Genomic DNA, 63,546 nt, shown 5'->3' with positions numbered 1-63,546 from the left:
CCTATGCCTTTGCTTTGTCCATGCACCATCTCCCACTATAGCTTCTGTCTTCTGCCGCTTAAGCTATTACCTAGTTAGCTACATACAGTTAAGAGTGTGGCCAGTGTCTGTTGCTTCTGGCCTGTGTCAGTACATTACGCTGAGTAAAACTGCAGTCACTTGGTTCGTTGTCAACTTTTGCAAAACTCTGCTGGGAGTGCCATTTAAAAGTAAGCCGCCGCCTCATTTTTATTTTCAGTAGTGTCCAAAATGTACTAGGCACTGTACAGATTATACAAGAACAGTCCCTGTTGCCAGGGGCGGCTCTAGCGATTTTGCCACCCCAAGCACGGCGGCACGCCACGGGGGGCGCTCTGCTGGTCGCCGGTCCCGGGCTCCGGTGGACCTCCTGGAGACGTGCCTGCGGAGGGTCCGCTGATCCCGCGGCTCCGGTGGACCTCCCGCAGGCACGTCTCCGGGAGGTCCACCGGAGCCGCCTGCCGCCCTCCCGGCAACTGGCAGAGTGCCCCCCGCGGCATGCCGCCCCAAGCACGTGCTTGGCATGCTGGGGCCTGGAGCCGCCCCTGCCTGTTGAGATGTGCTTACAGTCGATAGTAAACATCGTCCTAAATAGTTAACAATGTTTGTGGAAAACCTTCATAACCTGCAGTCTACCCATTTCACAGCTGATAATGTTTCAAGAGTTTAACAGTGAACAAATCTAAAACGTTGACATCATTCAAACACATGTGAAAGCCAAGCAGGGCAGTGTCCATTAATACCATGTGGGGGTATCTGATCAGTACAGACTCTGAGTTTCTGTACAGAGACTGGTCTCCATGCCTTCTGGTGGCAATGAGAAAGTATTTCCTTTTATCAGTTTTTAATTTTTCATCTTTTAAACTGTAGCTTATGGAGCAAGCAAAGGACTCTCTGCATCCAATGGATAGGGTACTGGACTGGCATTCAGAAAAGCTTGATTCTAATTCTCAGCTGCGCTGCTGGCCTGCGGGGTGTCCTTGGGCAAGTTATTTCACGGCTGTGTGCCTCAGTTTCCCCATCTGTGAAGTGGGAGTAATGATACTGACCTCCTTTGTAAAGCACTGTGAGATTTGCAGATGAAAAGTGCTAGTTATTGTGCTTCATTTGGTGCATATTTTATATGTCAATAAGAGTAAATAATACCTTAAACGATGAAAACAGAGAGAATTTGAGAAGTGGCTTTTTGAGACCAAATAGCTTGTGTATTTGAACTTTTGTTAAAATGTGTCATGATCTAAGTGCTTGTTCAGTCCAGTTGTGCTCCGCTTTTAAGTAGCAGCTGGCAAAGTGGTATGGCTGCAGGCACTCAGCTGGTTTATTGTTGTTTACCATGATTTTCTGCAGTGCTCTGAAATGGAATTTAATTTTGAAACATTTTCTGTTACTGGTGAAGTGCTTATAGTAATTCTGAAAGGTTTAAAGAGACACAGCTTAAAAAAATCCTATGGTGCAAGCAAATAAAATGTGTTTTCCTGTGATATTACTATGACTCTGCGCCCTGATCCTCCAAACACACAGATGCACTTTATTTGAGTAGTCCCTTTGACTTCAGTGACTCATATGTACGTGTTTGCATGACCCAGGCCTTATTTAAAAGTGAAAGAATTGTTAAAATGCAAAATTCTTGTCATTACTTATGCTCTTTGTTAACTTTCTTGCATTTCTCTCAGCTTGGAGAATGAAAAATCAATTTGACTTTTGTTTATATTGTATTCAGTTTTGCTTTCCAGTTTAGTGCTGCAATGTTTAGTTTGCCAACACATCAGGGGGAGTGATTTTGGTTAAAAATATCTTTTTATCAGAATTAATGCCATTGGAATAATTGGAAATAAAATAGTACCATTTCTCTGTGTATGATGTTTTATAAAAGTTTGGCTTTACAGATCTACATTTTGAGCCAAATTCAGGTTATCAGCATCTCTTATACAGTTCAAATATTATGCAGTTGGACTGCATTGTTGTATTTACTTCCATCTAATGGAAGAACTGAGGAAAAGCAACCTTAACTAATTTAATCTTCTTTTGTAGGCAAATAAAGCAGTTTGCTGACTGATTGAAGCAGGGAAAGCGCCATCTTCCGTACATAATCCAAACAAGATTTAGGGTAAGACAAACCTCTTGTGGGCAGCTTTTGTCTACATGCAGCTGCACAGCTGCATGAAGTGAACAGATGGTCTGTTTTGGTTGATGGACACTGATATTTTGTTACTTTCATTGTTGATCGGAATTTCCAATGTATTTGGGTTTATTCTGTTCAAGGCAATATACAGGCACTTTTAAAATAGGAATAGTATGGATTGGCCCAAATTAAACCTGGATCTGAAGACCCCAGAGCTAGAACTGAACTGTGCTGTTAGAGTCCCTCTTTAGTGAATATGTTCCAAAGGCTGATCCTAGTACTAGATACAATAATATTATTTTATAGTGAAGTGTGATAAGAGAGGATAGCCTACAAGAGGAATTATGTAAATTGGATTAAGAAAATATAGTCCTTTTATTATTAGGGCTAAGGGACAGTTGTCTTCTAGCTGGCATTAGCAGTGAAGGCAATAGAATGCCTCTGTAAGGAAAGGTGTTAGGGCATTATCCTGGGATTTGAGGTACCTGAGCTCATTTCCCCCCTCTGCCACAGGTTTCCTGTGTGACCTTGGGCAAGTCCCTTGGGCTCAGATCCTCAAAGTTGTATAGGCATCTAGCTCCCATCGAAATCAACAGGAATTAGGCACCTAAATACCTTTGAAGGTCTGGGCTATAGTCTCTCTATTCCTCAATTGCACATCTGTACAATGGGGCTAATAGTAGTGCCTAGGGTGACCAGATCAGAGGGATGAAATATCGGGACGCAGGGGAGGGGGGAGCAGAGCAAAAAAAAAAAAAGGCGGGGGGGGAACAGTTTCACAGGAGCCGTGCCACTGGATCGCACACCGCACCCAGGCAGCGCCCGCTGCCCTCCCCACGGAGCCTCCCGCCCCCCGGCCTGCCCTGGGCACATGTGGAACGTCCCGCTGCCGGTGGGGAGCCCCGCACCTCTCCCGCTCGGCTGTGCTCCAGCAGCTCCTTCCTGGCAGTGACGGGCAAGTTTATGGGTTCGAGGGACCCCGACCGGCTCCTCGCCCCTGTCCGCCGGCTGCTCCGCCTGGGACAAGTCTCGCCCCTGCAGCCCCTCTCTGCCGCGTGTCTCCGGCGGCCCACGCCCCCGGGCCGCGCTGCCCCCGGACCCACCGCGCTGCCCCATGGGCTGGAGCACTGCAGCGCTCCCGGCCCCATCCGGCCATGGCCCGTGTGCCCAGGCTGCTGCACTGGGGCATCTCCTCCCCAGGCCCAGCTCGGGATCCAATGGGGGCAGTGAGGGGGTGAGGCTTGGGGGCAGGGATCTAATGGGGGAAGGAGGGGTCGGGGCAGGGTGGGGGTGAGAGCCCCTCCGGGCTCCACCTGTGCGCCGGAGCGGAGGGCAAAATTGTTTGTTTGTCCCATGTCCCGACCGAACATCGGTCGGGACACGGGACAAACAAGCAAATATCAGGACAGTCCTGATAAAATCGGGGCCTCTGGTCAGCCTAGCAGTGCCCTGCCTCACAGGAGAGGTTGTGAGGTTAATCCATTAAAGAGTGTGAATTGCCCAGATACAGCACAAATGCAGGTAGAGTTTACTGCCACCTAATCAGGAATAGGAATATACCACTTTGGGCAGAGATGAGACAAGCTATGTAAATAAAAGGTTGTTAGAATGAATGGCAGGCAGAGGGCTCAAAGGTAGCCTTTGAAGGAATTTGTTATGTGGTAGGAAGTGAAACTGGCAACTCCATTCAGTGTGAAATTAAATTGGTGCATACACTGGAATAGGGAGGGGCTGTAACTTCTGATTAGAAGAGAGATTGTTAAAGTCTCCATAATGTTGAGAAAACAGATTATTCAGCCAATGACTTTGCAGCTAAGACGCTAATGCAGGAGGTTCACCCCTCTGCTGTAATAAGTGTCAGGAGGCAGGTAAACCTGACATACACAGAATATTTTGGTGATTCAGGGGAGATGGAGTTCTGAAATGTTACAATGCTAACAGAGAGAGACAGCCCGTCAGTGAGACACTGAAACACCTGAGCTCTGACATTGTAAGATGTGATCCTTTGTCTTAATTACAAGATCCTGAGTACCTGGCTAACCTTGTTAAACAAATGGACAATTCCATTCTGTTAGGTCCCTAAACATCCTCTGCCTTTCTGTGAAAGTGTCCCAGCTCCCTTCACTAAATTTCAGTAGCTTTGAGCAGAACTGACATCACCGATTTGTGTGATAGCATTATGAATAACACACACAAATCAAAAGAGAAGCAGAACCAGAAATAATTTAAAATACGCTTTTATTTATAGTGTTGAAAAATTACTCATCATGTTTCTACGTTCGTACAGGGCCTGGCACAATGGGGCCCCCAACCTGGCTGAAGCCTCTGGGACATAAATGTTAAATAACACTGATGATGATAACAATCAGCTACAAACTCATCCAAGCTATTGTTTCCAAGTCTGATATACTGAATTTAAAAAAAAAATATTTAAATAAGTCCATTGAAGTACTAGAGGTTACACAAATCCCCCAACAATATTTAATGCTGCTCTACAATAACACTTCGCTCTTATAAACTTAGACCCAGATCTGCAAAGGTATTTAGGCACATGACTCTAAGTTAGGATCTGGGCCTCAACTGTTTGCATCCTTATCTCTCAAAAGCACAATTATCTGCATTGCTTTGCAGCACAGTTGTTTGTATAAATGAAGCAGCTGAAGTAATGACAGGTAAATAGTAATACTAATATTTCTGGTGTTTGTGTCACTCCCAGGTTAATAAATACAAAATGCACTTTAAAAAAAATGCAATTGCATTTGTAAAAAGCTTGCAAAACCTTGCTTTCCCCCTACACAGAATTGTTCTAATGCAGTGGTTCTCCAGCTTTTTTTTTCACGGACCACTTGAAAATTGCTGAGGGTCTCGGCGAACCGATCTTTCCAAATGTTGTTTGTACCGTTAGCTAACTATTCTAAAGCGCTTTGGATAAAAGCATTATATTTTAAAAAAACTTAATAATAATTAACATTTTTTGTTCTACAGATAAAAGCACACAACTCATATTTTAATATAGTCTTGCCTTTCTAATGCGATGGATGTGCCCACTCTCCTGTGCTGCGGCAGTCCCCGAGCTGGGCAGGGAAGGAGCGAGGGTCTCCCCTGCTGCAGCAGCCACCAAGCTAGGCTGGGAAGGAGAGAGGGTCTCTCCCTCTCTCCCCGCGCTGTGGAAGCCCCCAAGCTGGGGCTGGGAAGGACTGGGGTGTCTCCCTGGCAGCCACAGCCCTGGAGCTGGGGAAGGTCGCCTCTTTCTCTGGCCACTGCAGCCCTGTACATCCTAAATTCCTCCCACCCACTCTTCTCACCCCACTGCCCCCTCCCACCTACCCCCTATTCCTCCCAAGGCCACCCCCTCACCTTACATGTGCATCTTCTCCAGGATCCAGGCACCTAATTAGTGGAGCCACACCTGCAAGGCTCCATTTATTAGGTGGCTGGCCCTTCATTCTCTTGTGTACGGCCCCCCAGGCATGTACCTTAGAGGAAACTATCCATGGACCACCTGAATGGAGCTTACGGACCACAGTTTGAGAACCTCTGTTCTAATGCAACAATCCATTGCCCTGGAGGCTGTTCCATTGCTCAAAGTACCCTCCATTGAAAATTATAGACTCACAAATGTTCCGCTGATCAAACTATCCGATTGCCTCATCGCTCCAAAGTGATTTTATTATCCTGTACCTTCTACCCATCTTTCTATGTGTTGTTTTTTTAATCACAGTTTTAGCAGCCTTTTTTGTAGGGATCCTCTATTGACCGCTGGTGTAGTACAATATGAGACGTAGGCGAGGGCAAAGCTAGATATTATAAAGGTGAAGACACTTCAAACTGATGACATACTTTATAAAGTGCAATCGGAAAAATGACTGTAAAAATGAGATTGAGGCACATTGTGTATTCTCTCTTAATTGAATCTGGATCAGATTTTCTGAGTTTACACATTCTGAGTGAAATTCACCACTGTGCAGAGGTGCCTGCACCACTTAAACCCAATTTTGAGATCTCCTGCGATACATTATAGGCGTTGCACAGGCCCTCTGCATAAGAGTGAATTCCACCCTCAAAGAGGATTTTTCTGTCCGCTGGCTGCAAAACTCATTCTGAGATCTGAAAATCCAGCTGGGCTCTTTCTGCTTCTTGCATCAGGAGCAGCAATGGAGGAGCACAGTTTTGATCTCTTAATGAAAGAAATAATGTTTGCCCACTAATGGGTTAGGCCCTAACATTCTGTGGGGGTAGGCAATCAGAGAAGTAGATTAGCTATGAATGAGACAGAATACAACTCACTCCCTCATAACTGCATTTGTTCTGCAACGCTTAAGGGGAATCAGTAAAGTCAGACATGAGGAGCAGAGATGAAGGTTAAGAGAGGGCCATTCTTATGCTTTCAGGCTGTATTTTGTGATCAAAGCACAGAGTTTCTCGGTCATCTGCAGCAACCTCTTTTCTTCTTTGGTGGCGCTGGTACCTCCACCACCTCAGTTTTTAATCTGTCTTCATGAGCTTTCAGTGATCTGGCATGATAAACATGAAACAAATTAGCCAGTTAATTGCCCTGCTGTTTGGAATCTACATCATCATCTGTCGTGGAAAGCTCTAGTAAAGGGTAGGGCTGGGGTGTTCAAAGGGTCTGAAAAGAGTTGCGTGCCCAATTCCCACAACAATTCAATGGAATTTGGGCACCTATTCCTTTAGGCTCCATTGAAAATTTCAACCTCAATCAAGCCACAGTCAAAACAAACCTGCTCACATCAATCAACCCATCGGGGAGTTAAGCAACATCCTGAGGATTGGAGCCCAGATTGCGAGCTGTCTCCAGGCAAAGCAGTAAACCTAACAACAGCAGGTAGAATGATGCCTGGCTTGTTGCTTCCAGCTAGCCACCTACTCTCTGTACAACACCCCAGGATAAGGAGAAATAGCTAAGGTCCTTTGTGCCCTCAGGTTGTGTTATTCTGTGATGGGGAGAAGGGGATTGGGTTGGCAGCATCTAGAAGTCACACTGGACGTTATTAGTGGAGGAACATAAGTGAATCTGGGCCCGGTATGCCCTATTCCGTTCTTCCTTCCAACAATCTGTTCTAGGCACAAAAACATACTATTGATGGTTTTGTTAATCTGCTTTTACAGGACTGAATGTTTGAAGTGCATCCTGACATTCTAGTGAAGAATCCATTTAGGGCTCATTTTTGTGGGCCAGGACAGTGGAATGAACTCCCCCACGCAGGGCCGGCTCCAGGCACCAGCCCAGCAAGCAGCTGCTTGGGGCAGCCAACTGTGAGGGGCGGCACGTCCGGGTCTTTGGCGGCAATTTGGCGGCGGGTCCCTTACTCCCTCTCAGAGCGAAGGACCAGCCGCCGAATTGCCACTGAAGACTGAAGCGGCGGTAGAGCTGCAGATCGCGATCGCGGCTTTTTTTTTTTTTCCTTTTTGCTGCTTGGGGCGGCAAAAACCCTGCAGCCAGCCCTGCCCCCATGAACTAAAGACCATCACAAACCTCACCAACTTCCATACCAAGTGCAAGATGCACTTCTCTGAGCTTGTCTTCTCCAACATAAACACAGACCAACATATACACATAAGGAAAAAACAACACACCCCCCGCCAAAACAAGCCATGCCACTGCACGTGCTTCTCTGCTTAGGGAGAGGATGAGAGAACAAACAAGTGACTGATTTTAGTCATGTTGCTTAATACATGACTGGAAAGTACTCTGATAGTGTGCAGTGTAAAAACCTGTCTCAGCTAGAACAGACTCTTATCTTTACACCTGTGGCTGGATCCTCAGCTGTGGTAAACTGGTGTAGCTCCAGTTTTGACACGCCCTGGGTGGGCACATAGGAGCTGCGTACATTATCTATGGAGCATGGGGATATACAGCTTTCAGCTGCAGGGGTCACGTCAGCATGCAAAGCAGAAGAAGAGCAGTGGAAATCAGGACCCAGCCCTTTCATTCAGGACAGTCAGCAACCCCACGGCACACTCTCACCTGGCGAAGTCAATCATGGATTCAGAGACTTTGTCGCCCGACGCAGCACTGCATTCATAAAACAAGAGCTCACACTCCTGGAAGACACAAGAAGGCACACACAAATTCACTTCCCTTCCAGAACTGTTTGGTAGGTTCAAGCCATAGATTGCATAGATTTAAAACAGGTCGCGCACAAGTGTTGTGATTTTTCCCAGATAATCATCAAACAACCAAAGACGGGGGAGTCGGTGCATTTGGAGTAATGATATCATGGTTTGTGTAGGATTAAAAAAAAAAGCACGAGGGACTAATTACGCGAGGAAAGGTGGTGATCTGTTGGAAATGCACGACCCAGAGGGTCTCCTTGCTGCTGTGGCACAGAATTCATATGTGAATAAAATTGTGCATTGTAATTATTAAGTTATAGGAATGTTGAGAATGAAATCCAGCTTCCCCAGCAGCTTCAGTGCTAATCTTTAACAGCAAGGGAAAGCCTGGCATGCTATAGACATACACAGAGGCAGCACTGCCTAGTGGATTGAACACAGAGTTGGCAGCTAGAATGTTCTCTTTCTGGCTCTGCCAGTGATTTGCTGTGTGTCCTTGGGTAAGTCACCTCATCTCTCTGTCCCAGGTTCTGTAAAATGGGGAGAGCGATACTTGTCCATCTCACGGACTGTTACAAGAATCAGTGCTTGGACATATAAAGCATCTTTCAAAAGGGATGAGTCAGTAATTGCTTTATGTTTTATTATTTACATAGTGCTGGAGAGGTGCCTGGCATGTTATGGTACAGATAGGCCCAGATCCTCAGACATGTAGGAGCCTAATTCCCACTGAAATCAAGGGAATTACACACCTAAATACCTTTGAGGATCTGGGCCAGATTCCCTGCCTCAAAAACGTTACCGCCTGAGGCCCTGATCCTGTAAGCTGCTCTGCTGGGGTTCAGTTCAGTGGAGGAGGGCCAGGGAATAGCTTGCCAGATCACGGTCTGAGTTGAAACAAGGCCAGCAGGAGGAGACAAAAACACAAGGCACAGGAGGGTGCAAGATATGGTTCTGTGGTCATTTCCTGGCAATTAATGACCAGCCGATTAGTTAAGGGCTCTCTGCTTTGCCTCAGGTCCTCAATTCCCACGCTAATCGTTAATGGGAGGAAATGCCTATCCTGTCAGTCATTATGGCTTAATTATAGCCTTGGTTTTGCTTTATTCTTTTAACCCCCCAACCCCCAACTAAGGATGGTGAAAGAATTTAAATAGATGGCAAACTCCAATAGATCTGTTCACATACCTTAGCCAAGCGTCCACCCTCTTCAGTAGATACCTGTCTTTCTGCGGCACAGTCTGTTTTGTTACCAAGTAGAAGGATGACAACTCCATCTCCTGCTCCTTCCTGTGAAGCAGGTCAGGTGTGGTGAAATCTTGGCCCCAGTGAAGTCAGTGGAAGTTTTGCCATTGACCATAATGGGATCTCCAGTTTCTTCAAATCATAACCCTACACAGCTTCTGAACACATCAGGGCAAAGCCTAGAGTAACCCCACTGACCTGCATGGATTTGGTCCATTGGGGCTTGGGTTTACATGATAGAGCAGGGGTAGGCAACCTATGGCACGCATGCTGATTTTCAGTGGCACTCGCACTGCCTGGGTCCTGGCCACCGGTCCGGGGGGGGGGCTCTGCATTTTAATTTAATTTTAAATGAAGCTTCTGAAACATTTTGAAACCTTATTTACTTTATATATAACAATTGTTTAGTTATATATTATTGACTTATAGAAAGAGACCTTCTAAAAAGGTTAAAATGCATTACTGGCACGCAAAACCATACATTCGAGTAAATAAATGACGACTCGGCACACCTCTTCTGAAAAGTTGCCAACCTCTGTGATAGAGCATCTCTTCCAGAAAGGCATCTGGTCTTGATTTGAAGCCATGAAGAGATGGAGAATCTGCCACTTCCCTTGGAAGTTTGTTGAAATAGTTCCAACTGACCCCAGAGTAGATTGAAAAATTAATGTAAACATTTAATGAAAAAACTGACTTTGTTTCCATTCCTCAGGGTTCAAAGCTGATCCATTTTCTTTAAAAAAAAAAAAAAAAAAAAACCAAAGAACTTTTTTCTTTTTGCAATTTTTTAAATAAAAAAAAAACACTACGGAAATCATTTTCAAAATCCTTCATTTTCCCCAAATCAAAACAAAAAAGAGTTGATAACCATTTTGACAATGTTTTCAGTAAACAACATCAGGAAAATATTGTGCAAAATATAGAAAAAATGAACCTTTATTACAAAATAAATAAATGAATGATAGAATAAAGGCTATTCATTAACATAAGAATGGCCATACTGGCTCAGACCAAAGCTCCATCTAGCCCAGTATCCTTTCTTAAACAGTGGCCAATGCCAGTGGCCAATTGACAAAAAAAAATCTGAAAAATTTCCACCTGCTTCAGTTATAGCCAGCTCATGGATGAGATGCAAAATCAAGGCTGTGACCTTTCATGGTTATTAAAGAACCCATGAGACTTTTCCCTAAACAAGAATAAGGCTGTCAGTGGTATAGTTCTACAGGGAATTCTTAAAGCACCCATCTTGGCAACCACTGCATTGTCTCCATAAGAGATAAGGCCAATTTAGCCCTCATATTCATGTAGGTGCCTGCAGCTGACTTCAGTGGGAACTGTGGGTGTGTGGTCAAGGGCAAAATTTGGCCCATATTGATGTAACAGTTTTGCTTAGTGGCTAGAGCGCTGGACTGAGACTCAAGAGACCTAGGTTCTATTCCAGGGTCTGGCCTGCTGGGTAACCTTTTCTCTCGCTGTGCCTCAGTTTCCTCATCTGTAAAATGGGGATAATAATACTGACTTCCTTTGTAAAGCACTTTGTGATCTGTGGATGAAAAGTGCCATATAAGAGCTAGTATTATTATGACACCAAAGAAAGACACTACCACACTTCAGTTACTTGCTACTGCAAATCCCAACCCTCATGTGGCCAGATGCAGAATAATGTAAATCAGTGTAGCTCCATTGACATAATGGAGTTACGCCAATTAAAACCATCTGAGGATCTGGCCAGATACAGCTGCATACGTTGAAATTCACAAATGTTTCTTCCATGTGCATTCCTAACTTAGCATAAGACATGGGTCAAATTCATTCCTTATGTCATTCCAGTATGTTTGATGGGGATTACATCATGGGTGACTCTGTCTAGATAATGATACTGAGGGCTGATAAAATTTCATGGCATCAAGTACGTGGGTTGTTTATGTCTTTTTCAAAAAACGAATAGTCCCAGTACCAATGCCCTTGTTCCTCTCTTGACTATTTTCTTGGACCAATATAGTCATCCTAAACATGATTCATAAAATATAGGTGGCCCAATTCTGCTCTGATTTCTGCTCCCAATCAGCCTGGCTGAGTATAGTTGGGTTTGATGACGTTTAGGTCAGGGCAGAATTTGGTCCTGTCTTCTAAAATGACTATGTGTTTCTTTTTAAGAATATAGCATTTAAAGATCTCAGAGCCTCTTGCACTAATTAATTTAGCCTCACAACCCTCCCTCTCCCATTGAACAGTTGGGAAACTGAGGCACAGAAAGGTGCAGTGCCTCACTGACAGTCAAACAGCAAATTCAAGACCAAGCTGGGAATAGAATCTAGGGGTCTTTGTTTCCAGTCCCCCACTCAACAGCTAAGGGTATATCTACATTGCAAAAAAAGGTGTGTTCTTGACTCAGGTTAATTAAACCACATTAGCTAACTCAGATTAAAATAGCAATGAAGACATGACAACTCGGCTTTAATTTGGGTTAGCAGCATGAATTCAAGACCAGAGTTCAAAATCGAGTTGCCATGGCTTCACTGACAGTCTAACCCAAGTTAAGAACACTCCTTTTTTGCAGTAGAGACGTACCTCAAAGCTCACCACCTCTCCTAGTTGAACAGACAGACATATTTCCTGGTTATGCCTCGTAGAGATATTTAAATAGTTCCTTAGGCTACGGCATTATGTCTCTGGGTATGTCTACACAGCAACTGGGAGATGTAATCCCCAGCGTGAGTAGACATGTACACACTAGCTCTGCTCAAACCAGTGCCTAAAAACAGTGTGGCCATGGCGGCTCGGGCTGTGTACCCAAGGAGTTAGGCAGAATTGATTGTACTCTGGTGGCTAGCCCGAGCCCCTACCCATTCTGTGGCAGCATACTGGTATTTTTAGGTGCTAACTCGAGCTAGGCTATTACACCTCCCGCCTGCTGTGTAGACACATGTATGAGACAGAGCAAGCCAGTGCAATAATGAGCATCCAATGACCCTGCCATTGGACTCCCTCTGACAGCAGCTGTATCATCCAGGGCAGCCATCCCAGAAGAACCTATCTTGAACTTAGTGCATTTAAAACCAGGAAGGAGGGGAGAGTTATTACCCAGCCAAATTCAGATTCCAATCACATGGGGGTTAATCTGGAGCAGTGGTTCCCAAACTGGGGTTTGTGAACCCATGGGGATTCACGAAATGTTACAGGGGGTTCTCGGGGGAAAAAATCCCTAATGGCAGGCAGAGCTGTCCCTAGGGACCCCAGGCAACACGGGGCCAGCAGCCCAGAGCCCCTGGACTTCCAAGAGAGAAGCAGATCAGAGCAAACGTATCTATCACACTGAGGAAATTTAAACTTCAAGACTCCTTATATGAAATGGAAAGGGAGGTGGATATATTTTGCTGTTTTTAAAATTAAATAGGCAGCTAGTATTGTTTTTAAAATTATTATGAAGAACAAGTTTAAGCTTTGTTGTAACGTGCGTTATTTGCCTGGACTGCTCAAGACCTGAATGCTTGTGTAGGAGGAACTCTAGTTGGCTTCTTAAATACCTTTATGCTGTTTCACATCTGATACTCCTTGATGAAACATAGGAGCCTTGTCTTATAACAGGCTTATTCAAAGTGTTACAAGCTATGAAAGTGAGATCTTGGAGGAGTTTTCATAATGTAATAAAATACTGTAATGATAAATAATAATTAATAATAAATAGTGTGTAGTAAGCATGTCATAATTTTTTTTTTAATTTCCAAAATCACGGCTTTTCATAATTTATACTCAGGTAAAGGAGAAAATCCCTGGAACTATTCATTTTTAGGAGAGGGTTCGCGAGACTTGACATTTTAGTGAAAGGGGTTCACGGGTTGTTACAGTTTGAGAGCCACTGATCTGGAGTAACTCAGTTGAAGAGAACAGCATCACTGAGTTTGCACTGCTGTCACAGAGAGCAGAATATGGTCTGTAACACCCACCCTCATGAAAGGAAGGGAAAACCAGAGTGAAGAAACATGTAGACTCTTTGGGCCGGATTCTCTGATAGTGTAAATTGTGTCACTTCAATGAAGCTATGCTGATTTAAACCAGCTACAGATCTGGCCCTGTGCCCATCATGATTCTGCTACAGAGTTCACATGGGCCAGATGGTTTTGTAGCTAAAGCAGAGACATGAGTTCTAGCCCCAGTGCTCCACTGACTCACTGTGCAGCATCAGGCATATTACCTTACCTCTCTGTGCCTCAGTTTCTGAGCTGTAAAATGGGGATAATAATACTCGCCTACCTCTCAGGAGAGAAATGAGTCTCAGTTCATTAATGTTTGTGAAATATTTGGAAATCCTCAGATAGAAAGAACTAATAAAGCATAAATAATTATAGGGTGGAAGCCTGGTCCCATTGAAGTCACTGGGAGTCTTGGCATTACCTTCAATGGAGCCAGGATTTCACCCATTATACCTACCTGGATACAATTCAGCCAGTACCGCACGTCCGCGAAGGAGTATTCTGAAGTGACATCATACATCAACACCACTCCATCAGCTTTTCGGAAGAACTGCTTGGTGATGCTATGGTACCTGTCAGAAAGCACTTTTGCTTTTTACACTTAGGTACTTACTCTTTTTGCACCATTTTTAACAGCAATCCAGAGGTTTAAAAAAACCCACAAGTACATACAAAGTGTGTTTCAGCTAGGGGTTGTGCAAAACCATGGTAACAAAACTGAAAATGCAAATGTGCAAAAATATGCAAATATTCCCTCCTGCAAGGGTGTGAAGCAAAGACACCATTTTGCAAAGTTTGACAGATAAGTGAAACTGGGGGAGAATATGGGCAGGGGTTTGCAAAGCTTTGGCAGAAATAAATTTCAAAATGTATTACAGTTTTGCAGAGCCTTAACTGTGTGTGCATGTGTTTATAGATAGATAACAGGTAATTATAGTTATGTGTGTATGTGTATATGCATACACATGGAGTAAATACACACACATTATATTGTGTGTATACCATATACTTATAAACACACAAAATACATACAAATATTTGTGTGTCTATGTATATACATATATAAATAGAGTAAATACACACACTCCATATTATGTGTATATGTTGAGATAGCTCAGTAGTTTGAGCATTAGCCTGCTAAACTCAGGGTTGTGAGCTCAATCCTTGAGAGAGCTATTTGGGGAAAAAATCTGTGTAGGGATTGGTCCTGCTTTGAGTAGGGGGTTGGACTAGATGACCTCCTGAGGTTCCTTCCAACCCTGATATGCTAAGTAGATATACACACACATATTTGTGAATTTAGGGTCAAATCCTGGCCTCTCTGACATCATCAGGAGTTTGCCTTGAGTTGAGTGGTACCAAGGTTTGGCCTTCAGTACTTATGAGAGGGGCCCTACTGACAGCCCTGGGGACTAAAGGTCTCCCTAAATTCAGTCCTGCCCCAATGAGCTTGGATGTTTATTCTTCATCTGGACTTTATCCTTTCAAACATCTTGTGTGAGCATATATTTATGTGGATTTCCTTATCCAAAGCTGTATTTCCCTGTACGCATTCTTTTTTGTATATACAGCACTGTGCCTTACCTTTCTTGGCCAGCCGTGTCCCATAGGCGTAGAGCAAAGCACTTGTTGTCCACAAAAAGGTTTTTGACCCGATAATCCATTCCTAGGGCATACAGCACATTTGTAATGCAGTAGAATTCAGCCATGAGATATGGACATGGGGCAGGAGCGATAGGGTGATATTCTATGGCCAGCCTAGATGATCACAATAGTCTCTTCTCAGATTAAAATCCCAGAATAGTGGCTGGGTTTTTAAAAGGTCTGGTTAGTTTTATGATGACTAATAAGAGTAACAGTTGGGCATGTTCTGCTAACCGGTGCATGGACCAGGGAGAATTTCTGCTCCTTTGCCCCCCTGTACAATGGGTCGGGTGCTTTATTTAATGTTTATCGCCGATCCTGCAGTCCGATCCGCATAGCCAGCCCCTTGCTGCTGAGAGTCCCAGTGAGGTCAGTGGGAGCCTATGCACAGATCAGACTGCGGGATTGGGGCCTGAGATTGGTAACGTACCCAAGCTCAAGGTATATCTGTACAAATCCATCTTAAATATGTGGAGGTGTGTCTCTCACCTTCCTCTCATGCATCAACAATTGGCCACTCCTGGAGGCCCTGACTTAATCCATCATTGGTTTGATTTGGCAGGGCAAGTCCTATGTCCCTACAGGACTGTATTTATGCTTAATGGAAGCTGTGGGATTCTTACCTACAGTAGCAGCTAGGTTTGGGTTGAAGGAATCCTCGTGTAACCGGTACAGAAATGATGTTTTGCCAACATTTGAGTCCCCCACAAACAACACGTTATAAAGATGGTCTGGATCAGGGCAGGTCTCCGTGGTGCCTTTAGCAGCTCCGCCTGGCTGCTCTGGTGTCACATTAGCTTGGTATCCCTGGCCTCCCAGTTTGGGGATTGCATCCTCGTTCACTTTCACACTGCTCATTTGCTTCTCCTCTTGTTGAAAAATATCCAGGTCTCCTCTTGTTTCTTCTGCCCGTGTTGCTTCTGGTTTCCCAGTGCTTTGGAGCTGCGTCTTGGCCTGGAGTGTATCCCCCAGCTGGCTGGCTCTGAGAAGGGCTTCTCCTTGTTCATTTTCTACACCTTCCTTGTGCAGGGCTCCCACATGAGGGAAATAAGTTGGTGGTGTCTCCTGTTTTGGTGTCTCTCTCTGCTCAAATATCTTCTCCAGCGCTTTCATTTCTGGAGGCTTTTCCTTCAGCAGTGCCTGCTCAGAAACAGCAGGTGGCCACACATCTGCAAGGACCACATCTCTCTTCATTGATACCCACTTCTGAATTTCATCTGCCTGCTCTGTAATGCCCGGCTGCAAGACACCTGGCAGGAGAACACCTCCCTCTGGCGGGTTCTGCTTGTGAATGGTGGCTTGTGTTGCAGGTTCTGAAACAGTAGGGGGCTGTACCTCTGCATAAACAACCTCTTTCTTTGTGAGTTTTTGAGCCTGATCATGCGTTGCTGGCTCAGAAGCCCAAGCCTGCTTCACCTCCTGTGCATGAGGGTCTGCTTGAGTTGGTCCCTGTTTAAGAGCCTCTCTTTGGGATGTAGCCTGATTGGTGGAAAGGACTGAAAGTGCCTCAGGCAGGGCCTTAGGTTCATTGTCATTTCTTGAGAGCACCTGATGCTCTGAATCTCTGACCTGCTTGATTCTTTGCTCAGAATCCCCACCTTGTCTGTCTGGCTGTAAAGAAGCATCCCCATGCAGTAGGTCATCTGTCTCTGGTACTTGTGGTTCAGACACCTTGTTCAGAGCTGCTATTGCATCATTCAGTTCGCTGAGCAAAGAGCTTTGGCCTGAAAGTTCCTGCTGGAAGAATGTGTCTCCCTTTTTCATAAACTCTGTGAAGGGGTCTTCTTCTATGGAGATCACTCTTGTCCTCTGTCCCGAATCAGCTTCAGGAGCAAATGAAATACCGTACGGCACCCTGCAAAATAATACACAATGGCATATGCTATGTACAGGAGAGAGAAAATAAGGCCATAATGGGACACTCAAACACACTACATCATTGCACTGAGCATTACGGACTATACCAGGCAGGGCCGGCTTTAGGAAGGGCAGGGCCCAATTCGAACAGTTTCGACGGGGCCCCGGCAGGGATGACTATATATATATATATATATTAAAAAAAAAAAACATGTAAAAAAACACATGGGGCTTGTACTCACTGGGCGGTGCTCCGAGTCTTCGGTGGCACTTCGGCGGTGGGGGGGTCCTTCCTCGCTCCAGGTCTTCGGTGGCACTGAAGGACGCGCCGCCGAAGTGCCGCAGAAGACCCGGAGTGCTGCCGGGTGAGTAAAAATTAAAAAGGCACCTCTAGCCAGGGAAGAGATTCTCACTGGGTGTGGGGCCCGATTCGGGGGAATTGGTGGAATTGGCCTAAAGCCGGCCCTGCCAGTGCTGTGAAATACATCGGAGAGCAGGGATGCCGTGCTTGTATGTTAACTTTCTGCTGAGTGGAACCAGCAGCAGCCAGGGCTGGGTTCAATATCTAGGGGTTCCTTTCCATCGATCCAACACATAACCAGCTCGAGCCCTCACCCTGTAACCTGGGAAATTTACCTATCACCCTGGGCGCCTCTGAGAGGCAATACTTCCCCACTTGCAAGCATAGTGTCTGAATGTAGAAAAGAAACTTTTAATAAAAGGAAGGAAGTAACTCAGTGTTAACTTGTGAAAACACTGCAAACAGGGTTCATAAACATAAACCATGAGTAAAGACCCCCCTCAAGTAGGTTGGGCGGTGTCCTTTTCCCGTCAGGTTTTTAAGTCCAGCAACCCAAAAGTCCCATTCACATGCCCAACCCTTCTATGTATCCCTGGTTGCTGCCCCTGGTCAGTGCAGACCCAGAGTTCAGAGGTGCATCTGCAGAGTTCACCTCCCACCCTGCATGGGGGGCAAAGCAGGGGGGTAAGAGGCATCTTACTCGCTTCTCATGTATGTTAATGCAGCGAGAAAAACAATTGCACCTGGCTTGAGAGATTATTGTTTAGTCCCTTGTGCACTGGGTGAGATTAAAAGAAAAACAAATGGTCCAAACCACTGATAAAGAGGCCTATCGGTAAAACATGATGAGGGCTTGATGCAAAGGTAAAACAGCAGAAAGGGATGATCACGGGCATCCGATTAAAATAACCGAGCTTTGTAAAGGATAAAGGTTGGCAGAGAGATTGCTAGGTAGGTAAGGAGGTAAGTTAACAATGCCCTGTGCTGGGGGGTTAGTGGGGATAGAACCTCTTCAGCACCACCTCTCAGGCCTCTACCACTTGGACTAAAGAGTAACCCCATTGTCCAGTGGCAGCAGTAGGCTATTACCCTCTCTGTGGACTAGCTACGGGAAGGGTGCTTTGTCCACTTAGTCAGCATCTTACATAAATTAATGCAGAAACTACCAAAAAAAAAAAAACAACCCAAAAACTAATGGACAGATCACTCTTCTGTCTCTTGGAATACAATGCACAAAATGCCCCTCCAGATTTGCTCCAAATACAAGGAACATCAGGGAAAAATGCCCCTCCAGTGCTGCTCAACGTATGAGATACATTGGGCAAAACGTTCCCTCACATCATGTGTTAGGTACAACACAGTGTCCCACTGGGGTTTCAGTAGAACCTCAGCACATGGGAGAAACACTGATAGCTGCCATGGAGCAGGACTGAGGTATCACCAGGGGGGTAATCATCACTCCTTTGATCCTGCCTTATCTAAACAAATCGCCTCCATTTGTGCCACTTACAGCTGATGGGAGCTGTCTGGTGTATCATCACTCTGCTGGGATCCAAGTCTAATATACATTTCAGAGCAGAACATTTTATCCTTGTTCAAAGTTTCCTTAAACAAGCCAGGGAAAAGGGAGAGAAAAAACATCATCGGTGAGAGAACTTAAAAGGAAAAATCGCTTTGTGCTTGTGCTGGCTACAGCCCTTTCTCTGCAGCATAAACTCTCTTATCCCCTCCCTCTGGTAGGCAGATCGTGATGAATGGACCTTCTAAAAATACTTTTACATAACACTTTTCACCCATCGATCTCCAAGTGTTTTACAGTGGCCGGTATCATCATCCACATTTCACTGATGGAGAAACTGAGGCCCAGTGAGGGGAAACAACTTGCAGCCCATCAGGGGTAGAGCTGAGAATTGAACCCAACTCTTTCCTCCCCTGGTTCAGGATCCTATCCAGTCGGCCACACCGACTCCCTTTATGGGTCTGTCTACACTGCATCTGGGAGAGAGCCTTGTGCAAGCAGGGATGGGGCTAGCATGCTAAAAATAGCTGTGTAGACATTGCTTTGACCTTGCAACTCAGGCCCTAGAGCCTGGGATGAGGGGGTGGGCCTGAGAGCCGGAATTGCAATGTCAGAGCAATGTACATCTCCTATATGGCCTCACCCAGCCCTCACACTGCTTAGTTTCAGAAATGCAGAAAGATTAAAAAGAGGTAAGGTTCCACCACGAGCATGGCCGTGCCCCAGAAGGCTTTGCTGGAACAGTGTCTTTGGTGGTACTGGGGCCACTGCAACTGGTCAGCTCCCTTTATGGTGGGAGGGCAGGGTTAGTGCCAGTGTGAGAGGAGGCAGCCATGTTGAGATGGAAGGCAAAGGCAGTGCTACATGGGAGAAGGGAGAAACTAACTGATCCCCCCTGCCCCTCCCGTAACCTGTAGCATGAAAACAGGATCAGTTTTCTCCTGCACAGATGAGATACCTGGGAAGGTGGAGGGATCTCACAGATCGCCTCAGCCAATGGTTTGTCCCTGCAAATAGAAAGAGGTGGTAGCAAGAATTACAATGTACCGCTCCTACGCCTGAGCCTTTTCACACCCCTGCTGTTTTTGCACTATGAGCCCTCTGCCACAGGGTGCTGCTGTCCGCATTGGCGGCAGTTCTGATCCTGTGACGGGACAGCTGGTGAGATCGGAGACAGGAGGCTCACAGCGCATGGCTGAGAAGACGGTGCAGAAAGGAAGAGGGATATATTTGAAGAGTGGCTGTTATGTAGAACGTATGATATGAATTCAAGCTGATGAGAGGGGACAGCCTTAGAGGGTAAAATGCTCTCTCCACGGGGCAGGTACAGCCTGGGCAGCAGCTAGGCAAGCGTCTTCCCCACACACTGGGTCTTGCCTCAGATGTGATATGAATGTCTATTCAGCCCTTAGCCTCTCTGCTGACACTGGCCCAAAAGCAGCTAATTTGTTTTGTGATGATGACAACACCTAGCTCTTATATAGAACTTTTCACCCACAGATCTCAAAGAGTTTTACAGAGGAGGTCATTATCATTATCCCCCTTTTACAGATGGGGAAACTGAGGCATGGGGAGGTGAAGTGACTTGCCCAAGGCCACCTAGCAAACCACTGGCAGAGCCAGGAATAGAACCCAGGTCTCCTGAGTCCCAGTCCAGGGCTTTATCCACTAGGAAACACTGCCTCCCTTGATGCTGTAGAGACCTGTCCCCTAGGATATGGACTAAGACCCACAATCTTCTTTTCTCGTGAGCCCCCAGGCAGTGTTCAGGTGGAAATGACTCTTATACGAGAGAGAAGGGGATTCAAGTTACTCCAGCACTGGGAGAACCTTCTGAGGAGAGGATGGACCTCAGCTTAGCCACAGGATAAGTAAACTACTTTTCTCTTGGCATGTGTCCCATAGGGAATGATACCACTAATGAACAGAGGAGTACTTGCCTCTCTTCCTTGTCATGAGGCTGAGATACCCTGCCCCTCATAGCACCCAGATGCCCTTGGGTCTCCTGGAGCTGGATGTGAATTTGCTGCAGCTGGTTCTCCAGGTCCTGGTTGTTTTCTTTCAGCCTCTGGTTCTCGCTGGTGGCAGCGTGCTGCTTGGTGCTGAGGCTGTGGAACTGGGTCTCGAGCTTGGAGGAGAGAGGAGGTGGCAGATTCAGGCACTCATAAAGGAGCCAGCAGGAGGGTGTTAGATTTGCCAGCTGCATATGTGGAAACCTGTTAATAATGAACTGAGCAATCCCTGGGGCCAAGTTCCCCACTGGCGTAAACTGGCGCAGCTCAAGGCACCGGTCTCCATTGCAAAAAATGCACCAACTCCTGTTTCAAACAGGGCTTGAAGGCTGGGTCCCAAACTAATGACACAATGGAGAAGCAGCTCCACATTCTACCTTCTCCCAGGAGCTAGTGCTCTGCTTGGTTAGAGTTGGTGAGGCTGATTGTTAAGGCCTGGGTTTTATTCACTAGTGTGGAATGTCCTAGCCTCTCGGTATTGTACCCCAACTCAGCAGGAGGGTAACGGTGCAACGGATGGGAAAATGTTCCTGGCGATTTGCACTGCAGACCTTTGCAATGTATTCTGCATTGGTTCTGTGGGTGGCATTTCCACAGGCATCCGTGGACCAAGACTGTGCAACAGAGAACTGCACTGCAAGGCCCGGTGCGTTCAGCATCACACCCAGTACCTTCTGCCCAGGCATGTCTGGTACATTTAGAAGCACAACTCTGTGTCTTTGCCCAGGCATGCCTGGAATATTCAGCATCACAGCAGGTGCCTTTTGCTTGGATGTGCTTAGCATACCCAGAAGCACAACACAGTCTACCTGGTATGGTCTTCAGCACAGCAAGTGCATTGCATCTGGATATAGCTGGGACACTCGAGCAGCAAGCAAAGGGTCAATATGTGGTATTTTGGTACTCATATGCTTCTGTCAGAGACCAGCTCCAATAAAAGGGGCCTGAGGAACAGGACTTGATTGGCTGAGCTAACAGGCCAGGGATCCGGTTGTGACACTTGTAGCCTGGGCTAATGGAGGCGGGCACAGGAGATGCTTTCTGTGGAGTGACTCAATAGGAGCTGCTCTTTCATCTTAGTACAGAAGCAGTGCTCAGCATGGTGCCAAGAGGAGCTGTGCTGCTTGAGGGGCAGCCCATGCCCTCTCTGCTCTGTCTGCCACCCAAAACTGCGGTGATGTGGACATTCGCCCCTCTAGGAACTCAACTGAGTCCTCTGCAGGCCACAGAACATCTCACCTCACTTTGAACCACCAGCAAGCGCTGCACTTCCCCATCCACAACGTCTAGTGCTCTCTGCACCTCCGTGGTGTGCAGGTGACTTCTTGCTTTACTCTGGAATCACAGAGGAAATGTTAATGCCAGTCTCTTTAAATGACCAGCCACTCAAGGCAGGGGCAGCTCTAGCCATTTCGCCGCCCCAAGCAGGGCGGCACGCCGCGGGGGGCGCTCTGCTGGTCGCCAGTCCCGCGGCTCCAGTGGACCTCCCGCAGGCGTGCCTGCGGATGCTCCACCGAAGCCGCGGGACCAGCGGACCCTCCGCAGACACGCCTGCGGGAGGTCCACCGGAGCTGCCTGACGCCCTCCTGGCGACCTGCAGAGCGCCTCCCGCGGCATGCCGCCCCAAGCACGCGCTTGGCTTGCTGGGGCCTGGAGCTGCCCCTGACTCAAGGACAATTCCCTGATGCTACCCGGAGTAACAAATCCTCTCCACACTAGGAACTCAGTACACCGAGCAATCCTGATGGCTTTGCTCATTTCAGCAGGGCTGCTGCACAGCTCTAAGGGGGGAATGTCACCCTTTATGTTCAGGGGCCACAGGCATAGCTCAGAGGATCTGAGCCACAATATTAAGCTGAAAGTTAAATATTATTACTGTAACGCCGACCCACAAAGGGGCGTCGGCAGCGGGGATCAAACCTTGGATCTCTGGAGCTAAATGCATGAGCTTCTGCTACATGAGCCAAAAGACATCATTCTCTTAGCCAAAGCTGTAGCATGCTCATCAAGCTCTAGGGGGTCCAGGCTCCAGCCACCATTAGAGGGGGACAGAGTGCCATTCCAAGCAAGCAGGGGTTACACTTCCTTAGACTCCATAGGCAGGTTGGTGGCAACACTCTGTCATGGCAAACCCCTGGCAGCCTGGAGACCTGGACAGAGTGGGTCTAGTTGGCCATCTATCCACGTGGCTGCAGAGGGATTTTGAACAATAAGTTTAACACCAAGAATGACTAACATGTGCGTCGGGGGAGGGGAGGGTGACGTCAGACCATACAACAGAAACGGGAATGGTGTATGCTTCAGAGCCAGCTCAAAGGGGGCTGAGAGACTGGTGCTGTGGAGCTGGGTCCCTGAAAACAAATCGTCGCGGAGGAGGGAAGAGGAAGGGTGCTCTTGTGATGATGCCACATGACTGAGGTGCAGGAGATCTGAGGTCTGAGTTTGGGCAAGCCACTTGATCTCCCTGGGCCTCAGTTCCCCTCCAGTAAAAAGGATGTGATGTCACTTCCTTTCTCCCACTAGTCTCTTTAGACTGAAAACATTACAGGACCGGGACTGCTTTATTATGTGTTTGTACAGCACCTACTACAGTGGGGCCCAGATCTCACTTGGGGACACTAGGTGCTGTTGGGATATAAATAATAATCACTGGAAGCTTTGCTGGTGCATGTACCATCTTTGTTAAGGGCAAATAGGTTCCATATTATGACAAGAAGAGGTGAGGGAAGAATAGCCTCAACTTTATGTCCTAAATTCTCCTCCCAGAAGGAATCCGTTCACTCTAGAAATCCCAAAGTCACATTCCAGCTCCCAAAATCCAGGAGACCCAAGAACAGTTGTAAAAATTACACACAGGGTAGGAATGTGTGAACACACAGAGAGATTTTTTTTGAGAGCCAATAAACAGAGTCTTCCCTCTTTCTTTAGCTCTAACCTGAGATTGCCTGTGGGCAGCGTCAGAGCAGTATATATAATCCCTAGCTCCACCCCCTAATTACTATAACCACACTCATGGGAGGGCCTCCTTTTATAAGTAGGCTGCCCTGCATTTTGAATTCAGATACAGTCTGGGGTCAGAGAGTGGAAGGAAACAGGTATGTTTGCAGTGAAAGGCAGCAGGGTAAAAACCAAAGGACAGATGAAGAAGAAAAGGTGAATGTGGGGTTAGATCAAACCCATCAGAGTGGAGTGGTTGGTGAGTCTCTGCAGAGTCATTTAATTGGGCCCCTATTCTGAATCTGTCCAGACTGGCAGGTATATTCTTGGGGGAAGTTTTCTGTTAAACAGGTTGGACGGGGTTGCAGTGGGGGATATGGAGCAACTTGCCTGCCCTGCCAAGACATGGCAGGGATGACTGCCCAGGAGGGAACCATGTAGTCCTGAGCCCAGTTACTCATGGTGGTGGATGGATTTGATCCTGCTGAGCCTCTGGTTTGAGGTTTGATGTATTTTTGAGCCCCAGCTCATCCTTGCGAATGTTCAGGAAACGTGGGTGTGGCTATTCAACCAGCGGGGAAGCTGATGACCCTCCCCTGCACCTGGCTGGCTCCTGTTTTTGTTCTTCTCTTTTTCAGGGAAGGTCTGACTGTGTCCGACCCTCTGGTCAAATACCATGGAAAAGGCCAAATCCCAAAGCTGGCCACATCCCAGCAGCGAATCCAGAGCTGCCCAGAGGGGGGCAAGTGGGGCAATTTACCCCAGGCCCCGGGTCCTACAGGGGCCCCCACAAGAATATAGTTTTCTATAGTATTGCAACTTTTTTTTATGGAAGGGGCCCCTGAAATTGCTTTGCCCCAGGCCCCCTGAATCCTCTGGGCGGCCCTGAGCGAATCCCCAGCTTCTCTGCAAAGTTCTTCCCAGTCCACCTGCCAAATGTGAGGCCAGAGAGGCTGTGAGAGCACAGCTCTGCTGATGGAGCTGTGCCCCAAACAGGGAATACTCAAGCCCAACCCCATAGTTTGGGTTGAGAGGCCTCCCCTCAGCAGGATCCTCGAAGAGGGAATACCACCATTGTTAGGAGGGAACTATACCTCCCTCCGTCCATTGCCACGCACGGGAGCTGGTCGTGACCAGGCCTGTCCGGGTTGTGAACCCACCTCATGCTGCAGGCGCTGCTTTTCCCGGTTTATTTGCTGCTCCATTTCCTCGTACAGCTTCTGCACCTCCCGGTTGTGATCAGTGACCCGTCTGGCACAAGGGAATGAGCAGGCAGCTTTAATATGGGTCTGTTTACACCAGGTCTAGTATTTGAATGGGAATGTAGCACTGGTGAAAGGGGACCGATCGTTACCCCTGGAGACCTCTTTCCCTACAGAACCAGCGCAACCTGGGCAACAGCTGGCCAAGCTCCTCCTCCTCCACACTGCCCTTGTCTCAACCCAGCTTCAACCCCAACCTGGCAGGGGCCAGGGCCACTCTCAAAAGTAAGAGGGGCATTCAGTCTCCATTCGAGAGCCTGATCTGACACACATCTAACTCCATCGATTCCAATGGGGGTGGATCGGGCCCTGAATCCTTTGTCTCACTACTGCAGTAAGAGGACCCGCTGCAGAGGTGGTTTTGAAATGTGGAAATCTGTCCACTAAGGCCATTTCACATAGGCCAACAAATAGGCCTTGGCAACATCTGATCTGGGCTACACTGGAAGTGGTAACATGGAGGCCAAAGGCGCCATAGCTGATTATTAACCCCTGCAGCCATCCATTCTCCCAGAGCTGCGAATGCTGAAAGCAGCTCCTCCTTCCTTTGGTTTCTCTTTCTCGCAGCCCCATTCTCCACTCATCTCCCCTTCTGTAAGCGGATCCCCCCACGCCAGCCCCACCGTGCCACTCACTTGTTCAAGGTCAGCTCCAGCGTCACCTTTTCCCTCCGAGCTTCCTTGATCCGGTGCGTCATCGTGGCCAAGAACTCCTCCAAGTTCCCCACCAGGTGAGGCTCGTCTTGACGGAGCTTCACCCACAGCCTCCAAATCTCTGACTGGCTGAGGAGGGAGAGAAAGAGACGTTGATCTCCCCTCGTTTGGAGGTCAGGCTAGATGATAAGAATTGTCCATTCAGGCTTGAAGCACTAGGATGTTTCATGCTTAATAGCATTCAGATCCCATTGGGTCTTGCAAGCTAAGCAAAGTTGGAGCCTGATTTGATCTGTTGGCGATAGCTGGGAGAATCTTTGCCTTGGGGTCTAGTTGCTGGTTAGATGTGGGGAAAGATCCCCTGACAATACCTGTAATCCCATAAGAGAGAGCTACAGAATGGCACAGCTCCTGTGGCTCCTACTCTTAGCGCAGTTAGACTCAGACTGAGGCTTGGGAGCCACAAGGGGATCTTTAATGTCTTCCCTGCAGCTCTTCGCAGCACATGATATTAAAACCCTGTGTGATTTAATTATTAACCTAATCTAAGTAGGGATGCTCTTACTGTGTTGTTAAGCAGTTGTAGAATACTTGGTCAGTCATTTTGCTGTGAGAATAACATAGAGCTATATAAAAAAAGTAAATGAAACGATGAATTCACATGACTGTGGTTCTTTTGGGTCATATTGATCGCTAATTTGTCCCTTGAACCACTGTATCACTGCCATAGTAGTAGGTGGACAGATGGGTTGTAAAGACTGGAAAAGGTCTGTTAAAGGACTTTGCTGAAGGCTAGAGGAAAGGGTTTTAAAAGAATTTAGGGGTTGTGGATAGGGAACATGGGCAAGGGTGAGAATTTGGACTTGTCAAAAATGGGATTTCTTTTCCACCAGAGTTTCCAACATAAAATATTTGTTTGCTCATTCAAAATTTTTCCTGCCATTTTCCAACTTTTTGGATGAAATTGTTCTTGCTGTTGAAAAGTTGGGTGATTGTCAGCAATACAAAAATATTTGTGTTGTTTAAAAAGGCAATTTTCATTGGACAAAATGTCTCAGTGAAAAGTTTGTCCACAGCCATAGTGACAGTCCATCGGCAGCATGGACCTGGAATGGAATTGGGGCATAGGCGCCGACTTCCACTGTTCCCGGTGGGTGCTCGACCCCACTCCTGTCTGTGGCCCCGCCCCTGCACTGCCCTCACCCTGCCCCCATTCCACCCCCTTCCCCCAAATCCCTGCCCCTACCCTGTCTCTTCTCCATCTCTTCCCCTGAGAGCACCGTGTCCCTGCTCCTCCCCCCTATCTCCTGGAAAGTCCTAAGCACCGCCAAACAGCTGTTTGGCAGCGGGAAGCGCTGGGAGCTAGGCAGAGGAGGGGACACAGTGCGCTCAGGGGGAGGAGGAGGTGAGGTGAGGTGGGGCGGAGGGTGAGGGGAGCTTGGCTGCCGGTGGGTGCAGAGGACCCACTAATTTTTCCCCAAGGGTGCTCCAGCCCCGGAGCACCAATGGAGTCGGCGCCTATGAATTGGGGTACTCTGCAGAACCTGCTAAGGGGGGATACATGCCCTTCCCCAAGGATTCAATCACAACACATGTAGTACACAGGCCAAGTGTGTCTCTGTCCCCCTCTGGTGCCAAGCCATGTAAGAGATTTGAGTCTGCTACTGCCTCTGAGCTAATGGAATTGGTCCTTCAGCGCAAGCACTAGGAGCTCATGAAGCTGGTGATCCCAAGTTCAACCCCCTGATGATGACCCTCCCATAGAGACAAGTGGTAAGATTGTGTTTATGCTCAAGGCCTGATTCTCAGTTCCTCTTCCTATCTTTGGAGCAGGGATGGAGAGGGCAGGCAAAGGTGGCCTTAAGCCATTCCTGAACTCCCTAGATTCACACACATGGTAGCCTGTACGGAGAATTGAGCTTGGCCAATGTGTTACATGTGGATTCCACCCTTCTCACAAGCTTTAACCATAATATCATGTAGCCCCATCCCAGCCCTGAACCCCCTGCTAGGTGCTAAATGAAGGTGTGGCTGGGGCACTTTTACTCTTCAAAGATATTTTCTGCTCCCAGTTGGTCCATGAACGCTCTGAAGCATTTTCTTTCCTCGCTGTCTGCTTCCTCCAGGGAGTAGTCTGTGCGGGACATGTACACCCTCCTGGAAGCTGTCTTCCTCCTCCTGTGCTGCCTTGTCGCAGTCTGCAAGCTCAGGAACTGCTCTGCCAATAGACGACCAAAACTACATCAATGGCCAGATGCAATACAACTGTGAAGCACCAAGGCCAATGTCTTCCCACGTGGGTGCTCAAAGCTAGACACCTAAATCTACCTTTAGATGCCTACGTAAGGTGGTTTTCAGGGGCTCTGGGCACACGCAGTTCCTTTTGGTTTCTGCATGCGCAGCACCTCTGAAAATCAGCCCTCCTGATTCAGAAGCTCAGGGCGTCATTTCAGAAAGCTGGTGGAGAAGGAAACTGTCAGACTAGGACATCAGTCTTGCCTTCCCCATGTAAAAGAAGGAAGCAGCTGAGTGAACTTTTGCCAGCCTCCCGGCACAGTCACACTTGGGTTGGATTGATTGATGGATTTAGAATGGAAGAAAATGGTGCATTATGGGAAGACATTCTGAACAGGGGCCTAGGGCCACAGGCAAGTTTGGGCCGGTGAGCCATGCTGGGCAGTTCCGGTACTTGGGCAGCAGGTGGCCAACGCCCAAGGTTTGGGTAGGTGTGTCATGCTGGGCATTCGACGCACGTGGGCAATGTGAGGGAGTCCAGGCATCTGGAGCAGAAGGAGTACTATGTTGTGTACCTGGGGCAGCCTGTGGGCATGTCAGGCACTTGGCATGGATAATGGGCTAAGTGAGGGAAAAAGCCCATTGCTCTTATGAAAGAGACAGCTAGCCAGTCTGAAGTGTTTGGCAAATATTCTCTAGGCACTAATAAAATCATTGCAGCAAAGCGTTGCCCTGCTGTGGTAAGTGAACTTTAAATCTTCACTAGCCTTTTAAGGCTTTGAAGAGCAGAACCGAGGGCTTCATCTTTGCACGTGTTCTGAAATCACTACCATAGCGTCCATCCATGCCCCTTAAACTGGAAGTAGCACCAAGCCTTCTACCATGATCACTGTTGTTTGTACTGCTGTAGTATTAACTCTTTGAGTTCTCATGTCCCATCAGTGAAAGGCAGTAAAGTGGCACTTACTGAGCCCTGTGGTGAATTGCTCTGTAGTTAAATATCCATTCCTGTCGGTATCGAGACCATCAAAGACCAGCTCCAGCTCCGCTGCGCTGCATGGGAAATCCTCCTTCTTCAGTTTCTAAGATCAGTGCAAACGTCTGATTAGATAGAGATGTGATTGACCTCGTGAAGAAGCTCAGGTGTAGGGACCTGCTTGCTCATTGTGAAGGCACTGTGCTTAAAGCAACAAGGTGTGATTGCGGCTTTAGAAATCTGGTCTGTTGTATTGCTTGGGCCTGATTTCACTTCCTCACCTGTTTTACACCATTAATTTCAAGAGAGGCAGCTTAATCCAGTGCAGAGGGCACTGGCCTGGGTCTCAGGAGGCCTGACTTCAATTCCTGGCTCCACCACTGATATGCTGAGTCATTTCACCTCGCTGTGCCTCCGTTCCCCCCTTCTCTATTGAGACTGGAAGCTCCTTGGGCTTCCAGTCTAAATAGACACTGTAAGTGTGAAGTATCGAGACCAAAACTGAACAATAACCAGTGGTTACATTTTGCCCTTCCCTAGCACTGCCCATCCAAGCGCCTCCCGTATTAATTAGCTCTCCTAGTGACCTGTTTTAGACCTGTTTTACAGTGGGGGAAACTGAGGCATGAAGTGATGTGACTTGCCAAAACCATGAGTCCGTGGCAGCCCCCTGGTCTAACCACAAGCCAACATGGCCTCCCTTGCTCAATGTTTTTTGGCTCAGCCTTTACTTGGGTAATTTGCTGAACATGGCCTGACACTGAGAGGTGTTAGTTGTCCTCAACTTGTACTGAGGGGAGCAGAATACCTTAGAGAACCAGACATTATATGATTAATAGTTTCATATATCTATATCTGCAACACAATAATAATGATTAATAATTACATAGCACGTGTCAACCTTAGATTTCAAAGTGCTTTATGAAGGCAGGAAAGTTGCATTCTCCCCATTTTACAGATGGAGAAACTGAGACACAGAGCAACGTGACTTTCCCACTGCAGCTCAGTGGCAGACCCAGAAACAGGACTGAGTTCCATTCCCACATGCTGTCCATCAGGGCAGTCCTGCTCTCAGTTATACCTCCTTGGCTTCTATGGGCTTTTCACTAATGCCTGAATTTGGCCCAGTGAGGTCATTGCATAAACCTGCAATTTACCTGCATGTCAGCACGTGTGATGAAACCTTTCTGGTCCTTGTCGCATTCCTGGAAGAATTCTTGAACCTTTTCCATTATTTCAGGTGGGAACGGCTCCTCCTCCGGGATCGAGGATGTCTTTGCATCACCAAACACATCTCGCAGCTGCTTTCGTCGGCTTGAGCCCAGCTTCCTGGGCCTCTTCTGCTCCTCCATGGCTCTTTCAATGTGTAAGAGAGAAATCAGAGGGCACCGTGCTCCCCTTCATCTTCTCAGATCTCTTAGCAACAGGCTTTTAATTAGATTAGCTCAGAGGGTCATAGAACTCTTACACTGAGAGGAGGGACAAGCCTGTTCTGCTATTGATGGGAAGAAAAGGGGAATGGACTATGTCTGAATTAGAATAGCCTAATGGGGACTGAATGGCTGAGGGTTGGCAGTGGGACAGTCTCTGATTGTCCAGTGCAGACCTGGTCCTCATCAGTTTGGAGTAGAACATGCCACCGTATGATTGTGGTCCCTGTGTGAGAGTCTAGGTCTCAACCCAGTGGCTTCTTCCCTGCACCTGGCAAACCTAGGCCTAAGGGATTTGCTCAGTCACACAGGACATTCAAGGCAGAGCCAGGAATTAGACACAGATCTCCTGACTCCCAGGCTCAATGATTTACTCCCAAGACCATCCTACCACTCTGCCAACACAGACAGAGGACTGCAAGTTCGTCTACACAGCAGGAAAGAACCCTCGGCAGCAAGTCTCTGAGCCTAGGTCAAGTGACTTGGACAGTGTAGATGTTCCCACTGGGGCTGGAGCCTGGGCTCTGAAACCCAGTGAAGGGAAAAGTCTCAGAGCCTGGGTTCAAGCCCAAGCCAGAATAACTACACTGCTGTTTTTAGACCAATAGCGCAAGCCCCAGTCAGCTGACCTGGGCTCTGAAACTTGCTGCTGTGGCATGGCTTTTTTTTTTTTTTTTTTTGCAGTGTAGATGTATCCAGAGGGTCCCTGATTTGGTCCCATTGCCCAAGGCCCTGCTTCAGCCTCTCTCTTTGAACACTGTGAATCTTAGGGTTTAGCTACATTTACCAGAGGATTGACACACAGCGTTCGATGAAGACCCACTAAATTGACCACAGATTGCTCTCCCATCAACTCCTGTACTCCACCGGATCGAGAAGAGTAAGGGGAGTCGATGGGAGAGCTCCTGCACTAAGTAGATCTAAGCTACGTCGACTTGAGTTACGCTATTCACGTAACTCAAATTGTGTAGCTTAAATCGACTTTTCCCTGTAGTGTAGACAAGGCCTTAGTGGCGTACAAATTAACAGCTTAGGACTGGCTAGCTTTGCTGAGGTTCCTGAACTGTTAGGTGAGTTTGGTCTGAATTCTGAGTGAAACTGGCTCTCCTGAGGGCTTCAGAATGAAACGAATGTAGCATTGCCTCTCACGGGAGTTCAAAACCCCCGAGTCAGGCCACCAAAAATCAGGAAATTGGCTTAAAAATAACGAGATTTTAAATATATAAATTTGATAATCTTGGGAGAGGTTTAAGGTGCGCTCAGGTCATGTTTCCAAGCTTGTCACGTCTGCCGTCAGGGCTAAAATTTTACTTTAAAAAAATGACAGCCAAGAGTCCTACAAAAAGTGGAAACTTGGTCAAATTACAAAGGATGAATATAAACAAATAACACAAGTATGTAGGGACAAAATTAGAAAAGCCAAGGCACAAAATGAGATCAAACTAGCTAGGGACATAAAAGGAAACAAGAAAACATTCTACAGATACATTAGAAGCAAGAGGAAGACCAAGGACAGAGTAGGCCTATTACTCAATGAGGGGGGAAGACAATAACAGAAAATGTGGAAATGACAGAAGTGCTTAATTACTTCTTTGTTTTGGTTTTCACCAAGAAGGTTGGTGGCGATTGGATGTCTAACATGATGAATGTCAATGAAAATGAGGTTGGATCAGAGTCTAAAATAGGGAAAGAACAAGTCAAAAATTACTTAGACAAGTTAGATGTCTTCAAATCACCAGGGCCTGATGAAATGCATCCTAGAATACTCAAGGAGCTGACTGAAGAGATATCTGAGCCATTAACAATTATCTTTGAAAAGTCATGGAAGACGGGAGACATTCCAGAAGACTGGAAAAGGGCAAATATACTGCCCATCTTTAAAAAGTGAAATTAGGACAACCTGGGGAATTACAGACCAGTCATCTTAACTTCTGTACCCGGAAATATAATGGAGCAAATAATTAAGCAATCAATTTGCAAACACCTAGAAGATAATAAGGTGATAAATAACAGTCAGCATGGATTTGTCAAGAACAAATCATGTCAAACTAACCTGATAGTATCAGAGGGGTAGCCGTGTTAGTCTGGATCTGTAAAAGCAGCAAAGAGTCCTGTGGCACCTTATAGACTAACAGACATATTGGAGCATGAGCTTTCGTGGGTGAATATGACAAAAGCTCATGCTCCAATACGTCTGTTAGTCTTTAAGGTGCCACAGGACTCTTTGCTGCAACCTGATAGCTTTCTTTGACAGGATAAAAAGCCTTGTGGATAGGGGGGAGTGGTAGATGTGGTCTGTCTTGACTTTAGTAAGGCTTTTGATACTGTCTCGCATGACCTTCTCATAAACAAACTAGGGAAATACAACCTAGACAGAGCTACTATAAACTGAGTGCATAACTGGTTGGGAAATCGTTCCTGAGAGTAGTTATCAGTGGTTCACAGTCATGCTGGAAGGGCATAACGAGTGGGGTCCAGCAGGGATCAGTTCCAGGTCCGGTTCTCTTCGATATCTTCATCAATGATTTCGATAATGGCATAGAGAGCACGCTTATAAAGTTTGTGGACAATACCAAGCTGGGAGGCATTCCAAGTGCTTTGGAGGATGGGATTAAAATTCAAAATGATCGGGACAAACTGGAGAAGTGGTCTCAATTAAATAGGATGAAATTCAATATGGACAAATGCAAAGTACTCCACTTAGGAAGGAACAATCAGTTGGACACATACAAAATGGGAAATGACTGCCTAGGAAGGGGTACTGCAGAAAGGGATCTGGGGTCATAGTGGATAATAAGCTAAATATGAGTCAATGGTGTAACGCTGTTGCTAAAAAAGCAAACATCATTTTGGGATGTATTAGCAGGAGTATTGTAAGCAAAACACAAGAAGTAATTCTTCCACTCTACTCCATGCTGATTAGCCCTCAGCTGGAGTATTGTGTCCAGTTCTGGGTGCCACATTTCAGGAAAGATGTGGACAAATTGGAGAAAGTCCAGAGAAGAGCAACAAAAATGATTAAAGGTCTAGAAAACATGATCTATTGAAGACTGAAAAAATTGGGTTTGTTTAGTCTGGAGAAGAGAAGACTGAGAGGGGACATGATAACAGTTTTCAAGTACATAAAAGGTTGTTACAAGGAAGAGGGAGAAAAATTGTTCTTCTTAACCTCTGAGGATAGGACAAGAAGCAATGGGCTTAAATTGCAGCAAGGGCAGTTTAGGTGGGACATTAGGAAAAACTTCCTAACTGTCAGAGTGGTTAAGCACTGGAATAAATTGCCTAGGGAGGTTGTGGAATCTCCATCATTGGGGATTTTTAAGAGCCGGTTGGACAAACACCTGTCAGAGATGGTCTAGATAATACTTAGCCCTGCCTTGAGTGCAGAGTCTGGACTAGATGACCTCTTGAGGCCCCTTCCAGTTCTATGATTCTCACATAATAATCACAGAGTCCTGGAGCTGGGCAGTCAGAAAAACACCAAATATCACTAGACTTGTGATAGATTCACAAGAGTAGGCAACGCTGGGAGAGTCCACATGGAATTTTGGTGGCTTCAGCTCCCCAACCGAGTCAAAAGCGGGCAGTTTGGGCGGAGTTTTATCTTGAGTTTGTTAGGTTGATTTGAAACTGAAAGTTAAAGCAAAACCAAGAGGCTGATCTCATGGTGTCGTTATTAACTATGCTCACTGTTACCGCCCCCGAATATGTGCTAGATAAAGCAGGAAAGTTACAATGGAAGGTTCCTTTCTAAAGAGCTGACAGGTTAGCTTTAGACTGACTTAACGAGAGGGGATAGCAAAGATGAGGGTTACAGCATCATGTGGATTCTGAGGGCCTGATTCTCAATTGGTCCATTCCCACCCTTGGGGAAGGGATGATGAGGATGGGGCAAAGGTGGCTTCAAATCCTGTTTGTGCTCCTTGTAAGCTTTGGCCACGCAGGGGCCTTCCAAGTTTTCAGAATGGAGAAAGGTAAATAATGGTGTCCCCTAGGGGTCTGTCCTGAGCCTATTTAACATAGTCATAAACAATCTGGAAAAAGGGGTAAACAGTGAGGTGGCAAAATTTGCAGACGATACAAAACTACTCAAGATAGTTAAGTCCCAGGCAGACTGCGAAGAGCTACAAAAGGATCTCACAAAACTGGGTCACTGGGCAACAAAATGGCAGATGAAATGTAATGTTGATAAATGCAAAGTAACACACATTGGAAAACATAATCCTATATACAATGATGGGGTCTAAATTAGCTGTTACCACTCAAGAAAGAGATCTTGGAGTCATTGTGGATAATTCTCTGAAATCATCCACTCAGTGTGCAGTGGCAGTCAAAAAAGCAAACATAATGGGATAGATAATAAGATAGAAAGGGATAGATAATAAGACAGAAAATATCATATTGCCTCTATATAAATCCATGGTACGCTCACACCTTGAATACTGTGTGCAGATGTGGTCACCCCATCTCAAAAAAGATGTATTGGAATTGGAAAAGGTTCAGAGAAGGGCAACAAAAATGATTAGGGGTATGGAATGGCTTCTGTATGACTAGAGATTAATAAGACTGGGACTTTTCAGCTTGGAAAAGAGGCGACTAAGGGGGCATATGATAGAGGTCTATAAAATCATGAGTGGTATAGAGAAAGCAAATAAGATTAAGCCTCTGCCCAGTTTGATGGTGTTGTTAATCTTTGCTCATTTTGTGCATATCCTTCTTCTTCTGTAATCCCTCCTACGGGCTTCACGGTTCTGAGCCATCCCAAAACAGAAGCTACTGTTCTGAAATATAGGAGAAGTTCTACAAAAGATACGGCTTCCCCCTAAATTCTGAGGGAGCATCTTTTTGGGCCCCCATCCTACAAAGACTTACATGCTGAACTTTGAGTGTGTGCATCAGTGTTGGCAGAACTGTGGCTCTGAGTCTCCAGAGCCCTCTGCTCAGAGCCCCTCTGTCTTAGGGCCTGCTGTAGCCCCATGACCTTAATTATCTGAGCACCTCACAATCTTTGATATACTGATCCTCACAATGTCCGTGTATGGTAGGGAAGTGCTGTTCTCTAGCTGTAAAACAGGGATAAAGATACTGACCTCCATTGTAAAGTGCTTGGAGATCTGCTGTTGAAAAGCTCTAGATAAGAGCTCGATATAATAATTATCCCCACTTTACAGATGGGGAACTGATGGTGCGTCCACATTGCAGCAAAATACCCCATAGCAGCGAGTCTCAGAGCCTGGGTCAACTGACTCGGGCTTGTGCTACAGGCTAAAAAAATAGCAGCATAGACATTCCCGCTCAGACTGGAGCCTGGGCTCTGAAAGCTGGCAAGAGAGGTGGGTCTCAAAGCCCGGGCTCCGGGCTGAGTGGGAATGTCTGGGCTGCTATTTTTAGCCTCATCGCACAAGCTCAACTCAGTTGAACTGAGCTCTAAGACTTGCTGGTACAGGGTTTTTCTTGCAGTGTAGGTGTACCCTGAGTCACACAGAGACTATGGTTTCAATGGGAGTTTGGCACCTAAATACCTCTGACAATCTCAGCATAAGTGACTTGCCCAAGGTCGCATAGGATGTGTGTGGCAGGGAAGGGAATTGAGCTCCTGAATACAAGTTAGCACCCTACCCCCCAGGCCGCCCTTCCTCTCATTATACGTTGCCTGAAGCTGTCCCCAGAGGCTGTTCTTCTCTGTTCGTTCTAAACAAATTATATTTGCATGGGAACTAAAGGAGTTAACCGTTTCACACTAAGAGGGGGAGGTTAGGCGGGTCTGAGTGAGAGAGCACGTTAACTTCAGCATGTTGTGTGTTTTGTAATGGTTAGGCAAAGATGCTGATAAGCATCCAGACTTCATAGGAAACGAGTTACCAGGCCAGAAGACTGTCTATAAACTAAAATAAAGATCGCTCAAACAGGCGCTTTTGGTCCAATTTTTACAGGCTTTCCCCTAAAAATATATCAACATAAAAGGGTTCCGATCTGCAAACCGACACTGCTATTTAAGGACTGGCCCAGTCCACAGAGTTTGGCTCCTAACTCTTGGTGGTTTGTGATGTGAATCTGTCTTTTGCCCATAATGAAATGAAACAGATGCTTCTACAGCAGATCGGGTCATGTGGCTTTAATGACACTTAGCAAATAGGCATGCTGTATGGGCTTTATGGGCAACTCATCTTCACACCACCACAGTGAGGTAGATGGGAAAGGTTAGTGTTATCCCTGCTTTATAGATGGAGAAACTGAGGCACAGACTGGGGAAGAGTTTGCATTTAAAAATGCCTAAGGGGTTTAGATGCCTGAGTGAAGGAGAGTGAATTAGGTGCCTAGTTCCCTTAGAAGCTTTTGAAAATCCCACCTAAATTGAGTGGGCCTAAGGTCACACATCAGGTGAGTGACAGAGCCAGGATTAGAACTGGAGACCCTCCCAAGCTCTTGTTTGTTTCTCCAGAGCATGCTGCCTCCTCGGTCTGGTCTTACTGAGCTGTCCTGCACCAATACCTATCCACGGGAGAGAGGGGTGACAAGCAAACAGGCAAGCTACCCTGACAACAAAGAGCACTTGTGAGGCATCCTATTCAGCTAAAGAGCAGAGTGGGTTTGGGATCTCTCTGGTTGTTACTTGGGTTTTTCAAGTAGCAAGACATGCACTAACTCAGCCGCAGCAGTTAGATGACTGATTGCATTTGAGACGCTTGCATGAGCCCGTTAATATCAAGATCAAAACATTTCTACTAGGGGCCTGATTTTGGAAATGTTTGGCACCCCTGAAAAATCCAGCCCTGATTAAATCAAATTGGGAGCCAAGTTAGAACAAACTTTTTTTTAAGCGACATGGAAACTATTTCTTTGTGCAGAAGAGTAGATCAGTTCAGGATTTTGCAGCAGATTTGGGGCTAAATCCGCCTCAGGAATAAAAAAGCAACCAAGGTGTAAACTGCACTTACCTTTCAGCAGTGCCTCTGAGAGAGGGTTTCAGACGTTGCAAAGTGCAGGGCACCTTCTCTGAAGTGAGTTGGTTCCTTTATTTCTTGCGGTAAGTTGGCACAGTAAGTGCAGAGGAGGGGTGCTGCTTCTGTTGTTATGTTTCATCAACCTGGCTCGGGCATGATCTGACATTTTCTTTCTCTTGCTCAACTCACTTTTCCGCTGTTGGGTTAAATATAACAGTTAGAGTTCCCTGCGTTTCCTGTTCACGAAACATTGCTTTGTGACCTTAACATAAGAAGACAATATTTAAAGGGACACCGCTGATATAAAACATAGAGATAGGTTCCAGATTTTCCAAAGTTCTCAGCTCCTAAGGGGAACAATTGAGAATCCCTCACTTATAACAAAGGCAGCTGCTGATGAACTTCTAAAAAATCTGTCCCGTAGATTGTAAGTGCTTTGGGGCAGTGATGTGTCTTTTTAATATGCCTGTAAAGCTCCAAGCACACTTTTGGGTGCTATGTCAATCATTCTAATTTAAATGGCCTTTGCCTGTATTTTCAAACCCCCACAAAGTCCAGATGTTTTGGGCTCTGGGGTTTTGGTTCAGTGCCATTCTACACTCTCTGGCTGGGAATTTCAAGGGCACACAAGGGAGGTCAGAAACAACCCTGACATTATAATCAAAGAGGCTGATAAAGGAGGTGCTGTTGTCATCATGAACAGGTCTGACTACCAAAAGGAGGTTGCCAGACAACTCTCCAATACCAAATTTTACAGGCCACTTTCCTCAGATCCCACTGAGGAATATACTAAGAAACTGCACCATCTACTCAGGACACTCCCTACACTAACACAGGAACAAATCAACATACCCTTAGAGCCCCAACCGGGGTTATTCTATCTACTACCCAAGATCCACAAACCTGGAAACACTGGATGCTCCATCATCTCTGGAATTGGCACTCTCACTGAAGGACTGTCCAGATATGTGGACTCTCTACTCAGACCCTACGCCACCAACACTCCGTGACACCACTGATTTCCTGAGAAAACTACAATGCATTGGTGATCTTCCAGAAAACACCATCCTAGCCGCCATGGATGTAGAGGCTCTCTACATAAACATCCCACACACAGATGGAATACAAGCTGTCAGGAACAGTATCCCTGATGATGCCACAGCACAACTGGTTTCTGAGCTCTGTAACTTTATCCTCACACACAACTATTTCAAATTTGATGACAATATATACCTCCAGACCAGTGGCACCACTATGGGCACCCACATGGCCCCATAATATGCCAACATTTTTATGGCTGACCTGGAATAATGCTTCCTCAGCTCTCGTCCACTCACACCCCTTCTCTACGTACACTACATTGATGACATCTTCATCATCTGGACCCATGGGAAGGAGACTCTGGAAGAATTCCACCACGATTTCAACACCATCAACCTCAGCCTGGACCAATCTACATGGGAGATCCACTTCCTAGACACCACGGTATGAATAAGTGATGGTCACATTAACACCACCCTATACCGAAAACCCACCACCCACTATGCCTACCTTCATGCCTCCATCTTCCATCCTGGACACACCACACAATCCATCGACTACAGCCAAGCGCTGAGGTATAACCGCATTTGCTCCAACCCCTCAGACAGAGCCCAACACCTACAAGATCTTCACCGAGCAGTCTCAAAACTACAATACCCGCACGAGGAAATAAGGAAACAAATCAACAGAGCCAGACGTATACCCAGAAGCCTCCTGCTGCAAGACACGCCCAAGAAAGAAACCAATAGAATTCCTCTGTCCATCACCTACAGTCCTCAGCTAAAACCTCTCCAACGCATCATCAGTGATCTATAACCCATCCTGGACAACGACCCCTCGCTTTCACAGGCCTTGGGAGGCAGGCCAGTCCTCGCTCACAGACAACTCGTCAACCTTAAGCATATTCTCACCAACAACCACACACTGCACCATAGTAACTCTAACTCAGGAACCAATCCATGCAACAAACCTTGATGCCAACTCTGCCCACATATCTACACCAGTGACACCATCACAGGAACTAACCAGATCAGCCACAACATCACCGGTTCATTCACCTCCACCAATGTAATATACGCCATCATGTGCCAGCAATGCCCCTCTGCTATGTACATTGGCCAAACTGAATAATCCCTACATAAAAGGATAAATGGACACAAGTCAGATATTAGGAATGGCAATATACAAAAACCTGTAGGAGAACACTTCAATCTCCCTGGACACACAATAGCAGATTTAAATGTAGCCATCCTGCAGCAAAAAAACTTCAGGACTAGACTCCAAAGAGAAACTGCTGAACTTCAGTTAATTTGCAAATTTTACACCATCAGCTCAGGATTAAACAAAGACTGTGAATGGCTAGCCAACTACAAAAACAGTTTCTCCTCCCTTGGTTTTCACACCTCAACTGCTAGAAGAGGGCCTCATCCTCCCTGATTGAACTGACCTCATTATCTCCAAACTGATTCTGGCCTACATATTTATACCTGCCTCTGGAAATTTCCACCACATGCGTCTGACGAAGTGAGTATTCACCCACAAAAGCTTATGCTCCAATACGTCTGTTAGTCTATGGTGCCACAGGACTCTTTGCTGCTTTTTACAGCTCCAGACTGACATAGCTACCCCTCTGATACTTGACAAAGGAGGTAGGCACCCTTTGAGTCTGGAGCGACTAACTGCCTTAGGTTCTTTTGAAATTCCTCACCTGCCATTACTAACCTGAATTTTAAAAAATCTAATTTAGTTTTCACCTTTTGGGCTGTTCTTTGGGACAGCGGAATTCGACCGGTCAGTGTGTCTTTTGCTTCAGTTTCCCTGATCTAGTGCAGAGAAGTTTCAAGACTTAGATCAGTGGTTCTCAACACAGGGTATGTATACTCCTGAGGGTGCGCAGAGGTTTTCCAGGGGGTACATCAACTCATCTAGATATTTGCCTAGTTTTACAACAGGCTACAAGTGCTAGTGAAGTCAGTACAAACTAAGATTTCATACAATGACTTGTTTAAACTGCTCAATATACTATACGCTGAAATGTAAATACATTATTTATATTCCAGTTGATTTATTTTATAATTATATGGTAAAAATGAGAAAGTCAGCAATTTTTTAGTACTAGTGGCTGTGACACTTTTTTGTATTTTTATGTCTGATTTTATAAGCAAGTACACCTCTACCCCGCTAGAGTTCGCGTATAGCGCGGTAGCAGCGGGGCTCCGGCATATAGCATGGTAGCAGCGGGGCTCCGGCGGTGCTTTAAAGGGTCCAGGGCTCCGGCTGCTGCGGGGAGCCCCAGGCCCTTTAAATCACTGCTGGAGCCCCACCGCCACTAGCCCGGGGCTGCAGCAGCGGGGCTCGGGTGACGCTTTAAAGGATCCGGGGCTCCGGCTGCTGCAGGGAGCCCCGGGCCCTTTAAATCACTGCTGGAGCCCTGCCGCCCCTACCCCGGGGCTGCAGCAATGGGGCTTGCTGGCAATTTAAAGGGCCTGGAGCTCCGGCTGCTGCGGGGAGCCCCAGACCCTTTAAATCACTGCTGAAGCCCCGCCGCCGCTACCCCGGGGCTGCAGCAATGAGGCTTGCTGGCGATTTAAAGGGCCTGGAGCTCCGGCTGCTGCGGGGAGCCCCGGGCCCTTTAAATCACTGCTGGAGCCCTGCCGCCCCTACCCTGGGGCTGTGGCGATTTAAAGAACCTTGGGCTCCCCGTAGCAGCTGGAGCCCGGAGCTCTTTAAATCACCGCCCTGCTGCCCCTACCCCGATATAACGGGGTATCAGCTATAACACGGTAGAGATTTTTGGCTCCCCACGACCGCGTTATAGTGGGGTAGAGGTGTAGTTAAGTGAGGTGAAACTTGGGGTACACAAGACAAATCAGCCTCCTGAAAGGAGTACAGTTGTCTGGAAAGGCTGAGAGCCACCGGCTTAGATGATGTGTGTAAAGTACGTTGGAGATGAAAAGATAAGTGCTAAATATTCTTCTTCTTCGAGCTGTCCCTGTGGGTGCTCCACTCTAGGTGACGGTGCGTCCCGGCGCTGTTGATCCTGATGATGGAAAAATCCTGATGATGGAAAAATCCTTACAGCTGCTGTCAGAGACGGGAAAGGCTAAACCTGCTCCCTCACGCTCCCCAGCCAGATCGGAACCGGTGGGGAGCGTTGCTTCACCCTCCCTGGAGCAGAGGCAAGAAGCACAACAGTCTCACAGAAGAGACTCTAACAAGGGTAGGGGGTCTTCCGCGAGATCCCTACCCTCTGTGCTGACAGCACCAAAGACAGGTGCCTCAGCTCTAATGCCTCAGCCATGGCTCTGACAGAGCACAGAGGCAGGGACTCGACCTTCCGCACCGGGAAGGTCCTTGTGGATCCAGTCCCCTCAACACCGCAAACGGCCGCAGCGCGGACACCTCGCTCCTCCTCGGCACCGCAAACGGCCACAGTGCCAGCACCGCCCTCCTCCTCGGTACCAACGGCCGCGGTGCTGACAGCACGCTCAGCTGCAACAGTGAAAACAGCAGCGGTGCCGACAGCATGCTCCTCCTCGGCACCGAGAAGAACGTCAGCACCGAGCCTGTCTCCTACCCGCGTACCAGCAGCAGACCCCCTGCAGGGCACCTCTAAGCAGTCTGCAGCAACACTCTCATTCTCACTTTATCCTACTAATGAGCTAGAGCAGAGAGCAGGCTCAGCTCAGCCCAGGGAGCAGGAGCAACAGTTTCTCACCCAAAGTGACCTTTCAGTGCCACCTGAGCCTCACTCTCCGCTCCTAGACACACAGGACTCATTTCTTGAACCGCCACTCTCTCCACCTGAACTGGCTTTCACTGACGGGGAACTTGATTTACAGCAGCAAGCGGAGTTCTCCCCTCCTGCGTCTCCTCCACAGGCGCCTCTACCACCTCAGGTGATGGCTCAAGGTCAACAACCTCAGTTTCCGTACTTTGCCCCCCAGTGGGCAGCACCTGGGTTCTCCTACCCTATGCCTTGGCCTCAGTGGTACCCGTGGCAACATCCTCCTACGAATCATCCTCCTTCCGTGCCTCAATCTCCTGCTCCGTCCACTTCTAGGGTGCCTGAATCCCCTCCTGAGACTAGGAGCTACACACCATATCCTGACTCACCGACCCCTAACTCTCTACTAGCCTTGGATGAAGCCCTCCTCCCTTCACCTCCACAGGCCATGGACGACTGCAAACAATTTCAAGAACTTTTTAGGAGGGTGGCACTCAGTCAAGATATCCCCTTAGAAGAGGTTCAGGAGACGCAACACAAACTCCTCAGAATCCTTCAACCGTCTGCGCCCTCAAAAATTGTGCTTCCTGTAAACGAAGCTTTCATGGAGCCAGCTGACACTCTCTGGCAAACCCCAGCCTCCTTAGTGCCAACTTACAAGAAGGCTGAACATAAATACCATGTCCCTGCAAGGGACGCAGACTTCCTATTTTCTCATCCACCACCGAACTCTCTTGTCATGGATGCAGTTGCACAGAGGACGAAACAGTCACAATATTGACCCACCCCGCAAGTCGCTTTGACGTCCTGGGCCGCAAGGTTTATACGTCCTCTACACTACATTTCAGAATTGCAAACTATTCTGCTGTCCTCGCCAGTTATGATTTTGATAATTACAATAAACTTTTTGAATTTGCCTCCTACATTCCAGAGGATAGAAGAGCAGACTTCAAATCAATCCTGACTGAGGGCCAACTGATTTCCAGAACGGCCCTACAGGCATCTTTAGACACGACGGACACAGCAGCCCGTACCACTGCAACTGCTGTGGTTATGCGTAGATCCTCATGGCTCTCCGCATCCGGCATTCCTAAAGAACTCCAGACCAAAGTGGAGGATCTCCCCTTTGATAAGGACAAACTTTTCTCCAGAAAAACTGATGAACTCCTCCACACCATGAAAGATTCTAGAGCGACACTGCGCACCCTGGGCATTCACCCATCCCTTCCCTGGAGACAACGATACCAACCCTACCAAAGACCACGCACACATCAGTACTATCGTCCTCAACCCAGACCATACGACACAACTAGGAATCATACTAGACCCTCCAAGTGCAGACAAAATCAAAATCAAGCCACCACCTTCCATCCATCGGGCAATAAACAACAGTTTTGAAATGTTGGTCAAGGGCCTGCACGACCACCCCTTGATTCCACCGCTTACTTTCCCATTTGGCCACCGCCTCCAGAATTTCCAACATGCTTGGCAGCGGATTACACAGGACCACTGGGTCCTCAAAATAGTTCAGGCTGGTTACTCCATCCCTTTTATATCCTACCCTCCTACCCTTCCCCCTTCCCCGTCCCTCTTCAGGGACCCTTCTCACAAGCAATTACTTTGCACAGAAATGGCACATCTTCTGCAACTAGGCGCAGTGGAACCTGTGCCGACGCAACATCAAGGGACAGGTTTCTACTCCCATTACTTTCTAATGCAGAAAAAGACCGGAGGATGGAGGCCTATACTAGACCTACGCCGACTGAACAAATTCGTGAGACTACAAAGATTCAAGATGGTCACACTGGGCACAATAATACCTGCATTGGATCAAGGGGACTGGTTCACAGCCCTCGACCTACAGGATGCTTACTTTCATACATCAATTCATCCAGCTCACAGATGCTTCCTACGATTCATAATCGGTCACGACCATTTTCAATACAGAGTTCTTCCTTTCAGACTCTCCACAGCACCAAGAGTTTTTTCCAAGACTCTAGCTGTGGTTGTGGCTCACCTCCGCAAACACGGGTCACACTGTTCCCCTACCTGGACGATTGCCTCATCAAGGGCAACTCCTATGGCGAGACACTTCAAGCTACGCGTTTCGCCATTTCCCTCTTTCACAGCCTAGGCCTCCAAATAAACTTCCAAAAATCCACCCTGACACCTACACAACAGATCGGGTTCATCGGAGCTCATCTCAACTCAACCCAGAGCAGGGCCTCGCTCCCATACAACAGATTCCTCGCTATCACGCAGCTCATACGCACGCTCTCTATTCTTCCCCTCATAAAGAACAAATATCTGCGGGTCTTAACAGACAACATAGCATGTATGTACTACATAAACAGACAAGGGGAAGCCCGATCACATTCCCTCTGCATGGAAGCCATTCAGCTATGGAATTGGTGCATATGACATCGAATACAAATCATCGCTTCCTACCTACCAGGCTGCCACAACTCTACTGCTGACGCACTCAGCAGGCACTTCTCGACAGAACACGAATGGGAACTGCATCCCGCAATACTCCAACAGCTCTTCTCCCTCTGGGGCACCCCATCAATAGATCTCTTTGCTACGACCCAAAACTGAAAATGCCCCCGGTTTTGCTCCAGAGCGGGACTCGGGAATGCATCCCTAGGAGATGCATTCCTCAGCCCATGGAACAACTACCTCCTGTACGCCTTCCCACCAATCTCTCTGTTACACAGGGTTCTTCGGAAGATCGCGGACGACAAGGCCCAGGTCATCCTTATTGCCCCAGCTTGGCCAAGACAGACGTGGTATCTCTACCTACTCCACATGTCCTCCCGTCACCCACGGGCTCTCCCCAACAGGCCAGACCTCCTTTACCAGGACAACGGACGAGTTCTTCACCCCCAGCTCCAAAAGCTCCATCTCACAGCCTGGTTCCTTCATGGTTCCAAACCCATGAACTAGCCTGTTCCGAGCAAGTCCAATATGTCCTCCTGCACAGTAGGAAAGACTCCACTCGTAAAACCTACCTGCAGAAGTGGAAGCGTTTTGCTCTCTGGCGCTCACATAAACACTTAGCACCCAATAACGTGACCCTCCCTAACATTCTAAACTACCTCCTGAAACTAAAATAGGACGGACGTTCGCTCAGCTCCATCAAAGTGCACCTGGCGGCGCTTACCACCTTCCATGACCTATTAGATGGGCACTCACTCTTTACCCACCCCACCATAAAACGCTTTCTCACAGGCCTGCAAAATCTCTACCCTGAAATTCACCCTACAGCGGCTGCATGGAATCTTAACCTCGTTCTTCATGCTCTCATGAAACCTCCATTTGAGCCCTTGGCTATCTCCTCTCATCTCCATAGGTCCATGAAAGTGGCTTTCTTAGTTGCCATAAAACATCGGCAAGGAGAGTTGGTGAAATGAGCGCCCTGATGGCCCATCCTCCCTACACAATCTTCTCCAAAGACAAAGTCACTTTGAGACCACATCCTAAATTTCTTCCTAAGGTGGTATCAACCTTCCACCTCAACCAACCTATATATTTACCTACTTTCTATTCCAAACCTCACAAGACTCCGCAAGAGGCAACCCTGCATACTCTCGACGTCAGGTGAGCAATCGCCTTTTATTTAGACAGGACTAAACCATTTCGCAAGTCTCCACGACTCTTTGTTTCCATTGCCGAAAGATCGAAAGGCATGGCTATCTCTAAACAACACCTATCCAAGTGGATCTCTGACTGTATCAGATCCTGTTACCGCGCGAAAAATCTTCAACCTCCCGAAAGCATTAGAACTCATTCCACTCGAGCCATGCCAACATCCGTTGCCTTCCTACACAACGTTCCCATTCCTGACATCTGCAAAGTGGCTACATGGTCATCTGAACACACGTTTGCAAAACACTATGCTCTCACGCAAGACACCACGGCTGACACCATAGTAGGCCATACAGTACTATCTACAGTACTCACTGCCGCATCTCCAAAGTCCCACCAACCATAGTGGGTACTGCTATACAATCACCTAGAGTAGAGCACCCACAGAGACAGCACTCGAAAGAAGAAGAGAAAGTTATTCACCTTGCAGTAACTGAGGTTCTTCGAGATGTGTGTCCCTGTGGGTGCTCCACTCCCCGCCCTCCTCCCCTCTACTTTGGAGTACTAGTAGGATTCTCCACAGTAGAGAAGGAACTGAGGAGGGTGTGGGGCACGTGCTCAGAAAGATTCCAACGAGGCGGAAGATACCAACTGACTGCGTGCGCCCCAACCAGGCACTGCTACCGAAAATCTCCAATCAACAGCGCCGGGATGCACCGTCACCTAGAGTGGAGCACCCACAGGGGGACACATCTCGAAGAACCTCAGTTACTGCAAGGTGAGTAACTTTCTCTTTTATTCATGGCCCAGAACTGAAGTGAAATGTCGAGTGCATGTTATGACTCTTAGATCAGAGATATTCATACTGAGCACTGATTCTTGCTCTCCAAAGCTGAGCTAACTGGAACATGAGCTTTGCACTGTCCTGCCTATGGGTGCTTTATGGGGAGGCTGAGCGTAAATGTCCCTAGGACCTTTGCACATAAATGGAAACATCCAACAGATCCTATCTTCCTCCCCGCTTAGGAGATCAAAGCCAAGCTTGTGCACTTACTGGTGAAGTGGTTTAATGTTAGAGATAGAGCGAGTGCCGTGTTCTCCACCTCCCAGGGCCTACCTCCAGCTGTAGAACCTACTTGGCAAGCAGCTTTGTTTGCTTGTGCATTGTTCTTAATGATAAGTTGCAGATAGTTCAAAATCTGGACAGCTGTTGCAGCTATGGGGCTCTTTGGGCCATTTGGAGAGAGGTCACGGAGGTGTGGGGGGTGGAATGTTAGTGTGATGGCAGCACACAATGGGAGGATTGTGACGTAGTCCTGCTCCTTGCTGTCTGATTTGCAGTGTTATAAATGCTAGCGAGTGCAGCTGCTTCCTTCAGCAGGATTTACAGAAGGCTGCAGGATTTGTGAGAGAATCCTATCAATTAAGTTGGGCAGGCAGCGTGGCACTTGTGGTTATCAGGAAATGGGACACCTGTATGAGAGGAAGTGAATTGTGACAACAGTCACATAATACTTGCTGTGGCTCTTCTGCAACAGATGAGTGGTTTCCAAGCATAAATTGTAGCCAAGTGCCTCAAGAGCATGATGAAGATCCTGCTTAAATCTATCTCCTGCTCCACCTCACTGAAAGCGGTCTAACCTCCATGTGGATCCTGTGTGATGGGGAAGAACAGCTGAGGAAATGGGCCTGGCTCATTCTGAGAGGGGTTTAGATCTCAGGGGATATTTATCTACTGATCTGTTTATGTGCTCAGTATCTTTTCCTGCTGACAACCTGCAGGGAAGCAGTGACAATCACTGGAAGGGTTGGACAGATTGATGTAGGAGGAAAGATTAAAAGGGCTAAATTTGTAGAGTTTGGCTGAGGAACAGCATGACAATGCTCTGCAACTATCTGAAGGGTGTTAACACAGGAGAGGGAAGAATGATTTAGCCTGGTGTACAAGGGTGTGAATTAAGAAAGGCAAAGCTAGCTAATGAGGTGTCTTAATCATAGAATATCAGAGTTGGAAGGGACCTCAGGAGGTCATCTAATCCAACCCCCTGCTTGAAACAGGACTAATCCCCAGAAAGATTTTTGCCCCTCATCCCTAAATGGCCCCCTCAAGCATTGAACTCACAATCCTGGGTTTAGCAGGCCAATGCTCAATCCACTAAGTTATCCCTCCCCCAAGGAAGTGATAAAGCTCCATTGTTTTGTAGCAGCAAGGACAGGAGCTGAGTGGGTGACAGAAATGATCTATGGGCCCAGATCCTCTGCTGGTGTAAGTCCACACAGCTCCAGTGCTGTGAATGAGTCAGGCTGATTTATAGCAGCCAAGTTCGTGACGCATGCTCTTCACTGGCGCTCTGATGGAAAGGAGTGGTGTTGTAGAGTAGGATACCAGGGCTTGGTAGATTAGTTCTAAAGGAAGGAGGAGTGTTGTTTTCAGACTCAGTCACGCTAAGGAGCACTGAATAAGGTCTGTAAATTGTTTGTGATTGAGGGAGTCCAGTCTCAGAGCCTTCAGTGACCTCAGCCTGACTGCAGCATTTGCTAGGCAGCTAAGACCATGCTACAAATATCTCATACTTATGTGGCCTTACACTACCTCAGCCCATGTCTACACCACAAAATTAAGTTCAACCAACTTATGTCAGTAAATCACCACCATAAGAATGACATCATTTGTGTGTGTGTTGGCTGTGCACATCCTCCCCCGGAGCGCTTGTATTTATTGTACTGTCTTGAGTGGGGGATTGTGGGATGGCTCCTGAAATCCAGTAAAAGTCAACGTAGGCAACGCAGTAACATTACATCAACATAACTGCACTGGCCTTGACTCCACCTCTCATGGAGCTGGAGTTATCAGTGTAGTGGAGCAGTTACATCAGCAGGAGTGACATTTAAGTGTAGACTCTGTGACATTCTGTACCTTGGGGGAGCACCCTGTAACCCCCATATTCCTAATTCATGTAGGATTGTGATCTTGCATTTAAAGCATGCCTTGTAAGGTATCAAGGGAAAGCTTATAATCTGCTGAAAGTCATTTCTCTATCCATATATGTATAACATTCATGCATATGAAGTTATGAGAATTGTGTATGGTTGTCACTAAAACATACTGTAAGTTGGAGATTCAGCCAGATATTATCTCCCCCAAGGCAACAGCAAGGAAAGTAACCAACGACCAGGCAGACTGTCAAACAACCCATCAACAGCCGTTGTCCAGCAAGGGAGCTACAATTCAGTGACTCACCTGCATGAGGCTACACCAGAGGAATTGCTCAACCTTGCCTGGAGACTCAGCAATGCCCACCAGACATGCCTGGACTTTTGTTCTCCAAACACATGGACTGAGCGTATAAAACAGACAGAGTGGCCACATGCTGGGCCTTTCTCCTTCACCCACCTATGCTGCAAGCAACAAGGACACTCTGAAGATTGCAACTGAGGGGACTGGCCCAGATTTCAAGGGTGAAATCTGTGTACTATAAACTGCAATATCCAGTGGGGTGAGAAAAACTGCTTAATCTAGATGGTGCCCAGTCTAATAGGGTTGAGAGTTTAGATGGCATGCTTACATTTTATTTTGGTAATTAACTCTGACTTTTTACCTATCACTTAAAAATCAATCTTTTTTAGTCAATTTTTTTTACTGACTATCTTTGAGTTTGCCTGAAGTGAATGGTAAATACGCTCAGGTTTTACAAAGGCTGGTGTATGTCTGCTTTCCACTGATGAAGTGGTGAACCAGTTAATAAATTTGCACTGCTCATCTTGAGTAATACAAGATGGTATATTCCTGAGATACTATGCAAGGGGGATTTGGCTGGTGCCTTTCCCTGTGTGATTCATGAGCAACTTGGAGCATTCATGCAATCTAGCTAAGTGTTGGGTCTCCACATGTGGTTGTGCTGAGTGATCATAGTGCCCGGAGGGGTTTTGTTGCTTGTCACTAGCAAGGCATTGAGAGAAACAGTCTAATCTGGAGAGAGTTCAGGGGGAACAGTGGTCCCATAGTCCCAGGCTGCACCCCAGGGATCCCATCACACATACTTCCATAGTTAGGTCAACATAAGAACATAAGAAAGGCCTTACCGGGTCAGACCAAAGGTCCATCTAGCCCAGTATCTGTCTACCGACAGTGGCCAATGCCAGGTGCCCCTGAGAGAGTGAATCTAACAGGCAATGATCAAGTGATCTCTCTCCTGCCATCCATCTCCATCCTCTGACGAACAGAGGCTAGGGACACCATTCTTATCCATCCTGGCTAATAGCCATTTATGGACTTAGCCACCATGAATTTATCCAGTCCCCTTTTAAACATTGTTATAGTCCTAGCCTTCACAACCTCCTCAGGTAAGGAGTTCCACAAGTTGATGAAGAAGAACTTCCTTTTATTTGTTTTAAACCTGTTGCCTATTAATTTCATTTGGTGACCCCTAGTTCTTGTATTATGGGAATAAGTAAATAACTTTTCCTTATCCACTTTCTCAACATCACCTATGATTTTATATACCTCTATCATGTCCCCCCTTAGTCTTCTCTTTTCCAAACTGAAGAGTCCTAGCCTCTTTAATCTTTCCTCATATGGGACCCTTTCTAAACCCCTAATCATTTTAGTTGCTCTTTTCTGAACCTTTTCTAGTGCTAGAATATCTTTTTTGAGGTGAGAGACCACATCTGTACACAGTATTCGAGATGTGGGCATACCATGGATTTATATAAGGGCAATAATATATTCTCAGTCTTATTCTCTATCCCCTTTTTAATGATTCCTAACATCCTGTTTGCTTTTACATCTTCAGAGAACTATCCACGATAACTCCAAGATCTTTTAGCTAAATTAGCCCCCATCATGTTGTATGTATAGTTTATTTTTTCCAATGTGCATTACTTTACATTTATCCACATTAAATTTCATTTGCCATTTTGTTGCCCAATTACTTAGTTTTGTGAGATATTTTGAAGTTCTTCACAATCTGCTTTGGTCTTAACTATCTTGAGTAGTTTAGTATCATCTGCAAACTTTGCCACCTCACTGTTTACCCCTTTCTCCAGATCATTTATGAATAAATTGAATAGGATTGGTCCTAGGACTGACCCTTGGGGAACACCACTAGTTACCCCTCTCCATTCTGAGAATTTACCATTAATTCCTACCCTTTGTTCCCTGTCCTTTAACCAGTTCTCAATCCATGAAAGGACCTTCCCTTTTATCCCATGACAGCTTAATTTACGTAAGAGCCTTTGGTGAGGACCTTGTCAAAGGCTTTCTGGAAATCTAAGTACACTATGTCCACGGATCCTTGTCCACATGTTTGTTGACCCCTTCAAAGAACTCTAATAGATTAGTAAGACACGATTTCCCTTTACAGAAACCATGTTGACTATTGCTCAAGAGTTTATGTTTTTCTGTGTGTCTGACAATTTTATTCTTTACTATTGTTTCAACTAATTTGTAGACTTACTGGTCTGTAATTGCCGGATCACCCCTAAAGCCCTTTTTAAATATCATTAGCTAACTTCCAGTCATTGGTGATTTAAAGGACAGGTTACAAACCTTAGTTAATAGTTCACATTTGAGTTCTTTCAGAACTCTTGGGTGAATGCCATCTGGTCCCGGTGACTTGTTAATGTTGAGTTTATCAATTAATTCCAAAACCTCCTCTAGTGACACTTCAATCTGTGACAGTTCCTCAGATTTGTCACCTACAAAAGCCAGCTCAGGTTTGTAGTGCAGACCAGGCCTTGGTATCTGAGTGGCTTAATGTGTTTATCCTCAATGCCCATGAGGCAGAGCAGAGCTATTATCCCCGTTGTTCAGATGGGGGCCTGGGGCCCACAGAGACCAAGTGGCCTGCCCAAATCACACATACATAGCAAAGCCAGGAACTGAACCCAGATCTCCTGAGTCCAGGCTCACACCTGAACCCTCCTTCGTGCAGATAGTGACACAATGCATTAATTGCATACTTGGTTCTGAAGTTACTCCTGCTCTTCAGAGCGGGCAAAGAGAAGACAGGTGACAAGCCAGCCTCATTTATACACAATGTGTTTATTCATAATAAAGTTACATTTTTAAACTAGATTTTTTCCAATAAATGCAGCAGCATCTTATTTATAGATACAAGTATTAGTGCTGAAAGTTTGCCGGCGTTACCCTGAACGCAAAGTGCAGCAAGGAATGGGGGTGTGAAGGGATCTGTTCTGTCCGGGTTTAGAAGTCCAACTCCATGAGCAGAGGGGATGAACCCATCACAGAGAAAGTGCCTGAGAATTTCTGATGTTTCTTGAGACCATCTCAAACAGTGAGACTGCAGCCTTTGTGTACAGACAATGCAGCCATGAAAACCAGCAGCAGGAGCCACGAGGACTTGGCCTCTAACACATGAGGACCACATGCAGTGAGTCTAACTGCAGAGCTAGAACTGCTGAAGCCGAGACATGAACCACCACATAATGAGGGAGACAAGCAGCTAACCCTCCTGCTGGAGGAGGAAGTGGAAAGGGAATTAGCCCTGCTGTAAAGAGTGGTACTACAACTCTACTGTAGAAAATCACAAAGTCTACCACTTGCTGTGTAGATGGATCCCCCACAGAGTATGCCCTGGAATAGCCTAGTGGCAGGAGCTAGTGGTGTATTATGACAAGAGCAGGGTGAACTAAAAGTGAGTCTTATAAGACAAATTCTGCCCTGAGGCTAGTGCTGAAGATAGCCAATACAACAACTGGGCCTGGGCACAACCAGGTGGCATCAGTAGTCTGTTTCCACTCAAGGGTGTATCAAGCAGCTTTACAAGTAGTGAACTGGACTGGCTCGTATTAGCAGAGGAGATGTCTAGCCTGTCAGAATCCCCCCTCCCCAACTCCTACTACCAGCCTCCCTATAATGCAGAAGAACCACCCAAGAGATGGAGCTACAAATTATTCCTTTCCTCAAGTCAGCAAGCAGAGGGCAAAGTTTAAATGCCAAGCAGAACTTGATCTGAGCTAGCCAGGGAGAAAGCTGGCTGTGTCATCTGGTTACCCAGCTAAGCATCCACTCCCTGCTTGTTCAGGTAGGCCCTGCAGTCAGAGATGGTTGTTTTATGGGCAATATGCATCTCCTTTCCCACCTCCACCCTCAGCATTCCTTTTCAGGAAGCAGAGCCCCAGCTTGAGACAGATACTCTATCACTGCAGGCCCGCTGCAGTCACAGCTTACTCCTGCCCAGGCAGATGAGTGTTGATGCTGCCCAGGAGCAAGGCTTTAGGAGACCATGGACATAAGCATCCCATGGCCATGAGGATGAGTTGCCATGGGCCGGAGCCTCAGCTGGGGAGCTATGCTCTTTTACACTTGACTTCAGTGGAAGTACAACACTTTACAGCAGCTTAGGGTCTAGGCCCATCTCTCCTCCACCCACCCCTTTTACCCTGTGGTCCTGAGGGCAAGGGTGTAGCTGGTTAGGGGGTTGAGACTTAGCCCTCTCATTCCTACCCCTCTTTGTTGAGGGGCACACTGGCCTATGCTGAAGGCTCAATTTTCAGCATTTATTATTCCCTCTTCTTCAAGGCCTATGAAAGGAGGTAATCAAATATTCCACATCTATTTTAAATAAAGCCTTTACAATACACATTGCACACAAGTGGGTCCTTAGACACCTAGCCCTATTCATAAATATGACACTAAACTCTACATCACTTCATAATAGACAGATCCGGTAGGCAGCTTATACAGTACAATGCAGATGGAGGCCTGTAACTCTTCCTGCCGCTAAGTCCCGACACTGACTTTATTCAGCCCCTAAGACAACCCTTCCACAGACTTCAATAAAAACGGTCTTCCTAGAGGGCTGCAGAGGGCCAGTAGGGTTAGTAGTTGAAGACGCATCCTGATGACTGTGCCCCAGCCAAGCAGCATACAGAAGCAGAACAACTTGTGCTGTAGCATCACGGATTTGGCTTGCAAGGGACAATTCTCCGCTTCGAACTGTAGAAATCTGGAGGGAGAAAAAAAGGAGACTACTGAGCTTTCTCTCAAGTGAGAGTGTGAATGAGCCCTTCCAATAAACTGGCTGGAGGAGCTTTATGAGCAATAAACATCTGTTTTGGCAAGAGTAATCCAGAGTCATGCTTCAGATTGCCTGGCTGATAGTGAGAAAAGGCCCATCTGTGCAGGGTTTTATCAAGTTCCCTTTGGCTATCTGGTTGAATGGCAGTGGGATGCTGGTTTCATTTTTATTATCTGCTCCAGTCTTGTGATTTATTGACCTGAGATCTGGGAAATCTGATTTGGATTCCCAGCTCTGCCAGCCACCCTGTGTGATGTCATTTGAGATTCCTTTCCCCAGCTGTACAGCAAGCAGAGAATACTGGCCTCCCCCCGACTGTAAGCTCTCCAGGATAGAGATTGCCTCTTACGGCACTAGCTGCTTTCTTTACACCTACTGCGGTGAGATCCTGAGCTCAGCTGGAGTGTTCAGGCAATGCTGCAGTGTGAACAGGTGAACTGACAATAAGCACCAATGCCTGCAGTGACAGGTGCCCTATGCCACCCTAGAGATATGACTGGACTGGTCAAGCTGCCACTGACATTCTGTCTCCTGCTCTGGTAGCCATTGGGGTACTCGTGAACTAGGGGCAGGATGAGCATTTGTACTTACCTTTTATGCTGGTCTGCTTTCGTTTCAGGTGCCGTGGGGAGCTGGCCTTGCGGGACTCCGAGCCCGTCTGTACTGTTTCACTTGAGAGGGCCACGTTAAGATCCTTTGTAGAAATATTAAGTGCTGGAGAGCTCTGGTTCTTCTCCCCACCATTACCTTTGGAGTGGCTCGGGTCCAGAGAAGGCAGGCAAGCAGGAGACATGTCAGGATAGAGGACTCTCTCCCACTTGAACTTGCCCTCCAGCGGTGTTTCTGTCTCAAAGTCAAAATTCCACCTGCACTGAGCTTCTTCCAGATGTCTCCTCATCAAATCCTGCAAGTCATTCTGGAGCTGCTCATGATCCACCGGGCCAAAGAGGTTTCGGCAGAGCTTCCTGTTGCAGGGGGCCTGCCGCATGTTACTCTGTGAAAGAGGCATATTTCCAGCTGGAAAGAAAGTGAGCAACATATGGTTACTGAGCTGCAGCGCAAGTGATCAATAGTTAGGCTACTGAGTGAATTAGTAAATGATCAGAGGTCCATGGGGTTCAGGCATCTCCTGGGACCACCCCTGGCATGCAGCGCTGAGCAATCATTGGCTATGTGCATGCCAATGTAATCCATGAAAGGAGCATGCACTTGTCTCCCTCTTGTGTCTGGTTTACATGAGGGTTGAATCTGCTATGGCTTCCCAGCTATAGGACTTAATCCTTGAGCTCAAGTGGTAAGGGCTGATCCATCTAGAACTCAAAGTTCTAGGTTCAAACCCTGCAGTCAGCCCCATGGTCCAATAAGAGAGATTACCTCACTCACCTTCTATCTCTAATACCCTGGGACTGACATTGCTACAACAATACTGGATCTCAACTTGGAGGATATTTTAAAATCAGAATTGGATCTGAATTCAAGTTTGCATGCGACAGATTCATGTGAGAGCAGCTGCCAAAGCCAACAGGAAATATTAGGTGAATTTCTTAAATCCAAGTACCAGAACATAGTGGCAAGGTGCAAGGAACTATGCTTTGAACAAGCTGCATAGAAAGAACAAATTCCAAGCTTGTCCATTTTGGTAATCCCTTATTGGTAAAACTGTTGGGTAGCCACTAATAAGATCCTGCTTTATAGATGGAGGCAAAGAGGAGCCACACTTGGTCTGTAAACAGGAGATGCACTTAAGTGGTAAAGAAAGTTACCAACTGCCAACAAAAACCCCAAAAGGGTTCTAACCTCCCACCCTCCCCCTGATGTGGGCATGCAAGGTTATAAAGGAATCCCTTTGCAGCTTGTAATTATGTAAGGAAGCTTGTTTAAAAGGGCAGGGTGATATTTTAAAAGCATTTCATCTAAATTTGAGACCATGAATTTATTCCCATAGAGCCTGATGGTCAGATATGCAGAGCACCTGCAGCTTCTACAGACTGCAGTGGCAACAGAGGCAGCTCAGCACAAAACATCCAGCCCACAATGGACAGAGGGCAGTTACAATAGGCCCATGAGCAGAAAGCTAGAGCCAAATAAGCTATTAGCAGTTGAACTGGGCAAAGTTTTAGACAAAGCTTTGTGCCAGAAAAAAAAAATAATAATGCAGATTTGCATCAACCAAAATAATTCAGGAATTTGACAATTTTGCTAAATGGTTTGGAAAAAAAAGGATTATGAAAATCTAAACATCGAGTTTGAAGTTTACTTTACTGTTATAAACCAACATAAATGCAACAATGTTGTGGGTTGAACAAAGTGTTTCATTCAACCCAAAATGAATTTGATTCCAGTAATGCAAGAGAGAAAAAAAAGTTATTTTCACCACTTTAATTAGCAGTGAACTGTTTGCTCAACTCTGCCCGCACACAATCCTTTGGCAGCAACAATTTAGCCTTTATGCTATTAGTCTGGGAGACATTTAGGCACCACGGCGGCTAAAGGCCACATTTGGCTTGTATGTCTTGAACCTTAACCTTTAATAGCCTCAGTGCCTATAATATTCTATTGATCCAGCTTGTCCTGTTCTTGCCTTTTCACCCAGAGAGGAAGAGGCTGAGAGATTAAAAATAGAACTCAACCTTCATATCGCCTGACAGTTCACACCCTTGTAAACAGTTCAATGGAATGACATCATCATGAGTCAGTCAAGTTCCAGCATGTCCAAACAAGCCCTGGCAGGTAACAAGTTTCAACTTGCTGCTGCATATGAAAGCAAACACCCACACCCATTAGAATGCCCACTCCTGAGAGATACGGAGTAGTCTCAACACCTACCACTGACTTAAACTGGAGCCTAAGGCCTGGTCTACAGTAGAAAGTGAGGTTGGTTTAACTGCATCTGTCAAGGATGTGAAAAATCCACACCCCTGAGCAGCATAGTTAAACAGACTTAAGTCCCCATATAATCAGTGTTAGGTCAACAGGAGAATTCTTTTGTCAACCTACCTATGGCCTCTCAGGAAGAGCCTCTCCCATCAGCATAGGTAGTGTCTACACTGAAGTGCTACAGCAGACAAGCCTGCAACTATTCAGCACCTCACAGGATCAGCGTGCCACAAAACTGCAGAACCTCACATTAAGACTAATGCTTCATCCTCCGCTCCTGATTGTGTGTGTTGGAAGCCACTGAGTGCGGACGACACATGGCTGGTCTTTACTTTTAATTTCCTGAATAGTCCGTTTGATGACCTGAAGAACCATTGAAGTCATTTTCATTTCCTTTCATACAATAAAGCTTTCTTGTAAGTCACATTAAATTCTGCTACAGAACCCTGCAGACTTGAACAAGCAGCTGATACAGGGCAATGTTTGTGGTCACCAGTGGGTGCCAGGGCAGTGCTGATCCAACTATGCAGCTCTTGGCAAGCGCTTCAGGTAAGCAAAAGGCAACTTGTCACTGGCTCTTCTCATCCTGAGCCCTCTAAAAAACAGGGGTCATTGTTTCCCTAAGCCAGTTTCTTACAGGTGACAGGATCTCAATAGGAAATTAAGTTGAGTGCAGTGATCAAGTCAATTGCACTCAGAGTGCAGGGAGCCTGCTGTGTGACCTGCACAAGTCACCTGCTCTGCCTTATGTGTCCCAGAGTGACATGAGAGACTGGCCTACCACAAGGAGTATAGAGGGAGGTTTAATTACAGCAAGGTTTTGGGGATCATTTGAAGAGCATATTATGTTCAAGCTAAACATCCACATCTTCAGCCACGTCAGGATTTTTGCTTCAAGACAGACAGCAGAGAGGGGATCCTGGAAGCAAGTGAACTTGACAGCAGGATTTCTGGGCTCAGTGCAGTCCCTTTCTTCCCATACACCCAAGCTGGGAAAGGAAATTCTAGGGGCAAAAAGAACAGCAGCAAGGGGACAAGTTTTAAAGTTCATCTGTCTGCAGCCCATTTATTGCCAATCTCTGGAACAATCTGGGGCTCGGTCTCATTAATATTGCAGTTTCTAGGCAAAGCATGTCTGGAGAGGGAGGAAGTGGAACTATTTTGGGTCATTTGCAGGCTTCACTTTCCTTACTTGTGAGCTCTATGGCTCCTGTCAACCATCTTAACCTAGATTACAATAAATGAAAGTAGCTTTACCTGAATAGCCACGTTAAGCAATAACTGGGATGCCAGAGTCAGATTTTTTATTTTTTTTTAAACACACACACCAGACACGCAAGTGTTCAGTTTATTAACAGTGTACCACTTTGTCCACCAGGGGGTGTTCGTCACCCAGGAATAAACATCTTCCCACCCCTCGCTACAGTAGCCTCCTGGGGTTTCCATTTCTTGTAGATGGAGGGATTATTTGCAATCAGAGTGAAACCTAAGGAGCAGCCGGAGCCAGCCCGCCAGAATGACACATCCTGGGACAGGCAGAGTGACATGTCTAGGGGCGGCTGGGATTACGTCATCTTGGACCAGCCAAGCGGCCGATGAGTACAGCAGGTGATGAATAATATTGTGAAATATCCCGTTAGACACAGGCCCTCAATCCACAAACAGCATTTGCACCTTTCATCCTGTTACAGGGCCTGGACCCTGCTGCAAGGTTTTTTTTTAGTTGCTGTCAGACCCCTGGGGATCCTTGCTAGTGATGGCACGAGCTGCACAGAGGAACGAGCACTTCATCCATGAAAGTGCTGTCCAACTGTTCAAAACCAACTCAAGCAGATGCAAACTGGATGGCTGAGCAGAGGACAACTTGGCCATCCCTACAGCTAGCTGGGCCGCTTCCGCTGCTGTCCCGTCGGGCTGTGCAGTTTGCAGCAGCCAGTGGCCAGCAGAGACTCACGCAGCTCTTATCAGCCTGATCCTTCTGTTCCTAGGAAGTGCCCGGGGACACGGAGTTCCAGCGGAGCGCGACAGTCCCCGATCAGGGCGGTGCTGACGCAGCCACCCAGCCGGGTTGGGAGTGGCTTTGCCCAGCGCGCTCCCTGCCCGGTGGGTTGGTACATGGCTCTTCCTGGACGTGTTTAGACCAAAGCTTCAGGGAAGTCCCAGCCCGACGTGCGCTTGGAAATGACTCGCGAGCCCGTGCAATAGGGCAGGTCTCTTACATCACGGCGAGCGTGTGACTATTAGTAACCGCCGGCCGCCCAGACATGCCCAGGCAGCGCCCCGCTCCATTGGCCAGCCCGGGCAGCCGACTCCGCAGCGCCCCCCGCTGCCGGGCCCGGCGAACGCTCACTCCCCCGGCCGGGTCGGGCGTTCCTACCCGCTGGCGTCATGTATTCGAGTGTCACACGCCACGGCACCGCGTCCAATCGCCCGCCCGCCCGCTGCTCAGCCAGCCCTGCCGCCGGGCCCGCGGCTTCCACAGCCCCTCTGGCCGCGATGCGCCCCGCGCCCCGAAAGCGAAACGGCTCCCCACCGGGCAGCCCCGGCGGGCTCCAGGCTGGGCTGGGCGAGCTCTGGGGGCTGGGGAGATCGGTTGTCTCTGCCGCCGTCATCAGTGGCCATATGGCCCGAGGGTCTAATCCAACATGCGCCACACTCGCCCCTTCCCCTAGGCTTCGCCTCGCTGCGCTACAGAAGGAGACGTGTAAACCCAAATGACAGCTCGCGTGGGCTCGCTCCCAGATCGGCCTGGCCGGGCTAGTGGCCGGGGGTCCCCCAACAAGGGGCGCCCCCAATTCTAGCCCTGTAGGGGCACTGGGAATTCCAGCCCTTCTAGTACAGAGACTGCCCCAGTTCCCAGCCCAACGGCGCGTTAAGGGCACCGCTCCGGGGATCTTCGCATCCTCCGTGAGCGACTAGCAGAGGGACCTGCCCACAGATCAGTGGGGCGCGGGAGGGGCCGGCTCCCCAGCAAGCGAAACCGATAGAGCCAGAGCAGCTTGGGATGGAGAAGGAAGAAATCCTCACCGACAGCCGGGAGGGAGAGACCGGGAGCCTCTGCCCGCGGGGGAAGCGGGGTCTCTGCTCAGCCTCGCTTCTTAGGAAGCCCCCCGGTGACCCCGGTCGATGCGGGGCAGCAGCAGCAGGCGGCTCCCGGGTGGGCTCTCTCTGGCTGGCTGGGCTTAGCCTAGAGCAACCCGGAGTGGGGCCCCTCCAACTCCCCTTTAGCTAAGGGGCTGAACCCGCGCAGGTGTCGAGAAGCGGGGTGGGACCCCCGGTACCTGGGGGCCACGGAGCAGTGAAGTCGCCTCCTTTCTCATCAGCCCGGAATGGGGCTCCCCATCGAGGGGGGCGGGACTGATCGTGCGCGAATCCACCCTCCAGACGGAGCGAGGAGACTCGGGTACAGATACCCGGCGGGGAAGGGGAGGTGATGCACAGACCCTCCCCAAAGGGCACGTGGGCAAAGACACCCCCGATACCCCAGCCGCAGCCCCTCTCACCTTGCGTCTAGTTACCGCCTCCTAGCACAGCACAGACTCTGCCCGCTGCTACTGCGTCTCTCCAAACCTCCAGCAGCGGCTCTGGGCGCTGTGCCCGTCTGCTCGCCTGATATAGCGGGGCGGAGCTCCGCCCCCGGCCCTCCCCACCTGCCCAGCACAGCTGAGCTCACCCCTTGCGCTGCCCAGGGCCGCGCTCTGCCGTCCAGCTCCTTAGCCCTGGGCTGGAGGGAGCCTGGCGGCCACTCGCGCTGGCGATGCGGCGACCTGCTCCGCTGGGGGCGGAATTAACCCCCGCGGTCCGCCCCGCCCAGAGCTCTGCACCCATGGGCGCGGGAGAAACACCTGGACCGCTCGGGTCAGGTGCCATCGGGCGGCGGACCAGCCGCTGCCCTAGAAGGGAGGGTCCCGATCCCATTGCCAGCTCCCTAGGCCAGCCAGTGTATCCGTACCACAGGCTGTTCCAATCCACACGATTACAGGTGAGCTGCCGGACAAGCCCTGGCTCCGCTGATGTCACCTCTTTGGCAAATCCGGCCATTGGGTTTGTTAACCCTGTCCCCGATGGCTGGTTACCTCTCATTTGTGATTTCAGATCTACCGTCTTTATAGTTCACTGGTAAGAACTTCAGGCCAGACTTTGCTCTTAACAACAGTAGTGCTGCCCACTGACCTCCCTGGGGCTTCAGTGGTTTGGCTGGGGGGGGGGGGTGTTGAAAATTGATTCCTGTAATAGGATTTCCATACAAGAGCAGACCACCGGTCCATTTAGTTCAGTCCCCTACTTTTAGCAGTGGCTACCATATCTGCTGCTTCAGAGCAAAGCCAGAAAGCAACTACCCAGATTCTCAAGGGTATGTAGGCACCTAACTCCCATTACAATAAATGGAAATTAGGCTCTTAAATACCTTTGGAACATCTGGGGCCATGCTCCTAACCAGTTGCCTAATGTTGCATATTGGGGAGGAAGGAAGACGGCAGGAGAAAGATTCCTTCCTGATCTCTGCAGTGATCAGTTTATATCAGCATAAAAAGGGTTAGAGAAAGCCTTGGGAGTCTGGAGAAGTAACAAAGACAAAGTGGTGGTGAATACCCACTTCTTCAGATGCATGTGGTGTGTTTTTCTGCTTGATTTATATATGCGCACTTAAGAGCAAGCAAGTATATGAGGTTTTTTCAAGCATCAGAGAATAGAGAGGAAGAGAAGATGAGGTTGGAGCAGTAAAGAGGAGAGGGAGCACCTGTTCTGCAATGTTGGAGCAGTTGGTGTCTGGAGGAGAGGAGGAGAAACTAGTGCTGTAAAAGTGCAATCTTTTCTTTGTGTTTAGCTGAGCTCTTGCTGTCCAAATTTGGTCTCTGTTTGCTGGCTGAGCTGGTCTTGAAGTTGCTGAAGTTTAGTAAGGGTGGATTTTTGTCTTGTTCTCCTTATTTTATTATTATATTGCCATTCTAATATCTGATTTGTGTCATTTTTTGTTTTCCTGAGAGTCTGGCAGTTTTCATTTATACATTTATCCTGGCATTTGCATATGATCATGGTGGTGGGCATTGTGATGGCAGGGGGGTGATTGTTGATTGGTGTGGATGTGCTGGGGGGGTTTGGTGGTGGTGATGGTTGGGTATTGGTGTGGTGTCGCTGGAGTTGGCAGTGTTGAGGTGGTGGGGCAGAGTTGGGTGTGAGAGTGTGTTGGAGGGTGGTGTGTTATGGTGGCAGCAGTATGGTTGAGGTTGGAGTTACTGGTGTGCAGGTTGGTGGGGTGCCTGCCTGGTCTGGCAGGAGAACTGTGGTGTGATCATGATGGGTCCTAGATCCTAGATCCCTGACTGAGGGCTTTGGCTGGGCTGGGGGTTTGATGTGCTGTGGAGTGCTGATGGCCAGTGGGTTCCTGTCTGTCTCTTTCTTGGGTGGGAGCTGGGTGGGTTTCTGTCTGTCTCTCTGGCTCTCTGTCTCCTTATTGTCTCTCTGTGGTTTTGCTGTTTTTTGTTGTTGGTGCTGAGAGTCTGTAGTTTTTGTCTTTGTTGGTCTTGGTTTGAGAGTGTTTGTCTCTGTCTGTGTTGGTGTGGTGTGCTGGATGGGCTGTGTGGTGCTTGATGGTAGCTAATGGATGGTAGGGTGGTGGAGGGTGGGTGGGTGAGCGGTAGGAGTGGTGGTGTTAATGGGTGTGATTATGGTATGCATAGTGGTCAGTGGAAGTGGTGTGTGTGTTGGTGGTGGCTGAGAAGGATGGGAGTGTGGTTTGTGGTCCAGGGATGGTAGGTGGTTTGGGGGTGGGTCTCCCATCCATGTGATGATTATGAAGAGATCGTGGAAGGGATCGAGGAGTGAGTGGTGGAGGAGGAGAACGGAGCTCAGGCCATGTTGGACGAAAAATATGCGTTCATGGGGAGCCATAAGCCAGGAAATATTAGCTGCCCTGAAATAGCCATATTGTGTATATATAATCATGCATGTTGATGATGATGATATGAGGATTACATGTGTCAGCAATCAGCTGGTTGCTGATATTGTCAGCTCAGCAACTTGTTGCATGGTCAGGGAGTCTGATCCAGTGTGCTGCATCCCCACTGTGTATTCCATCATCATATGGTGTTGTCTATGGGAGTGTGTCTTCCAGATGGTTGTTGGATGGTGTCACTTTCAGGAAATCAGTGGTGGGTTCTGAGGTGATGCAGGGGAGTGTAGGTGGAGTAGGGGAGAGTAGCCAGGTCTTCAGAGAGTGAGTGAGAGGTAGATCAGTCCAGACTGGTGGCATCCAGGTTTGTGGATGATGGGGATTCCAGGAGAGGATTTATGGGGGGGCAGTAGTGAGTAGATGGATTTGGGGGGAGTGAAGGTAGGTTTGATTTGTTCCGGTAGTGTGAGTGTTAGTGGTTGAGGTGAAGTTCCAGTTCCTTATTGTATTCCTCAGTGTGTGGTGTTGAGAGTTGTAGGTTTTGGTGGTGTGGGGTTGTCTTCTTGTGGCCCCTTTTTGGTGTCCCCCCACCTGATGATGATGACAGCACCTCCTTTATCAGCCTCTTTGATTATAATGTCAGGAGGGTGGTCATGGAGGGATGGGATGGCTTTGCGATTTGCGTTGTTCTGTTTATAACCTGTAAGCGTTTGTTTTTCATTTTTTGCTGTTGTGCGTTCGTGAGCATTCTTCAAGGTAGTCCACACTGTCATTTTGACTCAGGGAGGAGGAGTTCTTGGGTTCTTTTCTTTTTGTGTTGTTTGTTTGTTGTGCCCCGTGCCACCAGTGTGCAGAGAAGAAAACAGAAACCAAGACAAAACCATACAGTCCCCAGCTAAACCCCACCCAGCGCATCCACACAACATCCCCAGCATCATCAACCCCATCCAAGGATGGATCCCACCCCACTTTCACAGGCAGGCTGTCTCCAGCCAGACAACCTGCCAACACACGCCAAACTCAACTGCCCCACCTGCACACCACACCACACCACACCAACTCAACTCCCAACCAACCAACCAAAACCCCATGCCACAACTCATGCCACATATCTACACATATCTACACCACCCACCACACCCACACAGACCAGCACCACATCCACCACATC

The 63,546-nt window shown here is 47.6% G+C and overlaps 2 protein-coding genes across 7 annotated transcripts; both read right to left on the bottom strand.

Moving 5' to 3' along the window:
* Positions 1-5,481: 5,481 nt before the first annotated feature.
* On the bottom strand, positions 5,482-46,792 carry RAB44 (RAB44, member RAS oncogene family). Of its 5 annotated transcripts, none has more exons than XM_039535173.1 (17): positions 46,681-46,792; positions 37,202-37,403; positions 29,991-30,189; positions 28,825-28,939; positions 27,669-27,840; positions 25,605-25,751; positions 24,868-24,958; positions 22,010-22,105; positions 20,699-20,886; positions 19,717-19,765; positions 18,750-18,844; positions 15,705-16,936; positions 15,022-15,103; positions 13,895-14,009; positions 9,407-9,508; positions 8,130-8,206; positions 5,482-6,654 (listed from the first exon to the last, which is right to left on the bottom strand). In XM_039535173.1, exons 3-17 carry the CDS (start codon positions 30,183-30,185, stop codon positions 6,567-6,569), a joined length of 2,844 nt encoding a protein of 947 aa, XP_039391107.1. In that variant the 5' UTR covers positions 30,186-30,189; positions 37,202-37,403; positions 46,681-46,792; the 3' UTR covers positions 5,482-6,566. The 5 variants fall into 5 exon arrangements, with proteins under 5 accessions (XP_039391107.1, XP_039391108.1, XP_039391106.1 ...); XM_039535174.1 differs by having other exon boundaries at positions 46,700-46,778; XM_039535172.1 differs by having other exon boundaries at positions 46,618-46,767.
* Positions 46,793-51,586: 4,794 nt separating this feature from the next.
* CDKN1A (cyclin dependent kinase inhibitor 1A) lies at positions 51,587-60,141 on the bottom strand. Of its 2 annotated transcripts, XM_039535179.1 has the most exons (3): positions 59,986-60,141; positions 54,197-54,622; positions 51,587-53,533 (listed from the first exon to the last, which is right to left on the bottom strand). In XM_039535179.1, the coding sequence occupies exons 2-3, from the start codon at positions 54,612-54,614 to the stop codon at positions 53,484-53,486; spliced, it is 468 nt and encodes a 155-aa protein (XP_039391113.1). In that variant the 5' UTR covers positions 54,615-54,622; positions 59,986-60,141; the 3' UTR covers positions 51,587-53,483. The 2 variants fall into 2 exon arrangements, with proteins under 2 accessions (XP_039391113.1, XP_039391112.1); XM_039535178.1 differs by lacking the exon at positions 59,986-60,141 and having other exon boundaries at positions 54,197-54,659.
* Positions 60,142-63,546: the final 3,405 nt, after the last annotated feature.

The sequence above is a fragment of the Mauremys reevesii genome, linkage group 4, assembly GCF_016161935.1.
Source record: "Mauremys reevesii isolate NIE-2019 linkage group 4, ASM1616193v1, whole genome shotgun sequence".
In the NCBI taxonomy this organism is placed as follows: Eukaryota; Metazoa; Chordata; order Testudines; family Geoemydidae; genus Mauremys; species Mauremys reevesii.
Note: the sequence above shows the minus strand (reverse complement) of the source record. Positions and strands in the feature narration are given on the sequence as shown.

Excerpts from the sequence above, each read along its gene's own strand:
- RAB44 (XM_039535173.1), bottom strand. The coding sequence starts at position 30,185 with ATGGAGGAGCAGAAGAGGCCCAGGAAGCTGGGCTCAAGCCGACGAAAG. Across the intron at positions 22,106-24,867 it reads AGCAGCGCCTGCAGCATGAG|AGTAAAGCAAGAAGTCACCT; the intron begins GTGGGTTCACAA and ends CTGTGATTCCAG. Across the intron at positions 16,937-18,749 it reads CCAGACAGCTCCCATCAGCT|GGTGCCGTACGGTATTTCAT; the intron begins GTAAGTGGCACA and ends ATTATTTTGCAG.
- CDKN1A (XM_039535178.1), bottom strand. The coding sequence starts at position 54,644 with ATGTTGCTCACTTTCTTTCCAGCTGGAAATATGCCTCTTTCACAGAGT. Across the intron at positions 53,534-54,196 it reads AAAGCAGACCAGCATAAAAG|ATTTCTACAGTTCGAAGCGG; the intron begins GTAAGTACAAAT and ends TTCTCCCTCCAG.